The sequence below is a fragment of the Prosopis cineraria genome, unplaced genomic scaffold, assembly GCF_029017545.1.
Source record: "Prosopis cineraria cultivar Desert tree isolate PC_DT_omini unplaced genomic scaffold, ASM2901754v1 PC14, whole genome shotgun sequence".
NCBI lineage: Eukaryota > Viridiplantae > Streptophyta > Magnoliopsida > Fabales > Fabaceae > Prosopis > Prosopis cineraria.
Genome location: NW_026555345.1, coordinates 12,808,437 through 12,880,525, shown reverse-complemented (window position 1 = coordinate 12,880,525; position 72,089 = coordinate 12,808,437). Strand labels below are relative to the sequence as shown.

The 72,089-nt window shown below is 30.9% G+C and overlaps 1 protein-coding gene across 1 annotated transcript; it reads left to right on the top strand.

Annotated features, from left to right (window-relative positions):
• Positions 1–46,740: 46,740 nt before the first annotated feature.
• On the top strand, positions 46,741–48,878 carry LOC129293731 (1-aminocyclopropane-1-carboxylate synthase 7-like). Its single transcript, XM_054931823.1, has 3 exons — positions 46,741–46,950; positions 47,054–47,334; positions 47,891–48,878. Exons 1-3 carry the CDS (start codon positions 46,780–46,782, stop codon positions 48,759–48,761), a joined length of 1,323 nt encoding a protein of 440 aa, XP_054787798.1. The 5' UTR covers positions 46,741–46,779; the 3' UTR covers positions 48,762–48,878.
• Positions 48,879–72,089: the final 23,211 nt, after the last annotated feature.

Genomic DNA, 72,089 nt, shown 5'->3' with positions numbered 1-72,089 from the left:
TCTTGCCCAGTAGCTAATCACAGGATTAAGAAATTAGAATGTTATAGAAACTAACTCTAGAATTGGAGGGAAATAGTGATGATTTCGATGCTAATTGATCCAAAGGTGATGCACCATTTCATTCTTATCTTTCACCTCCTTTACTCTTCATATTTCACACTTTTTTTCTCTTGAAATGCTTCCTTGAGTAGCTTAGCCTTAAGTCTTCATTTCTTCCTTTAATTTCACTGATGTCACAATTTAATCAAATAATCAATTCAACCATAATGTAACATTTATTTAATTGGACTTAGTTAAGAATTATTTAATTCAACTTATGTGAGAGTAATAATAAAGGAATGTGAATATAAAAGGTACAAAAGACACAAGTATAGAGATGCACACACTTGAACACAAGCTTAAGCCAAAATGAAAACCCCTTAAAGAGACAATCTTAAATCTTGTCTTTTCTTAATAACTCTTAACATAGGGTGGATCAAGGAAAATTAATTTGCAACGTGCTATGGGTAATGACTTGAAATTCAGCATTGCCTATGATCCATAGACAAATAGACAAGCTAAAAAGACTATTCAGACTCTGGAGGATATGATGAAAGCCTGTGCTTTGAAGTAAAGAGGCAATTGGAATAGCCACTTGTCGTTGACTGAGTTTATTGATAATAATAGTTATAACTCCAGCGTTTAGATGGCTTCATATGAGGTACTATATGGGAGAAAGTATCCATTGCCTTTGTGTTGGACTGAATTGTGTGAGAGAAGCATCTTGGGTTTGGATATTGTGGATATAAGCATATAAAAGATTGAGTTGATCAAATAGAAGCTATTAACAGCTTAGAGTACACAGAAAAGTTATACAGATCGATGGAGAAAGCCATTGGAGTTTATGATTTTCAATAATTTTAAATTATTTTATTAAACCCTTGTTCTTATTATGATGAGTCATTGGGATAAATGGATTCCTAATAGCTTTTAAGAAGTGATATATATGATATGTCCTAATAATATCAAGACAAACAATAAACATAATGATATATAATTTCATTTTGTCAATTTTTATTTTCAAATATATCATATAACTATACTCTATTCGGACTATAATATATGTGGGGTATTGGTAAATCTTCACGATTCTAAAAAATTTGGTAAAACTCTTAAAATAATGTATATCTTTTCATTTATACTCATATTAAGATTTTATATGAGTGTCTCAATAATGATAATTCAAATTCAAATTCATCAATTTTTCAAAAGGGGCAATATATTAAGTACATGTTTAGTTGCACAAACAATTATAAAAACTACACAATACCTTATATTTTAAATTAAAAAGAGTTTCTAGAAAAATGTCATATATTGTGTGGACTAGAGGGAGCGTGTAATTTATTCTCTAATAATTTTTAAAGATATAAAATTATATAAAGAGTAATTATTATAACTGTAATAAATAAATAAACAAATATATAAATAAATGTATATTAATTTTTAAAATTTTGGCCCCCTCTTGCTAGGCAATTCACACTGTTGGTTTCGCCGTTGGTTTCGCCTTTGAAGACCAGCATGGTCCTACACTTTTTGATTGAAGGAGTGTCCTAAATGAATGTATAAAGCTGTCAAAAGTGATTGATTGAATGTGAATGATCCTTCTCTATTTATACAAGTGGAAAGAAAAACAAGTTACAAGTGGAACAATGTGTAATATATATGTGTGTGTATATATATAGTACAATGTAGTACTATTTCTCATCGTCCAAAGTAGTACAATGTAGTTATAAAAAAAAAGGGGCAATTCTACCATAAATATATACATGAATTATAATTATGACACTTCCTTCAAATTGAAACATATATTTATTATATGCAACAATTTTTTTTACATATGGAGAATAATGATATTAGAGAACAAAATCTAGATTTGAAAATAAAAAATGAGGACCAAATGTCTTTTATTTATTAAATTGTCTAAATGTTTGCTATTCTCATTTTATGATTCGCAATATTCAAAATAAGAATTTGCAAGTGACATTCTCTTATTTTTCAAATATAACACTGCTTCCGGTGAGTTGCTACAAACTATTACCTTATTTGCCACTTCATTAATTTATAAATGAAAAGTGAGAATATAATTACTTGTCAAAATATTATCATTTCCAGTGATTTGCTACTCTCATTATGATTTGCAAACCTCAAAACATAAATTAAGTAAGATTTGTTAATTTGTAAAGAAAAAGTGGGGATATAATTTGTCAAAGATATCACAAGAACTTCCCTTAGTTTTTTGTACTCTTGTTTCTTAATTTGCAATTCATTCTCAAATAATTTGCAAGATAGAATCTTCTTTCTTTCATATAGGAAAAGGGGGTATTTAACTTGTCAAATATATCACATAAACATGTCTTTATAATGGAAGCAGTGTTATGTTTGACAAGTTTTTTCTTTACAAATAGTGGGAATCTCACTTATAAATTCTTGTGTTTATGGTTGTAAAACCATGAAACAAAAATAGCAAATATTTCGACGAATTCACTAAAGGACCTTTGTTCTTATTCATATTTTTCAAAATTGTTGGGTACTTATTTAAATTAATTTAATTCAATCAGTCCTTTAATGCCACTCTCCCTATTATATATGAGCATATGTCCAGCGGTAGATTTAACTATAAAGAGTTGAGATTAAAAAAACATATATATTATAAAACTAAAAAATATGGGACGCAAAAACATGTAACATATACTCCGTCCGTTTAAAAATATAAAGCATTTTTAACTGAATCTCACCCCTAATAAAGTAGTTACCTACTTTTAAACTAATCTTATTTTTTTATATTTACTCCTATTAAATATTTTACAATAAATATAAAGTCATTATCAATAGAGAAACTTTTGAAAAAAATGCAATGACTACACCTAAAAAAATTAAAAATGCTTCATATTTTTTAACATTTAACTTCTCAAAAAATTTCTTATATTTTTTAATGGAAGGAGTATATAATTATACTATGAAAATTTTAAAATCAAGGGCACCCCCCCCCCCCCCAAAATCCTGCTACCCCTTTAACATATATGCTAATTAATCATCTAAATGAAATTAGTAACAAGATGCCTTGATTATTTGACCTTCATAAAATCAACTTCAATGTTTGTAGTTTGTTCCTCTACTACAAAAAACATGTCACTAATTTATGTTACTAAATAAAAAAAAAAGAACAATGTAGAAAATAATGCGGTGACAGTTTTGTTATTTTTATTTATAAAACTGAACTTTAAAATGATTTTTGCATCACTTCTAAGGAAAAGCATCGTCCTAAAGATCATCTACGTTGCTATTTAACAATATAAATTAATTATCCACATCGACATCTTAATTTTAAATAAATCAAGCAATTTTTTATGTTAGCAACATAGATTACATAACCACGCCCACATCTTCCAAAAATGTGATGCAATTCATCTTCAATTTCTACGTCGCTTCTAGCTGAACGACATAAATAACCTAAACGACATCGATTTCTTCCTAAAAACGACATAGTTTAGCTTCATTAAACCTCCCCCTCCGCCTTTAGTCTTTTCATTTCTGCAACTAAATCTAAGTCCTCTTTAATAGCAACATATAAATAAGACCTCCAGAAGTTATATATAAAATCCATATTGCAGCAATGTAGTCCTCTTATGAAAGATTGGATTGAAAGAAATGTGTAACACTTGGTTACCATAACTCAATCCCATCTTCTAATGATTTCCAAAGACCAATTCTTTAAGAAGTTACTTTTTTCCATATAAGTTTACTTAGACTGTTGCCAAAGCCTTAGGCATGTGGCAAATCTAGGTGGATTTTTTTTTTTTGACTAAAAGGCACTTTTACCTTTTTTCGATTTAAAATATCAATAATATCATTAAAACACTACTATAAAAAAAGGAATATAAAATGATTATTATCACTAATATTTAACTGTTATGAATTATTGAGTAATCTAGCATTGAATATTCTAAAACCTTTTATTCAACGGTTAAACCCGTTGAATATTATTCCTTTATTCAACAGTTTTTTAACCCAAAACTGTTGAATAAATGTTTGCAATGTGAAGATGGAAATTTATGAGAGATAATATTCAACAATTTTAATTTAAAATTGTTGAATAATTTACTATTACTCAATAGTTCTTTTTAGAAAACCATTGAATATACGTAACTATTCAGCGATTGTATCACAAAATAACTAAATAGTTTACACTGTAGAATTAGTCATAACACTCAATAAGTTTTTCTCATAACCATTAAATATTATAACCTAATTTTTTAAAATAGGGGCTGTATTTCTAGCAACCCCTCTACATTATAAATTACAAAACTATATTCCAGCGCCCAGAAATAAATTCTAGCCAACAACACTTATATACATAAATATACAATGAATTCATACACAAAACTTATATACAACTTGAAGATGCTTAAATTAAATAAATTAGTGGCTAAAATATAAAACTTTAAATCCCAAAAATTGGCTAAGTATATACCCTATCATCTATGTGAACTATAAATATATGCCATTATTTCTCCACTATTACTGTTGCTAGTTGTTAAAACTAAACCATGCTTAGAAAATACTGTGTTAACTCTTCAAGGACCTTTTTCATTTGAGCATAAGTATATTTGTTGTAGTGTACGTCCTTGTAGTACTATATGCAATAACAACAACAACAACAACAAATTAAAAATAATATAATCATGAATAGGAAGACAATATATTACATTGTTTGGAAGAGTCCCAATTAATGCATGTTGGATTATGTCCTTCATGAATTTCGTGACAGTGAACCCACAATCTTTAATGTCTGCCTTGATATTACCAGAACAATACTCTAGCGACACCGTTGTGATAACTAAGATTAATTAAAATACCTAAGTAAAGTCATCACAACCCAAAAGTTTTGAAATAACTAGTTTAAATATTGGCATCTCAAGAAAAACCCTTTTGAAATAATGTTTGAGCTCCAACAATGGTTTCAAATAAGTTAAATAATGTAGTTAAGGCATTTAAAACAATTACAACCATTAAAATATCAAACAAGGCATTCTAGAATTTTTCCACAACAATGCACCATCTACCACAACAGATGGCACAGAAGGACCACGTACCTTCTATATGCAATGCGCCATGGTGCACTTTGACTTCCATGACAATTCTACTACCATGATAGCTCCTCCAACAGCTCCTCTAGCCAACTTTTAGAGTGCATCATCTGGCCATCTAACATTCAATTTGAGTAGTTCAAGTGCCTGTATGTAACTCTTCGAGCCTTTTAGCTATTAGCACTAGTCTCACACTCAAACAATCAACCATTTAAAAGTTAGACATCTGAACCTAATTTGGTTCTTTTTCAATTCAAAACATACACAAGGGTGTCCAAAACCCACAAACTAGTGCCAATAGCTTTGGGATTACTTGAACCAACTTAAATGGATCACACACCACCTAATAGACCAATTATATCACAACAATAACAGTTTATACACAATTTGGCCATAAAAACCCTAATTTCACAATAATACATAGGGGTTTTTAATATAATTTCATATAACAATCTTTGGTCAACCACACATGCAAAACATCACAAAATCATCATTCACACTAGTATGTCGACCTCTCACAATCATTTCAATATAGACACATCATTCCAGGTCTAGATACACAATTACACAAAGTCTCATGCAAATAACTCAAAATATGTATAAAATCCTAACTTGACATAACATTCATAACTCATTCATTACAATACCAAAATAACAAAGGGAAAGAGCTATATAGACAGAGCTCTCAATCCTTAGTAGTCTCTTCCGTCCCTTGACCCCTACCAGAGCCCTCACCTGTAAAATATAACCACGAGGTGAGATAAGCATCTTAGGAATACAAAATTCACAACCATCAATTAATATGCACAATTGTAAATAAGTAAGGCTTATATACACAAGGACATTATTTAGCATATTCAAATATAAGCCATATACATCCACAAATCATTTTTACTTTATAGCATAATCATTCTACCATTCGAACCTCCATATTATCATGACTTAAACTAAAGGCTCTTTCAAACAAAATGCACATACACAATGGCTCGAGCAACCTTCAATGGTAGAATCACCAAGCCAAAGTTGTCCCATCCTACTTTTGGACTATGGTTTTTTTCCTATAGTACACGATTCAGGATAACACCACATCACTGAGGCTAAGGAGCACATATCTCTAATACCATACTCTACATGGGTACTAAAGAGATAATCTCTAACACTGCACCTTCTAGGCACTAAGGAGATAAGTGCCATATAGACTTCTACTACTCCTTTCTATGGATGAACTCTCACCCTCTAACGTAATCATACTCGCATTTCTCATAATTATCATATACTTGTATCAAAACCTTAAATTACTCATATAAGAAACTTTCATAAATTCATTGTTTTAAAATCATTTCAAATGTACAAAATCCTCCTTTTGTAATATGCAATGATTTCAAAATACACACATGCAAATTACATATTTACTCATAAATAGTTAAGCATTTAATCAAATAAAGTGAATTATTTGATTACCTTCTCACATTTTGAATTTTAATTCCCAAATTAATGAAGCTTAATTATGATAATTGAGTAAATTGACATGATGTGTGGCTAGGTAGGTCAAATGATTGATTTTGGTCATGTTTTAGCCCTAATTATGGGTCCAGTGTGAAGTTAGGCCACCCGAGCTTTGAAAGAAGAAGAAAATAAGGACGAAGTGTTTTTATGTCACACATTACGATGTGCAATGCATTCGCCACAACACACAAATAGCAACTAAAGGGGACCTCTCTGTGCCATATGCATAACCTTTTTTTTGTAGAATATTAGTCACAAACTAAGATAAAAATTAGAGAGAAAGAAGGAGAGACTAAGAAAAAGTGACTTAAGCTTTATTAAGGTTTGTACATGAATAATATTGAGAGTATTTTGAAGCTAGAAATACTTAAGGTAAGTGCCCTAAACTCCATTTCTTCTAATCTCTTCTACAATTATGAATTTTTTAGTTAGGTTTTGATAATGGGAGATGATTTGTGATTCATATAGGTTATGGGTTTGAATCCATTGATCAAATAGAGTTAATAGGAGTAGAATTGAGTATCTAAACCTAGAAATAATGAGTTTTAGGAATTTTAGTTGTTGGACCTCATTAATATGCTAAATTTTATAATTATGAAGGTTGTTGAAAGAATGGTAGTGCCATTAATAAGAATTTAATAGCTCATTAATATTATTAGAGACTAAAAAAGGTTAACAAACCTAATGGGTAAGCCCAAAGGTGAAAATTGATGTTGTTGGGTAATGAAGAAGTGAAAGTGTTAGTTGATAGGGTGCTCTTGACAATGTTGATGAAGTTTAACTTGATTAATTGTAAATTGAGCTTTTGAACACCATTTTGGCTTAGGCAAGTCAAGCTTGAAAGCTTAATATTAAAGGGTAAACCTTTGACCTCTCAAAGGTTTGAAGTACCCAGGGAAACCTTATTTTGTGTAGTTATATGTTAATTATAATATGATATGAAATATGTGTTTAAAATGTGATTTGAGACTTGTGAATGGGTGTAACATGCAATGAAACTTTATGTTTGCATAATTGTTTTCAAAATGAATTGCAAAGTTGCAAAACTTATTTTAAAATGACTCTGTAATTGCAATGTGATGTGAAATTGAATACTTGATGATGAGTTTGATAAAGAGGAATGTGGAATTTGAAAGTGGTGGATTTATGTGATAAATGTAAAAATGAGTATTAATGCTCACTTGAGTAGCAGATAGTTAAGAACCTAATGTGTTGATTTTGATAACAAATAAATAAGAATGTGAAAAATGATGAGCATCGTATATGACATGATCAGTAGGCAGGAGTTCGCCTAGGGATGGGAGTAGAGAAAAATCCATATCATATTTTGGCTGTCTTACGATGCACAGGGTATAGCTTTATCCCATAGTTTGTCGAAGTACTATCCCATAATTTATTGAGGGACTAAAACCTAGCTATCTCTATTAATTTATCGAGGAAATTAGCTTAAGATATGTGACACCCTAAAGATTTGAGAGTAGGGAAAACCGTGGTCTAAGAGTGAGTCATGTGATCTTTGATCGAGTCACACCTCATAATTGGTGATATTGGGTAGTCTAGTCACATAGATAGAGCCCTGTTAGTGTTATAGCCCATGATTTTGGTTAGAAAAAATAAGGAGGGTATAAGATTGGTTGATTATTACTTATGTGATTACATGACATGTCACATGATTGAGTTGTGGTAAGTCGTGTTGGTATATTAGGTTATGGTCACATGTTTAAGTGTCTTGTGGCTATGTACCATGTGAATAAATAGTAAAGGATTGATTGTGAAATGATGAGTCGTGATCTATGTAAAATTATGTGTTAAGGCATGTTTTAAGAAAAAGTCTATTTTTCATGCTTAGGTGTTTATTTCAATTGATATGCAACTATATAGGGTGGGTTGTAGCTTAGTTATTGAATGGCTAGACTAACCTCTTTCATTTAACATTTCATAGACTCTAGCTCTAGTATTAAGAGGGATAAAGCTCCTAAAGCTTAGGAATCTATTTATTCATTTTTGTATGCCTTTAGTATTCATTTACTTTGTGTAATAGAATATTATTGCCAATTTAGGATGCATTTGGTTACATTTAAACTATATAGTTTATTGTAATGTTCAGGTTGTATTTTAAGCCTTAAGTATTTGTGTATGATAAGTTAGTTATATATATTGACAGGGCCAAAATACTAGTGCAAGTGTAGGTTGTTGCTTTAAACATAATATGATTGATTTTTAATGCATTGAAATGAAATTACCTCCCTCTTCTGTTTTTAGTATTAAAGGGGTTGAGAAGTGATTTTATACTATACTTCTATTTGAGTATAAGTTGTGTATTATACTAGTAGTTCTAGGTCCAATGAATATGGTCTGGGTGTTAGGAATGACTTTTGGTACTTGTTTTGAGTTTTGGACACCTTTTTGTTGTGAAAAGTTGTAAATATGTGCTTAGGTGTCTAAATTCCTAGTGTGACCTGTTTCAAGGGAGAAACTTATGCCATTATCTAGTTTATGAAAAAAGCTTTCCATAAACACTTAGATCATGTCATTCGAATGCCAGACGGAGATTTAGGGTGTATGAGAAGTTGCTCAATTCTATTGTCAAATGATAATAAAATCTGCTATCATGAAATGTGCAACACACTGTGGTGCATTAGTGTCTGAGCCATGGTACATGGTACAGAGAGAAACAACCGTGGTGTATTGCTCTATTTTTTGACAAATTTGATGTTTTTCAATTGTTTTCAATTTCTTTTATTACTTTAAAGTATCTTATACTTTCGTAACTGGATTTTACTCTGACTTAAAAGTTAATGAATGGTTTAGGCTCTCTTTAACTTAAGAAAACTTGGAATCCCTTTATTTTGAAACTATAACTTGGTAATCTCTATGGGAGATAATCTCTTGATTATCATGGATTTGAATTGTTAATGGTATTTAGTTTTTAAGGATATTTCATATCTCAACCCTTTTGTCACAAAAAAGGGTTACCATGGTCTAAATATGTGCTCCACAAGTTCCATACGTGCGATAACACTCAAACAATATGTAATCTATTTGATTAAGTGATAATCACCAATTATTACTCTAATTAAACCTCTTAAATTACTAAATTTTGGGCACCCTTTCTACCTAGAAATCTCATTTTATCAACATCAGCACTTCCAACACACTTTATTAATTCCATTAAACATCCAATCACACTAGTATCATAAATCATTTACCTACATTGTTCCAAAACTCCCAAATTTCACTTAAGGTTCATCCAAACCCTAACAAAAAATTCTAAATCATTACAAAACTCATAAACCTAGGTTTAGAAGTTTGAATTAACTCCCTGTTTGATCTAAACCTAAGAAAAACCAAAATCAAATCTCAACCATACCTAAGTATACCAAAAATTAGCATAAAAGAGGAGGGAGAGGTATAGGAAACTTACTAATATGAGTTCCAAGCTCAACATACACCTAAAGTAATGTTGGAAGCAAGCCCCAACAGTCTTCAAGCCTTCTTTTATCGCTTCTCTCTTGATTTTCTTTTTCTTCTTCTAAAATCAAACATGTTTCGCATATAGTTTATTTGTAAATTTGGCCATGCGTCGCGGCACAATATGCACAGCAACTGCCATATGCTATTTTGACCTCCAACTCGAGCCCACTTGATCTGTACACCATCTTAGCTCATTTCCAAGGCTATCTAAAGGTCCAAAAGCTTATTAGTGCAACATAAACATTATTACTTAATAATATCTCATTTTGACTAAATTACCCTTCTTAAACACTTAAATTTTTAAGTCAAAAACTTAGGATGTTACACAATCCTTGACTTTGTATGCTTGCTTTGGGCATTATAATCATGCAATGGATTAAAAAATTAAACAAGTAATTAATGATATGACATGACCTAGAGTAACATTGCTGACATAATTAATAATAAATACATATACCTTGACAATTACCCATAATGCTGTTGTATCAACTAAATGCTACCCTTTGCAAGTTGTCAAAGTTTTTTATCAACATCAATGCGGTATATGATAATGGCCTTAACGTGAAATAGAAAACTTGATGAGAAATATTCTTATAAAAAGAACAAGTTAAATGCATATATGCATAAAATTTAGTCAACTTACTAATTAATTATTTCCATTATACGTGGTCTATTAGAGGGATGGCTACTACAAAGAGGATCAATGTACCATACCCACCCTAAAGTTAGATTGATCACAAGTAACATCTAGTATCCCCTATGACCAAGATTACAATTAGAAAGTATCATATAATAATTAAATTTTAAATAAATTAAATCATATAAATAATTAAATTTTCAATCAATTAAAGTGAAGCATCATGAAGTAACTTGCCTTTCACAATAAGGCGCTATAAATATTGTATTCTTGTTAGCACCATATTACGGGAAGTACTTTGAAAGCTTTTGAGATATTTCTAGTCCTTGCTTAGGATTCATTATGCCATTGCCATGAGGAGAGATCACATGGGGACTCACAAAAATAATCCTCTATGATATATCTCTTCCGGCAAGCATGATAGTGTAGAGATTTCTTAAATATCAAAATAAATAGAATAATAAATGATTAAAGTATATATATATACTTAAACATTTAATGAAATGTTTTAGAAACATGATAGAACACATTTGTTACACACTTTTATTTGTCAATTAGGACCCTTTTATTAATGATTTATCACCTTCAAGTACACACATTGCATTAAATTTAGAATTTTGCTTAAGTTTCTAGGTTTAGTGCACTATGGGCATTTTGGTTCAAAAAATAAAATTTCGAGAAAATGTACAAGAAAAATTGAAAAATTTAATTTTATTTCTATTTGATGAGTGGTGAAATTATATTTTTAAAATTCATTTTAGTTTGGGAGTAATTAAATAAAAAAATTAACACTTTCTTAAGTGTCATAATTTGACCTAGTTTTCAGGTTGTCTTTATGTAGAAATTTTTATATAATTTTGTATAACCTAGAACTTGTCTATTTTAATAAATTATTCCTTTCAATTATGAATTTAATTCTGGACATTAATTGAACTTTATTATGTCACATGCTATTTAATTGAATTATGTGATTTATGTGACATAGGTGGCATGTGACTTGTGCATCAATTGGACAATTGAGGTCAACACTTCTTGAGGTCAATGACTAAGCATTTGCACGTGATTTATGATATTTTTGGGAGATTAAATCAGCTTGAAATGTGGATGACACATGAAAAATTAGGCACACATTGGAATCATTTACAAACTAATAGGAGAGTGCCACCTTGCAAGTGTGATAAGGCTCCCATTTTTTTAATTTTCTTTTCCCATTTTTTAATTGAATATTCAGCTGAATGGAAACATTAGATGCACATCCATTTAGCCCCAATTTGAGATCATTCACCCATTTACTCATCTTTCACATTTTCTCTCTCTCTTGTTCATCTTGTTTTTCATTTTTCTCTTCCTTCTCTCTACACATATAGCCACGTCCAGCCACCTTTTTCTTCCACTTTTTAGTATTCCATTTTTCACCATAAAATTCACTCAATTCTTCCACCATTCTCTTTTCCTGTCATGGTCAACCCTACCCCTTGCAGCTAGAAGGAGAATTGAAGCTCAATTCATTAAGATTCATGAAGCATGTCTCGGCCTCTTAGTGTTTTTGGATGAGCAAGGAATTCTTGATATTTTCTAGCTAGATTATCTATGGAATCCTAGGGGGAGAGTTGATGGAAGAGGAGTCTTGAAGTCTTCACTTGGCTAAGCTCAACTATTTCTTGATCTTGTTTCAATTTCATTAGAATACTATGACTATTATTGATTGTAGTTCAATTTAACTTTAGTTTCATAGTTGTCTATAATTTATAATATTGAAACAAGATTGTTAAGGTGAATTTCATGACCTAAGTGCCATCCACTTTATGAATTTGCATGGTAATGTGTGATTTTAATGGGTGAATGTCTTTTATTAGCCTAACATGTAATTGTGTGGTGAATACTTGATGAATTGCTTGAGTTTTCATAGTTTTGAGCTTAGTTACAGCTTTGAACAGTGCCAATTAGAAATGAATTTTAGCTAAACACTTAGTTAATTATAGATCTAAGCTAGTAAGGTTACCTAAGGGTCTTGTAATAGTACTTAGGGAATTGCATTAGTGAAGCTAGGATACTTGAGATAGTTGTTTTAAGTAAATGCATTTTTTAGCCAAGGAAGAGGAATTGAGTGAGCTATCATGTTTAATTAGAAATTAGGATTCTTTTATTAGCAATACCTTAGGATTCCTACTTAAATTGAAAAGCCACTTCATTCATAATTAAGTTTAGTTTGTGAGTTTAATTTACTAGCTAGATAACTAGGTTTGCAATTAGTTAATCAACTTTAAACTTTGAGTGATTTGTTTTACTAGATAACTTTAAATTAGACTTAAAATCATTCCTTGGGAGATAACCTAGGGTTAGACCTATATTATATTAGGGTTAGCTTTAGTTTAATTTTAAGGATAAGAAACTAATTTCTATTAAAACATACCTCATATGTAAGTTACATAGGGTAATGGTTGTAATATCTGACTTGACATTACTAGGACACAACATGAGACACAAAATACCATTATAATAACCAGGAATAATTTTACATCTAAACACTTTATCACTAAAAAATTGAATAGCTAGACACAATTTGGTCCATTTTCAATAAAAAAATACAACATGGTTGTAAAAAATCCCTACCCTAATGCTAATGGCCTTGGAATCATTTGAACTAGCTCAAATAGACAATAAACCACTTGATAAACCAATTATACAACAACAATAGCATCCCAAATAAAATTGACCACTAAAAACCCTAAATCCACCATAATTCATGGGATAACAACAATTCACATTAAACATCCTTTGCAGCCATTCCAACACCAAAACAACATAATACCATCACTTGAACTAGTATTCTGACCTTTTATACCAATTTCATTACAGTTACAGTATTCTAAGCTAAGATATTCACAATTACAACTTTTCTCATGCAAGTGACCTCAAAATATAACATGATCCTATATTGGCATAAAGGAGTTAAATTTTAGTTGAGTTTAACTACTATACCTTTAGAAATGGCATTGAAATATGAAGGAGATGAATCAGCCATGAAACAAAGTTGAGCAATGCATCCACTACTATTCTTGTATTCGAAATGGGGTAAGATAGATCATAATTAGGATTCTCAGCTATCTTCAAAGATACTTTCATAGGCCCTTCAGGGATATGTTTATTATGAAGCATGACTTGCCCAACAATGTTATACATATGCCCCAGTGCAACTACATGTCCATCATCTGCCAAACAATTAACATCAACCTTACCCTAGACAAATTTAAAAAAGAAAAAAATTATGTAATATGAACAATATAAGTAGTATTATGTGTAAGGCTAATGAAATGAATAATAATACCTCAGGTAAGAGCTAAGATGGGACTATGCAACTATCATTCATAATAGGGCTACCGTTATCTAGTAAAAGCGCTAACCTTTGCTGATTTAGTAGCATGTCTATGAGTCTAGATTGTTCTTGTATTTGTTGTGACCTTTTTAGCTCTTCCTTATGAATCTCTGCATGCTCATCAATCTCTTGAGAGTTGTATAATATAAAAATGTGTACCTTTTACCATTGATTGCTTCAGATAGTGATGCCTTTTCTTCCCATTGTCCTTTCTATAGTTTCATCACCAACATCCCTTAAATTCTTTAAGTATTAACTACAGAAGTGAACAACCTCTTTACTAATATATCGTTCAATAATGCAACTTTCTAATTGACTCTAAATTTTTACATACCCTTTCAATACTTTCGTACATTACACTTAATCAAGTACATCCACCTCAAATAAGTAGGGCTGCATAATTGAATCTCTCTAACCAATTGAACGGTTAGGGGGACCATGATATAAAAAAATGTAAGAGTAAATAACATCTCCAACTCACATAAATTTTGCACAATTTGACTTTACAACTTTGGTAACTTGTCTGGATTAATTACTTTACTATAGAGGAACTTAAAGAAGTAACATAGCTTCATAATTGTAGCTTGCATATTATCAGGTAAAATACAACATATAGCCACCAAAAAAATTTTTCCATCAAAACATGGCAATCATGAGTCTTTAAACCCTTCAACTTCAGGTCTTTCATTGAGACAAGATTCCTAACATTTAAAGAATAGCCATTCAAAACCTTGACTATAACAAGAAACTCACATAAATGTTACTTTTCTTTTCCAAATAGTGTGTGAATTGTTGCTCGAAGAAATGTATAAGTTCCCTTCTCAACCATATCTAACCTTGCATTAAAGCCATCCTTAGTCTTTCTTGGAATATGAAGCAAAATCTCAACAAAACTATCACAAATATTTTTCTTAATATGCATCAAATCAAGAAAGTATCTCATATTTAAGGTCTTTCAATATGGAAATTTAAAGAAACTTGACCTTTTCTTCCACCCACTTTTCCTAACATGCTTAATAAACTGTTGCCAAATTCAATATTAAGGTCTTTTACCTTCTTTAATAGTTCTTCACAAGTCAATTGCTTTAATGGCCTACTTTTTGCTTTTCCATCAAAAGATTTTTTTCTCACAAACGATATCGATGCTTGTTACCTAACCATCTTCAATGCCCAAGGTACACATTCTTCATACCATGCTACAACCTTACTAAATGTGTTCCTTCTTCATAAATAAGGCATCCAAGTTATCCTTTAATGCTATACCTTAATAGATTACCATACGTCGAAAAGACATTGATTGTACCAAAAAAATGGCTCTCAAATTGAATATCTCTTCTCTGTAGCATCATATACCTCCATACTCGTCTCTTACAATAGTTTCAAGTCTTTAATCAATGGTTTTAAGTAAACATCTATGTCATTCCTAGGTTGCTTAGGCCTCGATATTAGTAAAGATAATATCATATACTTCCACTTCATGCAAAGCCAGGGAGGAAAGTTATAAATGACTATCATCATAGGCCATATATTATAGGTACTACTCTGTATCCCATTGGGATTCATCCCATTAGTAGATAAATCGAAGTATAGATTCCTATCTTCTTTTCCGAACATAGGGTACTTTTGATTAAACCTTATCCATTTAGGAGAATCATCTGGATGCTGAATCTTGTCTTCTTTAATCCTTCCATCTACATGTTATGTTAAATTATTTGCCTCTTGATGTATGCTATACAAATGCTCTTAGAATAATAGGAAAATATCATATTGCCTTCTCCAAACTCTTCCCATTATACTTATAGCCTAATATCTCACACTTAGGATAGTGGGTTAGCTCTTCATATTCATTCCTAAACAATATACAATCATTAGGACAAGCATGCATCTTTTTATAGCTTAAGCAAACTACACATAACACCTTCTTTGGTTCATATAACTAACCCAAAAGCTTTTTATTCTTTAGTAGCATTAATTTGATTAGAGAGAGCAAACTTAAGAAGCTCATATTAGTCCACTCACTTGTTGCTTTCAAAATGTAAAATTCTAACACAACAAATAATAGAGTAAACTTAGTACAACCCTCATACAAAGGTGTGTCTACATCAGTTTTTAACCTTTATAACTTCTCTGAAAAATTCTCAAGTTCCTCTTCCATTGTATCAACTAATGTTTCAAGATAGTTGGCCTCATATACGCTTGTGTTGTAATATTGTGATGATGAACAACTTTCCATATACATTAAGCTACTATTATTCACATCTTCATGTGTCTCCCCATGCGTTACCTAATATTTATTACTCTGATCAATTCTATACTTAAAAGCGTGGAGTTCATATGTCTTAGAAGAAACTAACTTGACATTTCCACAACTTAAATAAGAAACAATTTTCTCATAGATCTTTGCATTACTTGCCGCAAACTTAACAAAGTCTACCACCCTATCCCAGTATTATTTAGATAGGTGATTAGCTAACATCCACTCCTTATCCACAATGCCTTAATTTAAGAAATATGATAAAGATAGAAAAGCATTCAGTGAGTTACGAGTTTAATCACTTCAATAACTTCAACTATGCTTATATTTATTCTTTTAAGGGAAAAATTAAATTTTAAGAAAAATTAGCAGCATAACAACTTCAAATGAGTATTTCCCAAGCATTATGTCCTTTCTTTACACTATTTTAATCTAATAAAATTTTAAACTACTTCAAAAAACAAAATAGAAGTATAACAAATCTAATATTTCTCAAAATTATAAATTATTATTGAGATATATAGCCAACTTCATTGTGATCAATTTTGATTCACATATTATAGTTCCAAAATGTCCAACTCATTAAGTTGATGAAAAAAACACATGCAAGCTTTTCAAATGTAAAAACACTCAAGTTAGAGAATAAAATAGGCTTTCATAATAAATCATCCGTAAGCCTCAATTGCACCATAACTTATGACATCATTTCACCAACTATAATTGAAAATAAAAGGAGTAAAATTACATATCATACTAAAAAATAATTAAACTCCCTCCAGACCATGAAATAACTTTAACAAGGGTCATATGTTTTATATTTAAGGGCACAACTAAAATGTTAAAAAACATTTCAGTAACATAACATCATAAAATTGAGCATTTCTCAAGTTTACTTCCCTCTTTTAAAAAATTGAACATTAAAATAATAAAAAATCACATACAAACTGCTCAATTTATCACATTTAGCAATTTCACAGTTGAAATTTCTGAATAGGCAGCATAAAATCATGCAAAGCATTCTATTCAACCAAAATTCAAGCATATTGCATATGAAATCATCCTCATTTTAAATAATAAAAATCCATTCAATCTATACTCAAATAAACATCTCAAATTTTATACAGTTTGTTACAAAAAAAAAGCTAACCTTTTTTTGCGATGGCCAACAACCCATAAATGTAAGGAGCAACCCATGGCTGAAGGGAGATGACCCATAAAACTAGCTACTAGAATGGAAGAGGAACATGAAGTTAGGAAGAGAGAGAGAGGAAGAGGAAGAGAGGATTACATTCAAACACCATGGTAGCAAAGGCAAATGATAGCATTCTAATGGTAGAAGAAGGACGGGTTTGGCTAAAAATGTCTCCTCAGTGCTTGGGGATGGCATTTTAATGTTGGGTATATGGTATTTCAAAGAGAAAATAAAGTTTTGAAAGATTGAGGAGTAACAACCTCGTGAATACGAACAGACATTTAAATATCCTTATTCAACAGTTGAATATATATTTATTCAATAGTTCTTTGATAGAAACCATTAAATATACTTAACATTTATTCAACAGTTCCATAGTTAAATATATGTTTATTCAACAATTCTTTAATAGAAACTATTAACTATACTTAACATTTATTCTATGGTTCCATAAATGGAATCGTTGAATAAACTCGTGGTGTCAACTCTCACTTAACTAATGGATTTACACAACAATTACTTTATCAAACCATTAAGTATATTATCATTTATTCAATGTTATATTTTTAACCGCTAAATAGTTGTTTTTTTCATAATCCCTCCTTTTGTTTATTCAACATTTTTTCATATAATCATTAAATATAAGGTGTTATGTATACCTTATATTTTAATAGTGAAAAGAAAATAAGAGTTTACAATACATGGGTATTGAAAAAAAAACCTAAGGACAAGGAGGTAAGAAAGGAGGAAGATCATGAGAAACACTAAATTTAATAGCACCTAATAGAGAAACTAGCTTGCGAATGCCTTGAACTAAAGGTTATAGCAGATGATATCTAGATGATAATCCATGAAAAAGTTCCTTGCAAAAGCATTGGAGAAAGATGCAATTCTGTAGAGAGGAGGAGGTATATATGGAGAGCTTTGATCCATGTTAAATTAAAGCAACATGAATATAAAAGAGGTTGAAATAGTTTGGTTCTTTAGTGATCAAATATTTTCACTTGATGCTGTGTATAAGTTCTAAATTGCAATCAAATAAAGTAAGCAAGAGGTCATTTCTCTAATCTTATTCCCTCATTGTACTACTACAAAAAAATGGAATAAATGACAGTTATTTAAGCCATAAATGATTGTTAATAATTATCATTTATGAGTCTGACATTTAAAGTCCCTTAATAAATGAAAATTATACAACTATCATTTAAAATCTAATTTTTTAGTGTTATTATACTGTTAGGGGAAAGAATAAATGAATATTGTCAAATAAATGACAATTATTTAAATAACTATAATTTATTATATGGTTTTTTTAAAAACACAAGGAGCTGTTATTTATACCAGCCCCCTATAAAAAGAATTGAAAATACTAATAGATAGCCATTTCAATATTTACAGATATGAATATTAATAGAATTTTACTGTATTCAATTGCAAAAATAATCAAGCATCTCTTATACTAATCTATCAAGTAAACAAATGTAATTTTCTAAACTAAACTAATTTTTAAAGTAAACAAACTAGTAAAATTATAAACATCCTAGCTACTTCCTCCAGCTAGCTCTATTGATCTTCTTTGTGTGAGATCTACAATTGAAACATATATTGGCACCATTCTTCAATTACCTCATTTATTTCTACATTCTTGAATTCTTCAATATAAGAATTGTTATAGTACTATAATATATAAATGATCCACCATAAATTAATTTTAATACATTGATTTATTTGCAAATAAAAAGTGAATATTGTTGACAAACCATCTAAAGAATTATACTCTCATTATGAATAATGATGTCCTTTATGAACCTTATCACGCAGAATTCATAATCTAAGCTATTTTTCATTTGTCTGAAGCACTATAAATTAAAGAACTGATAAATATGTATTACTGTATTAAAAGTTATGGATATTATATTTCAATTCAATAACGATTCTAATTACCTTTGTTATATTCTAAGTATAGGTTGCATCAAAATTTACAAATGACCTTGGAATTGATTGTTTTATGTTTGTGCAGTATAACACAATTGGCTTAATAAAATAGTTAAAAATATGTTCGTATGGAATTTAAATATATATATATATATATATATATGAAATACTTTATTCACTTATGTATTAATTAATTCTAATAAAATTTGTCAACTTCACAGTTGCCCTTTAAGAAAATTGAGATAATATATCTTTGAAACGTTACTGAATGGTTCAATGGCGATCAACATCCAATGGTCCCTAATATTATTAACAAGTATTACAAAATAAAAGGAACCAATTTGCTTTAGCCAAATCAGGAAAAAAGAACACTTGTTGAGCTTGTGAAGTGAAAATAAAAGGCTTGTCTTTATAACCTTTTCTATTAAGATCCACCATTAAAAATCCCAAGTCATTAATTTTAAAACCATTTTTACAATCAAAAATTGAAACTTGAAACTTGATGTAATCTAACTCCTAGATATGCTCAATTATCCTACAATATGACATTTTTGCATACAAAGGATTTTTACCTTTAGTATTAGATATATGCATTGCTTAGGCTATAGGAGTTGCACTATTTTTTTTTATTGTGCTCTGATCATTTTTCTCTTTGGTATATAATGTGTACCTATTAATAAGATAGCTAGTGAAGGAAAAAACTTGTTTATTTGGACCTCTTGGGGCAACTTCTCCCAATATCCATACGACATTAGAAAAGGTTAACTAGTTTACTACTACCAAATTAATTCAAAAGGCAAATGATTATTTTAAAAGGTTTGGGATCCTAAGATTTCTTTCAAAACCATTTGAAACTATTCAAAAGTAACTATGTTGCATAGTAAAAGCCAACATAATGTATATATAGCTTTCATTGTAAGAAAATAGGACAAAATCACAACTATAGAAAGAGAGACTATGCGCCACAACATGTGTCACATGTGTTATGACATATGGTGTAGAACCACAAGCTCCTTCTCTGTGTCATGTGCCATGAAGTACATAATAATTTGTTTACTGTGATATGATAGTTCATAGATGTAATGCCTTTTCATACAATCCAACAAACAATTAAAAGTCTTTTTAAAAGGGATGGGATCCTAACATAAACTACTTGGAAATTATTTATAAAGATGTTCAATTATAAAAAAACCATACAAAGTAAAAGCACATAAATCAAGTACATACAAGACAAACAAAATTTAAACAATATAATTTGAGCAAAACATGAGCCATGCATCGCAACATGTGCCACATGTGCCATGACATCTAACAAAAAGGCACTAGCATTCACTCTATGCCATGCACCATGGCATGTTGACACATGAGCTGCAGCACACATATCAAATTCTGCTGTCAAAATAGCAATTTTTATGTGAACTTTGAAAGTGTGTCATTTTGCATCTGATGTCCAATTGGGGTTATGCAAGTGCCCTTACGAAGCTTGTTTTGAAATCTAATCAATAACGATGGTTTTGTTTAAATCTAATATTCTGTTTAACAATTCGATACTTAAGTGCATTTTGACCAATTTCAGTCAAAATTTTCTACTTTAGCATTACCATTTGAAACCACAAGTTATTTGCCACTTCTAGGGCCTTGGCCACATCCAATGGGATAATTTATACTTGATTGATTATTCATATACACAACACTACAAATACACATATTTGATAGTTCATCTTCCTATCACACACACTTGGGCAACAATATCATAATTTTAGGCTTATTCACATTGATGGCCAAGTTCTCACAATTCATCAATCATCAAACATCAAACATATTCACACACATATATACTCAAACCCTAGCCCAAAGCATCACAACAACTTCAATGCTTATATATACACCACATTAGGCTAAGATACAAAACTATACTCATATTCACAATGAAGATGCTTATGCACATCTATATACTCCTATGGCAACTTATATTCAAGTACACAACTTATATAATACAAGTTTATTACACCAATTCTTACAATGGACTTTATCAAGAAATCTCTAGTCTCAGCCCAAATCTTTTGCTTTAGCACCATTAACGTTAGAACCTGTAAAATGTAAATAACCACAAGTGAGATCAAAATCTCAATAACTAAAATAGTTCATTGAATGCTCATTAACTAACACAAATAATTACATATAAGTAAAAAAAACTAAAGTAATAATTTAGACATCATATAGAAACATAATTTTCCTCTTTTTTTGAATACTTTCATACAATCATGACCATTGGCATGAATATCTATCCACCAAACTTCTAAAGCTCTCAGACTTGAAACCATAAGCTCTAATGGATCAATCACATATTGACCCGAGCACACCTTTAGTGGTGAAAAAAGCTAGCTAAAAATATTCTATCTCATCATCAGATTATGGTTTCCCCCTTCACTCACCCTTGTGTTGGGTGTCGTTGACTCTTAACCATACCTTTTCGAGCACTAGGGAGTTGCTAGACTGCTCAAATGTCCTCAAGTAACAATTCTAATATAGTGCTACACCAGATGTCCTAAGGTGCCAACTCAATCATATAAATTTATTCACTCACATCTCCACATACACACACATCTACATGTACCCAGGGTGAACTCTCACCCCCTATAATCATGCCTTTACATGCATACCATCACTTTACTACTTACTTCACACTATATATATATATATATTCATTTCATTTAAAAATCATTCACAACTCTTTGAACATTTCAAAAGACATTTAAATGCTACAATCATGCATGTTATAAAATATTTATCACAAAATTCCATAAACATCAAATCATCATTTGAATATCTACTCCTATACAGTTATAATAGTTAATAAACACAACAAACTATATAGTACCTCAACCCTTCTAAACTTAAGAAAGGATACTCATGATACACTTCTTTACTTGCACTTCTTTTGCTTAATTCATGCATTACACATAACAATCTATACCAAAATTGGCACCTTGACTCAATTATTATATTGACTAACAATACCAATTATAACAATTAACAAACACTATAATTCCTCCCATTTAAGTCCATTTCTACTTACAACACCCAATCACCACTCATTTCAAGAATTAGCACACTTATCCTCAATTTTCACCCATTTTCTCTCTCTAAATTAAGTTAATTTAAGCATACAGCCTCGAAGCTTTATTATTTAAGCTCAAATCAGTCACAAAGCCTTAGTCTAACTTTAGAGAGCCTTTTTATTACTATAGGATAAGAAATTAACCCCTTTAAACTCTTAGATTTAGTTTTTATCACTAGTTTAAACTAAGAAAAATTAATGTAGAATTGGAGTATAAGGCAGTACAAGATTTACCCAATTAGTAACAGGTTAAAAATTCCTCCCAAGCTCCTGAAATGTCTTGCCCTAGTAGAGACCTCTCTCTTCTCCACTCTCCCATGCTTCTTTTCCCTTTTTTCCCTTGCTTCCTATGAGCTTTCATGTCTTTGTCTATCAGGACTCTGCGCCTTTTGTTGCGGCGCATCCAGCACTAGCTATGGTGTGTAGTACAACAAGAAAATTCCTCACCATACTCATACACTCTACTTTGCAATAGCATCCTCTCACACTATTCTATTCATATAATATCCAAAACTCTAATCACATATTAAGTTACTAATCCACCTCTATCAACACTTAATTCCAGAATAATGGATTTAGGATGTTACACCTTCATACCATCTTTGGTCTTTCTTGGAAATGAAATAATGTATCAATTAAACCATCATACATATTTTTCTCAATGTGCATGATATTAAGAAAATGTCTCACATAAGAATTGCCAATATTATTGGTCAAAGAAAATAGACCTTTACTTCCACCCACCTATTCTAAGATGGTTTGCAAAAGGTTTGCCAAATTCAATATTCAAATTCTTTATCTTATCAAAATATTGCTCATCTATTAGTGGTAAAGGTGCCTTACTTTCTTTTGAATTCTTATTGAAAGCTTTTTTCATGCTTTGATAATAATGATTAAAATGCAACCATCTATAATGTTTAAGGTAGACATTCTTTATCACATGTTCTAATCTCACTAAATGTGTGCCCTTTTCACAAATAGGACATCAAAGTTTCCCTTTAATACTATACCTTGATAATTTATTATATACCGATAAATGATTAATTGTACCAAACAATAATATGGTCAAGTTAACCCTTTTTTTCTCTATATCCATCATATATCTGAACATTGATCTCTCACAACAATTTCAAATCTTTAATTAAAAGAGCCAAACATATTTTTATGTCATTTCCCTACTGTTTTAGCCTTGAAATTAGAATGGATAACATTATTTATTTTCACTTCATGCATAACCATAGAGGTAAGTTATAAATTATCAAAATAATTCACCATATACTATGAGTGCTACTTTGAAGATTATGTGAATTCATTCCATCAGTAGATAATATGAGGTGAAGTTTCTATCTTCTGCTATGAAGCCAGGGTAATTGAGATCAATTTCTATCTTCTGATCTATTCATTCACATGCCATGTCATTACATCTTCTACACTACTGTACATGCATCTAACTCTAGGTATAATGGGACAGGATCATAACACCTTCTTTGGACTCTTCCCATTCTCTTTGTAGTGTGAGGCATTAGATTTAGGACACTCCATTAATGATTCATATTCATTTCTAAATAATACACAATCATTAAGACAAGCATTTATCTTCTCATAATTCATGCCAATTGAGCGCAACATTTATTTTACCTCATACATAATCCTTCAAAGCTCATTGTTCGCAAGTAGAAGTTGTTATATAAGTGTAAGTTTTTTTGAAAGCTTGTATCACTCCATCCATTGCTCACTTTCAAGTTTTACAATTTCAACACCGCCAACAACTTTGTGAATTCAGTGCAACCAGCATATAAGGACTTTTCTACATCACTTTTAAATATCTTTGACATTTCAAGACAATCCTCAAGTTCCCTTTCAATCGTGTTAGCCATCTCTTCAAGACAATTAATCTCATAAGTATCTGTGTTATAATCATTTGATTTAAAGCTTCTTTTGTGCTCCCAACTACTAGTACATTTGTCATCTCTAATCTCTCCATGCTTATGCCAACACTAGTAATTCTCGTCAATTTCATGGCATAATAAATGGTCTTCCATCTCATCAATCTCTCTACTAAGGTCTTTTACATGCTCAAGATCGAACCTTATAAACTCTTTCACACCATTCAAATACTCTTCACTTAATCAATTGGGAAACTTCCATTCCTTATCCATAACTTTAATCTAGAAAAATTTTTATATAAAAAATGTGATCAGTGACTCATGAATATGGAGAGAAAATGAATGATATAATGATAAAAAAAATTGACTATTCTACACGTAATATAGGGTAATCAATGAATCATGAGTCACATGTATAAGCATTCACATATTCCTTCAACCGCTGGAAAAAAAATTAGCAACAAAATAGCACAGAAAATGTATTTTTTGGGCTCAAGCCCTCTTTTTGAACTTAGCATCTTATCTCAACAAACCAATTTCAACCATATACAATCCCAATAACAATAAAATTCTCACAAAATAGCATTTTCAAAGCAATTGCAAGTAAATTATGGCCACTTAAATTAACTCTTATTCTTATGTAATTTGGAAAACTAGTAAATTTTAATATATAGTCTTCAACTATACAATTACCCAAGTCAAATAAGAAATGAAATTTAAATTATAAATTATATCAAAAATTCGTTAAAAAATTATAGAAAAAAGAAAAACATCATAAACATGATTTCCAATCATTGTTTTTTGTCTCATTAATCATTCTAATGTTACACATATCCTATATTAGCAATCCCAAGCCAAGAAGACATCATTCATTAGCACATGCCAAAATCTCAACAAAATATCTATGATTTTTAAAGAAACCGTACATTAGTTTCGGTCACCCAAATCAACTCCAATTGTAATGAAATTTGGCATGCAAGTACACTATAATATGTAATTTCTAACAATAAAACTACTTTGATCAAATAAAGCATATAATTTAAATTAAAAATTATTCAAAAAATTCATTCAAAATTCATTAAAAAATGCAATCATCATGAATATCCATTTTTTATCACTCATTTTCATCTTAGTAATCACCGTAAGGCTATCCATGTCATCTATTAGCATCCTCAAGTCAATAACACATCAAACATCATCAATTTTTGACACCCCACAATTTCAAAATAAACAACAAATGAGTAGAAAGTTAAACAAATAAAATTAACCAATAAAACAATCCACAATGTTGAATAAATCATTCCCACAACCAAGAAATCAATGGATATTGAAAGAAAAGGAAGAAAACACACCTTGAACCAAGAAGAATTGAAACCCAAAGAGAACAAACCCAAGACAGCAAACAACGGCATAGGCGGCAGCAATTTCATGATAGAGAAACTCATGGTGGCTGATGACAACCATGGAGAAAGTTTGTGGGAGTTTTTTAATTTCATGTGCAAGTGAAGAAAAGGAGAGGAGAGGAAGACAATTGGGCATAAATAAAAATTGAACTCAAGGTAACGCTTTCAAAGGGAATAAGTGACGAGTGTTTGAATGCCCATCATTTATTCACAAATAAATAACGGGTGTTTGAAGCACCTATTAAAATTTAAATTTTTTTAATTTTTTTAAAAGAAATAGATTTGAAACTTTATATGATGGGTGTTTCAAACACTCGATATTTATTTTAAAATGATAAATGATTGATGTTTAAAACACCCATCATTTATTTCCTAACTGTCACCTACCTCACCTATATATAATATTTTTTTTTAACTATCATTTCTTTTTGTGCCTTATATCCATATTTTTGTAGTAGTGTTGTGACATTCCAAATCAAAGAATTTTGTATTTCAGCACCACGGTTTAGAGAGTAAGAAGAGGAAACAGGGGGATGAAGAAAAGGGTGCAAATTCTGCTGTGACCGCAGATAAACATTCTACAGACAAAAACAGGTATGCCATGAAATTCTTTTACCACTTCTGCATGAGGTAATATGATGTCCTCGTGAAAAGCCCTTTTTTCCAAATCAGATTGATCAAAATAATTATGCATAATGATGGTTTAAACCTTCGGCACTTTTACCTTTAAAGTATTCATGTAAATGAAACTAGCATTATAGAATTAAATAATGTGAAACAATTGTTAACAACCTCTTTTTTTTTTTTTTTTTGCCAAAACATCTACTACCATGTTTAAGGTGTCACATGACTTGTCCATTCATCAATTAAAAAAAAAAGTCTATCAACCGGAACGAACAATTAATACTATCAAATATTTTTATAAATGTCTGTCATAACTTGCTCACTATGCATTTATTGGTAAAAAAAAAACAAGGAAAAGAAAATCTCTCGAACTTTTATGACTTACAAATATCTATAGGATTGGCGAACTTTTTTTTTCCCCCCTGATGCATGAATGCCTCTATAATTACTACCGAAAATATAGACATATAAACATGTGACAATATTATTGATTATTAGTGTAGACTAACAGACATTTTATAACTGATAAATATCTAATTGGCAAGCTGTGTAATATCTTAAATATGATGCCACATATTTTGCTCCATGTCATTAAACTTTAGAATATCAATTTTTTGTTTGCAAATACTTTAGAAGTAAAAATATCACTTCGGCATATCATGTGTTAATCAAATATGTTTCTTTCCTCTTTCAAAAAAAAAAAAGATGTTTCTTTCTCTCTCTAGTTAACAATTAATAATATTACTATCTATTTTTTTAGGAGATGATTACCCATAATATTCACCCACCCACCCATATTTACTCTTCCTCATGAGAAGGAATAAATGTACCCGCCGCAAATTTTTCCACTCTGGAAATCGAACGCACATCCTCCTTGTCAGTCTAGAGGCCACATTGAACTATTTTACCAATTAACTAAATAACTAGTGCTCCTTATGAAATAATTTAGAAAAAAATCAATATATATATATATATATATATAACATGTTTATTTAGGAAAAAATGGCCATTATTACGAGAGTTTTATTCCAAAGTCGCGCCTAGTCTAATCCAAATTAGTAGTATATAGTAAGTAATAAAAAAAAATTCTAGATGATCCTTCCCGAATCACAATCTTGATACCAAATTGAGATTTATAATATAATATTGCCCCTTGACTAAGTCAGTGGCAGTCACTACATCATTAGCTGGGCTATAATAATAAGCTGTGCGGGGATGAGAATTGAGAATACAACCCCAATCTTACGTACTAATTGACACTTTCTGGTTCTCGTTTCTCAAGGCAAGCCTTGACTTTTTTTAAAAATGTCGGAGAAAGAGGCTGATAATTCAAGTAAATCAAATATGGTCTTCTTTCATTTCATGCATGGATATCATGAAGCCCTAGTCATTGTCATAACAGGTACGTCCATACCTATTTGAATCTCTCTCGTTAATTTCTGGGTTGCTTCCCTAGTTCCATTCTTGTGCGCTAGGTCTGAGTTGTAATCCAATGCCCCACACTTTCTCAGTAATCAGCTGATGAGCTTCAATTTTCATACGTAATTTAGCTATTTAATACCCTTGTTGTCCCTAACAAAGTACTTAACTTTCATTTGACTAAATAAAATGTTGTTTCAATGATGTATATAGAAGCACGAGTTTACTTAAAAATAATCATTTTAATTTGTCAAAGAAAGATGTCTCTTTTCTTTCTTTTTCTTTTTTTATTTTTGGATAACGATGTTTGAGTGAAAAACAGCTCGCTCGTCGTCTTATTTTTATGCAGAGAAATATGCCTTATTGTCTAATTAATCAAACAAGCATATTCTAAAGTGTTAACAATATTCATGACAAGAATTTGTTATGAGTGAAATAAATAATATATCAAAAATCTATATATCTTGATTTAATTGAAAACAAGTACTTTAAGTACATAAAAGTTATATAAATAATTTTCATAAAAAAAACTTATATAAATAATATTTTGTTATCTTTCATTTAAAGTTTAAAAATTCTAGATATATAAATAAAAATTATTTCAAAAGTAAAAGTTCTATATTGAGATAATATATACTCACAAAAAATTATTGAAAATTAGATCAATTATTAAATAAATTAAAGTATTTGTTCAAAGGTTAATGATCAAACTATGGTTGAACAAATCATAAATAACATATTTTATTAAACTAATCAAAATATTGGTATAAAAGTTTGATGGTTTAACTAGTTAAATTGACCTAGTTTCCAATATTATAGTTATTAGGCAAAAGCATCATTCTCTCTCTTCTCGATTTTAGAAACCAAGCATGTTGGTCTTCTTTGATGAGGAAAGAGAAGGGATTAACAAATAAATTATTGTTATGAAAATAAAGAGAAGGAAAAAGAATAGCAAAACAAGAAGAATTGGGATATGAAACAAGGAAGTATATTTGATTCACTAGATGCATAACACTTTGTACATTACATCTATTTATAGGACTTCAACTATTAAAGTCTAACATCAATGTTATAAAGGAGTAAAGAAGGACATAATAGTATAGCATGCAACATTTAGAGGTTGTAAGGCATTAATCATAAAAAAACTCCTTCTAAGTTATTCATTAGGAGGTTATAGAATGTAAAGAATCTTGAGCATCAAAAGTTATGAGTGATCGCTCTCACAAGTGTACGAGATCACAGTAATAAATTACTCAGAGTATTCCAGGTGTCGAACCCACGGGGAAGTTACACTTTTACTAATTTAAATAATTAATAGTTTGAGAAAAATAGATAAAATGGATAATTTTGATAAAAATATAAAGAATAAAAATAAATCAAGAAAATAATGATGATAAAAACATAATCATTTGAAGCGTTGGGATTTAGGATTCACCCTATAGGTTGCTAGTTTCTACTCCTTGAGTTGACTGGGATTAATTATAGTGACAACTATTCCTAAAGTGTCCTAATATTCTTCCAAATTATTAGTCCCTTTTTAATTAGTGTTGAATTCGTTCCCACGATACCCAAGCAATTAATTAAACCGTGAAACTATAGTTTAAGTCACCATAAATTTCTAGAACTATCTCTAGCCTAGTTATTTATGTTTATTTCTCTAGATCTAGATTCTCTCTTCACCTCCCAGTCCATCAAGATTACCTATAGACTTGATTCAATGGTGGCTAATCATTAAATTAATATGAAGAACAAGAGAAATATATATAATTGAGAAAAAGAAAAAATATTCATAAATATAAATGCAAGGAGTCAAAACAAAGGAAATAGAAAACTAGCTCCCCAATTGGGCTATATCCTTACCCCAACTAGGTAATTTAAAAATACATAATAAAATCAAATAAAACCGTTCTAAAATCCCCAATCATGAAAAATGATCACAGAGAAACTTAAGGAGTAGAAGAGAAATAATTATAATTTATGAAACTCCTCAATGATCTCACTTTCAGCCTTCAAAATGTTTCTATAAGCTCCAAATATCTCAGAGAGAATTCTCAAGGTACTCAGATAAGTGATTGGATGCCTTTCCTCCTGATGGAGGGGGCATTTATAGTTAAAGTGGAGGCTCCTTCTTTTGTTCCTTGTCGATGTGAGACTTTGATATATATATATATATATATATATATGTATTTCTCTTTTCCTTCTTTTCTTCTATTTGATTTATTCTTTTTCTCTGCAAAATATAAAGATAAAAAGATATAGATAAAAAGATATGAGTAGATTTTGTATTAAAATTCTTTTTTATTTTATAATTAAGTGATGAGGGAAAAAATATATAAATATCAATTAAATAGATATGAAATCTTAATAAATATAATCAAATTTAAACTAAAATCTATACCCATTTAATTATAAAATATGCACTTATCAATGAGCATTTACTCATATAATCATACAATATCCATAATAATTAGAGCTTTCTCATGCATTAGATAAAGGATGTGATGATTACATGGTGAGATACTTTTTTTTTCGAATTCAATTATTAATAGTGGTCAAATAATTGAGTTTTATATAAATACTCCTATTATCTAAAATTAAAATTCTCTTTAAAATATTAGCATTAATTCTATTTTATTTTGACATAATGTCCTTAATTTTGAAAACTCAACTTTAGGCATTTTAATGAGGATATTCATGTCATAAGCCCACTTTGAAATCCTTAATTTTCTTTTCCTAGTTGCTTCGTTTACTTTTTTTTTTTTAAAGTCATAATTTCCTTCCTACTTACCAATTATTCCCTCTGTTAAAAAATGTAAGATATTTTTTGAGAAGTTAAATGTTCAAAAATGTAAGGCATTTTTAGTCTTTTGAGGTGTAATCATTATTTTTTTTCAAAAGTGCTCTTATTGATAATGACTTTATATTTATTATAGGATATTTAATAGGGGTAAATGTGAAAAGATAAAGTTAGTTGGAAAGTAGATAACTACTTTATTTGAGGGTGAAATTTAGTTAAAAATACGTTACATTTTTGAACGGAGGGAGTACACATTTTTAGCCTAAAAATAATCTTTTAATGATAACCTCTCTCTCTTTCTCCCTCCCTATTTTTATTTTCCTAATAGACTACATCAATGTTGTCAAATTTATGAGTTTAAATAAAATCATGACGAGGATGTAAACTCATTAGAATTTACCTCTATTAATAAACAATCATTAAAAGTATATAATTAAATAATTAAAATATAAAATATGACCATAATTTATTTAAATGTATTTCAAATATAAATTATTGAAATTAAATCCATCTAGATTGATAGATTATAATACTCAACATTAAAATTTTAAAATAGGGCAATTTATTTTTTATATTTATTGTTTTCTTTTTTTATTAATATTAATTTTGGCTTTTTGAGTTGTATTTTTCTTTGAACCAGGTCGAACCACTTCTAAGAATCAAACTCTACATGGTATATAATTATGTCATTTAACTGGGTAAAAACTCAACAAGTTTAGCAATAAGTTTAACTAAATTTGCATTTAGTTCAAGTTTATAAGTGAATTGACATAATTTTATAATTAAGTTAGACACATAAAATCAGTAAACTTAGAGGGTCAACTTATGAGTTTAACTTAATTTGTCTCTAATCTATGATTATAAATAAGTTGATATAATTTTATAATTTAAAAGCATAAAAATAATAAGTTTGGAGAATTAATTTGCGAGTTTGACAACAATGCGCTGCATTCTAACATAACATAGCATTATTTCCGAAACGATATACATACACACACATATACACACGATGGATCAGAATATTTGTCCACGTATAGCTACAAGTAGAATACTCCATTAATAAAAAAAAAAAAAACAGACAGGGAATATAAGATTGAAGCAACAGGCCTGGTGATTGATACTTGTCTGTTGCCTACAGTCGTCATACGATATCTCTTCATTCACGTTCTATTTCATTCCTCACCATATATTAACTGCAAATCTAAACCTGATCTTCTGCACCACCAGATGGATATCATATCCATGATCTTCACACACATTTATTCTTCCAATCATTGCTATTCCTCTTATTATTAATTATTTAACTTCCCGGTTTTAATTTCCCCTATCTTTGCATCCATCTTCAATCATTAATCTAGCTACATATAGTGAACTAGTTAATTAAATTCCACAACTAAAACACAATCTCGACAAATATCTTAAATTCCTAACTCCTAAATGTTGGTATCCATGCATATAATATACACACTTTGGCAAAATCACTTGTCCAAATATATCTCGTTAATAAGATATTATATTATAGATACTTTTTGAAATTCACATTTACTTACTTTCTATTTATTTCCGTACTCCTAGAAACCATGTTAGAAAATCAAGATCCAACATGGCCATACCACATTAATGTAAAGCTTTTTTAATTTTGTTGGATCAAGATTATTGGACAGCCAAAATTTGATCTCTGATGAAATATGTTATTTTATCTTTTTTTTCTGTATTTTTAATTGTTAATTAATATTAAATTTTAATAGTTTGAATTTTATTATTTATATTTTTATAATTCAATATTTTAATTATATTATTATATAGGAAATTAAATCTAAAAGATTTAAATCTTAATCCAATGGTTAAAAAAGGAAAATAAGGAAAGAGGATGGTGGTTCATCAGAACATGAATTTGTTATATGAGACTTAAATGTTCAAACTCTTATAAAAAAATAATCAAATTGACTTTTCCCTTGGTCTGAAAAAAAAAAAAAAAATTTGAAATGTATGAGTCACATACCTTAACTCTCGATAATAAAATAGTAGGTTGAGCCGTCTTTTCAATGATCCTATTTAATTTAGAGCTTTATATGAACTTTTAATTAGTTAGAAGTAGTTTTATCTGTCATTTTTTTAATATATATAAATATATAATCCAATTAATGGAATGAAAACGTCAAAGGACAAATTAATGATTCTTTTTTTTTAAAAAAAATTATCGATTATTCATTTAATTTCATTACTTCTTCTTCCTTGCTGCATGAAGTTATATTTTCCCCTGAAAAAAAGTTAAAATATTTTTTTTTTTTGTTCTTTGATGATTTACAAGCCTTTCTTCAAAATTTGTGAGTTAAACTATTGAATTTAGCTCATTCGATGTGTTGTTGCACAATAGGCTTTTAGACTTGCATTTGAAAAAATGTTAATTAATTGTTTTTGTAATTCTCAAGATTTTTAAATAATACTTTTTCACTTGTTAAACTTTTTTACCTATCCATTCAGAACTCTTAAAAATTGATTTGTAAAATCAAAAGAACATTTCTGAAATAAAAAAAAATATGTCATACATTTCACAGTTTGGCTCCTGTATTTCAAAGGAGACTTGTAAATTATCATTGGACAAACACAAAGTTTGAAGAACTTGCGCCAAAAAAAAAAAACAAAAGAAAAGAAAAGAAAACGCATTGTTTTAGTTGTATATTTCACAATTTGACTTGCAAACGTAAGAGGGTGAGATTTGTAAATTATCACAAAATGATGAAAACTTCGTACTTTTTTTTTTCATACAAATAAATGGAAAATGAAAAATTGTGAAACTTCATGAAATAACTTTTAAAAATGGGAAATTAAAAAATTTCAATATGCATAAATGTAGAAGCTAAATAATTTGTCACACATGTTGACTTATAAACTAAATAGGTTTGGAGGCGTAATGCAAAAAAAAAATTGAAAATAGTAATATTTAAAATATTAAATACTAAAAATATTATTTTAACAAAAGTGTTATTAAAATAAGAAGTTAAATTTTAATGACTTCCGAATGCTTGTGAGTTGTGACGGTGGCTCATTGAAACATTAATGTTCTTGCATGATTTAAATGTCTTTTTGCCAAATAAAAACGCATTAAATAATGGATTGATTTTCTCTCCTGGCGCCTACATCCGAGATCGCATTCGGCACACCGCTCATCACCCCTGTGAGGTGATCTGGGCCCTTTATTTTTTCTCAAATAATCTCCACCGCTAACTTAAATTTATTTTTAAAATATTTTTATATTATATTTATCAAAATAAAAATTATAAATATTATAATAGTAAATGTGAACTGTTTAGAATATATCTAGATGATCAATCAATTAAACTTATAAAATTTTTGAACCTTTTAAATTATAATTGTACTGTTTAGATTACATCTGGATAATCAATTTGTAAAAATTATGAAAAAATAATATTAAACCTTGTCATTCAGCTTAATAGTATAAAAAAATTTATTAAAGATTTCTATTTTTTACATATTTTTATTTTAATAAATATAAAATAAAAGTAAAAAGCTTAAATTTAGATTATTGATATCGTATTAGGGGTGACAAGTATTGTAATATTTATCATCTAATAACATAAAAAATAGTCCATATGTAATATTATAGTTTTTTTAATTTTTATATATTTTAATTTTATAAATATAATATTAAAATATTTAAAAAATAATTTTAAATCAATGGTAGAGATCACTTAAAAAGAAATGAAGGGCTCAGATCACCCCATACGGGTGATGAGCACACAATGCTCATCAAAACTAATGAGCACTGAATGTGTTCCCCCTCCATCCCAACTTCCCTCTTGCTATCACATGGGCCAGTAAGTTTGAAAAAAAAAAAACACAAAAGCAAGAAAAAGATGCTATTATGAAAAAGGCTATCTAAACCAGTTATAAAAGCCTATCTAAATTGGTTTAGATATTGGTACCTAGTTAAACAACTAGCTAGTAGTTTTAATGGTTTCGAAAGTTGACCCAAAGCAACAGAAAAAAAAAAAGAGAAAGAAAATCATCTTCTAAGCTAGTTATGTATTGATAACTATAACATCCTGATTTTCTAACTCCTATATTAATATTGATTAAGGAGTGAATTAATAATTTAATATGAGATTAGGATTCTGGATTGTAAAGTGTTGTATTGACTCATTGGGATGTTATATAAATAGATATGAGATGAAGAATGGTGTTTCAAAACAAAGTGTGTGAGTATAGTGAGGATTTCCCCCATTGTGCCACACACTACGGAAAAAGTTGGATGCGCCACAGCATATGGTACAAAATTTTGATAAATGAAGACATGGTAGCTCATGGAAACAAAAGAGAAAAGGGAGGTCTGGCATGGAGAAGAGAGGAAAGCTTTGCTAGGGCAATGATTTCTAGGAGAAAGGATGACATTTTTAACTTGTTACTTATCAAGTAAGTCTTGTACTATCTTAACCTCCAATTCTATCTTATTTTCTCTTAGTTTTAACCATTGAGAAATTAAATTCAGAAGTTTTAAAAAAGATGATTTCTTACTCTATAATAATAGAAAAGTCCTCTGAGACTAAACTAGTACTTTATGACTGGTTTGAGTCGGAACAATAAAGCTTTGAATTGATAAGCTTAATTTAACCTAATTTAGAGAGAGAATAGTGAGAGAAATTTGATTGTGAGAGTGTTAGTACTTGTATAGAGTAGTAATTAGTCACAGTGCATGTGAGTGAGTGTGAATAAGGGAAAGGATAGCAATTAGGTGCTTAAATGTTGTAATTGGCACTTTTTGTCAATAATAAAATTGATTTTAGCTGGCAATCTGATGTAGATTCTTGTGTACTATGAGTTGGATAGCTAGAGGAACTTGAACAGGGTTTTGGAACACGAGTAACCCTTTCTATTGAACAGAAGGCTTGAGATAAGCATATAGTTTGTTATGTTGATTAGTTATTATAACTATGTAGAAGTAAAGTATGAAATTGTGAATTCATTGTTTTATGAGTTTTTATGCATGATTTAGCATTGTGAATTGATTTTAGCATGAAATGGAATTTGTGAAATAAAAATTAATGATTTCTAGCTTTGTTGATGTGTGTGTGTGGGGGGATTTGAATTGTGAAAAAGTAGTGAATTATGTGTGAAAAGCATTATCATAAAGGGTGAGAGTTCACCCAAAGTATGTGTGAATGTCTGTGTATGGAGATGTGACAGAACAAATCCATATGGTCGAGTTAGCACCATGAGACATCCAGTGTAGCATATTACGAGCTGGTACCATGAGTAATCCAGTACAACACTATATTAAGACTATTACTATGGGACATCCAGACAGTCTGGCAACTCCCTAATGCCCATTAGGGTGCGGTTAGGAGTCAACAGCTCTATCATAAGTGTGTGAAATGAGAAAAACCATAGTATATAGGTAGAATAGATTACATTTAGCTGGGTATTTTTACTATTAAAAGTGTGCTAAGTTGAATGAGTAATTGATCCAGTAAAGCCTATGGTTTCGTGTCGGCGAGCTTTAGAAGATCGGTCGATTGATGATTGTGCTAGTGTGTGAAAATGTGTGAAAAGGATTTATATGAGAAAAGTTATGTGTAAAGCTATGTTATGATAAAGATATATGCTATACTTTAGTTTTACTACTTTGACATGGTTATTTGTACTAATAAACATTCAATGAGCTATATTGGTTATTGAGATTTTAATCTCACCCATAGTTATTTATATTTTTTAGGTTCTAGCAATTGTAGTGCTAAAGGAAAAGATTTAAGTCGAGAATCATGATTTCTTGATAAAGTCTTCTTATAAGAATCGATGTAATGAATTTGTATATAAGTAGTGATAAATGTCTATATAAATTACTATAGAAAACATGTGTATTTTACTATAAATTTTTGTGGTGTTTCGTGTTTTGATTCCCTAACCCTGTGTATACAGGTGAATATGATGAATTGATGGTGTAGGCTAGTGGATGGATGATAATGTGTGTGAATATGACAAATGTGTGACATATATGTGAAGTTGGCCACATATATAAATGAGAATTTGCCCAAGACTATATGGTTTGTGCAATTTACAGGCCAATTGTGTGTATGCATGTTATATTATGTATATATTGGTCAATCAAGTGTATATTATCCATTAGACGTGGTCAAGGTCTTAAAAGTGGCTAATGATATATAGTTTCGATTTGAGAGGCTCGAGTGACAAGTTTTGACTTAAAACAATTAAAATGCACTTGGGTGTCTAATTTTTGAATGAAATATCAGATTGAAATAAAACTAATATCATTAGTTAGATTTTGAAACAAGCTATATGTGGGTGCTTAACTCACCCCCAATCAGATATCATATGTAAAAATGACGTGCTTTTGAAGTTTACATCAAAAATTTAAAATTTGATAGCAAGATTCTAATATGTGCACTGCGACGCATGTGTCAATGAAGAATCACATGTCCTGACACATGACACAGAGAGTAACACTAAGGTCTTTGTGGCACGAGCTGTGGTGCATGTGGCATGAGCCGTGGCGTATGGGCCCTGATTTAGCTTGATTTGAAATTGTTTTCTTATTGACCTTGAAGTGCTATTGCATAATGCTTCCGCTGTGTTATATTATTAAACTTGGATATATTATTAGATGACTTTAGAAATATTTTATCTACGATTGCAAACTTTCTAAATAAAATGATTTTGAATGGATTAATAGAGTGAGTGCAAGATTGTATAGTAATATCATAAAGGGTATTACAATAACTGGTTTAAAAAGTACATCTTTTAAACTAGTTAATGTCGTAACTGGTTTAGAAAGTATGACTTTTTAAATTGGTTATGTCATACTTTATAAACCATTAACTAGTTTAGAAGATGTACTTTCTAAACCAGTTATGTCATATTTTTATTTGAAATTTAAATGTTATTTTTATAGTTACATATTACTTTTTTAGAATTTTATATGGATTATTATTTAAAGAATATTAAATTACTCATAACCAATTGGACCACGGTTCGATCATGGTTGAACCATTAATCCATGTGCTATTAAACATCTATTAGGATCCTCCATATATAGTTCACAAGGATCACCCAAGGAAGGACTATAATACCCTTTAATAGATGCCCAAATGTATCCTGTCTCGAGGTTAGGATATTCATCATTTTCTCCTCCATTTGCTTCATCCTAACATCTAGCTTGGCATCAAATGATGCTTTTATCTCTGCCCTCACCTCTACCTTTATAGTGGCTAGTGTCACCTTTAAATCCTCCCTAGTAATCGTTCCTTAAGCATGTTAGGCAAGTGCTGCACCAAAGATGGCCTTTATGCCTACCCTACTCCAACTCCCTTAACATGACTAGGATGCTCTTATTTTCCCATAACAATAGTCAAGATGTCATTCCTTTTATCTGGTATAAAGGATCCCTCAGCTTGCTTATTTTTAAGTTCATCCTGTAATACTAGAACGCAAATATTACTAATAATTATCTAACTGAAGTAAATAAAATAAGGCATAATAATACTTACAATTTTTTCACCAAGTACATAAGCCTTGTCACATGTGTAGGACCCACTCCTTGTTTAGTGTGTATTTATCTTTGTAATGCACCGGAAATAGTGGAAAAAGAAGAGTAGAAGGGCTGGACTAAGCTTGTTCCTCCAACCTCTATCAAGTTTCAATTAGCTTTGGCATTTCCAGTATGAGATATTGTGTGGAGGCAATCTTTTCTCTTACTATTTACTAGTCCTTTTGACCATCTTGTAAAAAAGAAGATACAATAAGCAAGTTAGAATCAACAAAAATAAAAATTAATAAGATAATTGAAATAACTCAGAATAATCAACTTGCCAAAGCTTTTGGTGTCATTCGAAGCCTATAGAATTGTTTCCAATTATCTTCAACAATAAATGGATACTTGAAGCATGTATTAGGATGTGGCTCTCCTTCTTTTCACCTTAATATGTATACATTGATGAGCTAGGATAACCTTAAATTACCTCCAATGTGTGCAACAATTTTTTATTATTGCCCCCCTCAACCCTTCATGGTTAGGCACGTTGTAAGTGAGCTACAATATCATATTCAAATAGTTAGTAATAAAATATAGTGATAATATATAGTGAAATATCAATAATAATGAAACAAACAACAATCGGTCACATACCTAGATAAAGTCCTAAATAAGATTCTTTACTTGCTCTGACACATTTTCCCACTTAGTCATCAAGATGCTAGGCTTGTTGCAAGCGAGCTGGTCATCAAGATGTTGGACAAAATTCAACTTGATCGATCACTAATGCTCATCATCAAACTTGATTTAGTATCTTGTTCTTACTAGCATAGTTGAGGGCTAACCCTCTTAACCTTATGCCACTTCTACTCCTCTTTCATGAAGACTACCCATTTTGACTCCCTATAGCCTACTTGCTTTGAGTCCTAGTAGCAAGCTCGCTTTGAGTTCCGCTGGGAAGGTTGACCAAAGAAATATCACTAAGGTCACTCTAATTAACACTTTGATCCTCCATTTCACTATTTAGACAAATAAAACAATAAATTAGTTCAAATAAAACATGATATAAATAAAATAACATAAATAAAAAAATGGCATAAATAAAAAAATGACATAAATAAAACAAAACATTAAAAAAACAAATGACATAAAATAATAATATAACTAATTAACTAACTATAGAATAGTTTTACATTATAATATTCTCCTATAGTCCTTCATGATGATCACTTCTTGCGCTATGTTCATCGTCTAGCTTACTTCTATATTCAGTTTAAGTAAACCCCTTGAAAAAGAAAGAGTTTTAGAAAGATCTAAATTTGAACCAATTTTGTCATCAATATCAATGATCTTTTTTTCCTTGGAGAGATAGACTAACTTCTATTTGCCAGATTGGTTATATAAAATCCTTATTTTGCTTGGTCTGCATAATAAAAGGTTTATCCCTAAAATTTAGAATATTGAGCCAAACTAATGTAAATCTTAACCAATCATGTACAAGTGAACTTGTTACAATTGATTACATTCTATACTATTTACTATAACCCCATGTTTACCCCTATCTTCATCAATAAAGATATTAAACTCGATAGGCCTACTCTATTCAAGTAATCTTGACAAAATTCAGTTGCTTTTTCAAAAATATATTTTTAAACAATGAATGTTTTAGGCCGATGTGGATTCTCCACATAACTTTTTAGGACTTTCATTGCCCTTTCAATAGGATACATCCATCATAAGCAAACAGGGCAACATAACTTTATCTTCCTTACTAGATGAATAATTAGGTGTATTGTGATATCTAAAAAGGAAGAAAGGAAGAGCCTCTCAAGTTGGCACAAGATAAGATGGCCTTAATTTCAAATTTATCCAATTAAATAGAATCAGGGACTTTACTATATATAGCATTATAGAAGAAAAAAGGCCTAGTTATAATGTGCCTCACATCATCTTATAAAATCCCTGAATAGTAATTGCAAGTAGTTGTTGCATTAAGCCATGGCAATCATGAGACTTTAAGCCTATTAATTTTAAATCTTTAATCGACATAAGATACTGAAAATTAGAAGAATATTTGATACTGTGTAAACACTCACAAAAGTTTCTTTTCTTAACCTTGGACAATGTGTTTTTCACTGGTGGACAATAAGTTTGATTACCATTTTGCCTTGGATGCAAGTCCTCTTGTATTCTCATTTCTTTCAAATCTAATCTTGTCTTTACACCATCTTTGAACTTGCCCTATATGTCAAGAATTATTCCAATAATACTATCACACTCATTTTTCTCAACATGCATAACATTAATACAATGCCTCACATCAAAATGGCACCAATGTGAAAGTTCAAAAAAGATTGACCTCTTCTTTCATATATTCCTTTTACTTGTACTTTTCATCGTCTTTTTTAAGATAACATTAATATCTTTCACCTTTTCATAAACATGATCTCTAATTAATGGCTCTAGAGCATCTTCATGCTTTTAGTTACCATAAAAAACTTTCTTTAATCTATAATAATGATGGCCATGTTCAAAAAATCTCCTATAATCAAGGTAGACTATCTTCCTTTTATATTGAAGTTGGTGATAATAGGTGCCTTTTTCACAAATAGAATACGCTTTGTGCCCCTTAACACTATACCATGACAAGTTTCTATATGTAGAGAAGTCATTAATAGTGCAAAATATTATAGCACTCATTTTAAATATTTCCTTCTGATTGGCATCAAACACATCTACATCTAGCTCCCAGAACTCTTTCAATTCTTTAATCAAGGGTTTTAGATAAACATATATGCCATTCCCTAGTTGTTTTGGTCTCGAGATTAACTTAGAAAGCATGATGTATTTGAGTTTCATATGCAATAGAGGAGATAAGTTGTAAATCAATAGAAGAATAGGCCATGAACTATGAATGCTACTAAGACTATTGTAAGGATTCATGCCATCAGTACTAAGTCATAACCTAAGATTCCTTGGATTATTGCCAAGCTCAAGAAATAACCGATCAATTTTCTTCTATCACTCAAAATTGGTCAGATGTCAAAGCTTCCCATCATTCATCCTCTCATCTACATGCCATCTTAGATTATTTACATCCCTTTCATTAGCAAAAAGGCACTTGAGTCTTGGTACAATTCAAAGATACCACAACACCTTCATAGGAGCTTTTTTTCTCTTTGCACATTAGTGTCTCACATACTGGACACTTCATTTTATCTTCAAACTCTTTTCAATAGAGTATGCAATCATCAAGACATGCATGTATTTTTTTTCATAATTCATGTCCATTGGATACAGTATTTTCTTTGCATCATATTACTGGTCTGGCAGTATATTTTTATCCGAAAGCAAGTTCTTAATGAACTCAAGTAATTCTGTAAAACTCTTATTACTCCATCCATGTTTTGTCTTTAAGATCATCAGTTATAACAACGCAGACAATAGTTGTTATTTTCACACCTTAGATATAGAGGCCTCTTCACTTCAATATGCTCATATTCTTATATGCATCTGATTGGTAAAAAGCATCTTCTCCAATATCACTAATCATGTCCTCCAACTAATCCTCCACATCATCATCACCATCATTAACCTTCTATTATTGCAATGTACTCGGCCTTGGCCTTTCCACTTCTTCTCCATGCCATATCCATATTGTATAAATTTCACAAAATCCCTCACAAATCAAGTGTTTGTATATTTCTGTAGCATTTAGTTGCCTCTCATTCAAGCAATTCACACGAGGATAATTAAACTTCCTATTATTATCTTTAGCATTCCTTTTAGAAAAGTCCAAAAACCCCTTTACCCTATTATCATACTCTTCAATATATTATTTAGCATTTATCCAACTTCGATCCACAGTTAAATTCCTAAAATGAAACTAAGTTGAGATTATTATTTCTCATTCCCATAATTTCTAATTTAAGTTAGAAATTTTCAATTCTTTGGAGAACATCTAGCATATTATTTAGAGTTGGCTTCCTCCCTATCTAACAGGTAGGAGGAGAATAGTCAACTTGACCTTGGCCTTTCCACTTCTTCCTCCCTTCTAATATAGAAAAGGGGGTCAAATAATAAGTTTTGAAAAAGTTTTTAACAAAGTCTCCCCTAAAAGTTGGACTTTGCAATAATTTTACAATTGAAAATATCACTTTCTAACAATTTTAGGAGACAACAAAAACCAGTCATGCAATCCCTAAGGACCTTTGACTTCCTCTACTGGCACTCCACTAGATTATAGAAAATAAACTAATCATTGCAAACACATTGAAATAATGTGAATATTCAAAAATCATGCTAACAAAATTTAATTAAATTTGGGCAAAGCCTTGCCTAATAATTGGTCATCCCAGTAATTTCACAATTTAACATAAATAAAGTTTAGATGGTTTCACTTAGTAAACAATAAAATATGGAAAATTAACTAATCAAGTTTATGTTTAAGTTAAAAAATTTGATTGGTTTTTGCTAGCAAAATTAACCAATTAAATATGAAAAATTAAACATAATTAAACAATCAAGCTAAAGCGTGGAAGAACATATTCAATCACTAAAGCTCAAAAGCTTTATTTTTTTAATTTAAAATCAACATCAAGCTCACAGAATGTCATAGAAGCATATTTAAGATGAAGCTCATGAAAATTAATCCATATAAATTAAACCAAAACAAAGTTCAAAGTACTTGTAAAGCTTACAGCAAGACACTAAAGCAAGGACTGAAGCTTCAAAGTCAACCACAAGTAAGAATTGAAGCTGCCAACAAGAAAAATTGAAAAGAAAAACAATGAACATCAAATGCATAATAGAATATGAAAAATAGAACCAAAAAATTGGGCTAAGCAATTGGAGTACATGAGCACGAGGTAGGGAGGGAGAAGACAAAATACTTGGGCATAAGCACGATTTTGGATTTGAAGCTCTGCGATTCTTGGTTTAATTTGAAGCCTTGTTTGAGTTTGAAGATGGGGTGGTTTTGGGTGGGAGAAGTCGAAGAAAGGAGTGAGAAGGTGACAATGATAGAGCACGAAGCAAAGACGATGAAGCATAAGGTGAAGGTGATTTTAGATTTTGATTTAGCTAGCTGTTTGCAAGATTTTGAGTGAAAGGGAGTGAAGAGAGAGATGCATGAGCAAAATGTTTTGCAATAGCAACGAACTAATGTGAGGGTTTTTTGAAAAATTTTGAAGTGTTTATAGACTGGTTATTCACAGTAACATCTCCAGAAAGCAATAACAATTAATTTTTTAAATTTAGACTGGTTTCTATGAATAACCGGTTTGGAAAGTTATTTAAACTTTAATCAAAAAATATTAAAAAGCTTTCAAAATTGGGTGTCAATAAGACTGATCTAGATAAGCAGCTAAAATATAAAAATAAAATCTTCAAACAAAAATTCAAAACTTTCCAAACTAGTTTTCCAGTTAACAATTTTAGAAAGCACAAAATTTTATTTTTTTTAAAGAAAGTCACCTTTTTTAAACTGGTTACCATGTCAACTGATGTAGAAATATTATTAAGACTGGTTCCCTATGTAACCGGTTTAGAAAGTTTTAAAACATGTTTTGTAATTATGGTAATGCCACTACCTCTTCTTATTAAACCACCTATGTAAATAATTGATTTAGAAAGTGAGTTTTAGATTACTATTTTTTCACTAGTGAGAAAAGAAACAAAACCTATTGATATACATACTCCCTCTATACTACAATATAGGGTACTGTAAACTACTTTATGTCTTTTTAAAAAATTTAGACAAAATGTTAATCATTAAAAAAAATGTATATATTTCCAAATATACATTTATTATATACCCTGTACAAGTGCCTTAGTAATAATTTCAATGCATCATTTTTTCAAAAATAATAATAAATAAAAATAAGAGTATATTAAATATTATAAAAAATTACCTAATATTTTATATTTTAAACTAAACAAGGCTTTTGGTATATATCTTATATTATGATATGGAGGGAATAAAAAATAAGGGAAACTAGGAGCAAGAGCTAAAGGAGATGAACCAGGTTTCTAGTTTGACTCTTCCCTTGGTTCGGAAGAAAATTGAAATGTACACGGCAAGTACCTTAACTTTTGATGAATGTAACAGTTTGTCCAATGCATATTAAACTTGGCCTTGCATATAACTTTTGTTGATTTGGCATACCAGTGCATTTGTGGGTTCACATTAAGACCTTGTTTGATATGAAGTATTGAGTTTTATGGGAGTGGGAATGTGATTGGTAATGGGATTGGGTTTATGAATGATAGTGTGAATATGCTTTAAAATTATGTTTAGTATGTGGTAGAATTAACAAAAAAAAAAGGAAGCCTCAGACCAAACAAAAATCAGCAAAAAAGACCTAAATGCCCTTATTTTCTTCCAATAATTGTTATGCTCAACCCAAAAAAGAGAATTGGCTCAAATCAAAAATGAAAACCCATGAGAAGAAAAGCAAAGCCATGGATTCAAACTCACGAACTAGAATAATTTGGATGGATTATATTAAATATGTAGATGGTGTGCTTATTGCTGTGGGACTGTGGTGAGGCTTAGGCAGACAACCTTGGTAGAATAAGCTTGGCTAAGAGAAGGGAGGTAGCTATGGTAGATTGAGCTTGGCTAAGAGAACATTGATGAGGTAGGGGTTCGGTGTAGGGAGACAAGAAGGTTGATGGGGAAGGCAATTTGATTACAAAGTAATCAATCTTAAGATTGCTTTTCCAATACCATGGGAGTGGTGGTATTGGGTAATCCTATATAGATGGGATTGGGATCAGCATTAAACTCCTCATTACCTCATACCAAATATAAAAGGATGGTACTAGTCAATCCCAATTTTAGTCCCTCCTTACCCGTGCTGTGTACCAAACAAGGCCTAAGATCTTCTAAAATCAATCCTTTGTTCCAAATAAAAATCTAATTCGATTTAGAGGCATTGGATATCTTTGTCAGGTCTTTAACACTTAATATTCATTATTCCCTCCATTCAAAAATATAAGGCATTTTTAACCGAATCTCACCACCCAATAAAATAGTTACCTACTTTTAAACTAACTTTATCTTTTCATATTTAATCCTATTAAATACCCTACAATAAATATAAAGTCATTTTCAATAGGAGCACTTTTGAAAGAAAGGCAATGATTACAACTTGAAAGACTAAAAATGCCTTACATGTTTTAACATCCAACTTTTTAAAAAATACTTTATATTTTTGAATAGAGGGAGTATGTGATAAAATTAAAGGAAATTAATTTTGATGGTTTAACAATGCTTGTTCTCTTTAAATATGGGTTAAATCCGAGTCTTGTGTATGAAAAATTTTCATGCCAAGAGAACTTTCACTTGTGTAGTCACTAACTAGACATGGATTATATATATAATTTAGAGTTAAATGATATTTTTATCTTTTAACTATTCATTTAAAAGCGTCATGCATCCAAAACTTACATGCATGGGTATACTTGCCATTAAAAAAAATTAATTTTAACTATTAATTGATAAATAATAAGAAAAAAGGAATATAAAAATAAAAAAAAAGACCTATAAAATTGCAAATAAGTACCTTATTAAAAAATTAATATCAATTAAGTTTTTAGAATTATAGTTGGTCAAAATCATATTTTGGCCTTCCATGTTTGTGGATAAGAAATAATATTTATATGTAATTTAAGAGACTTAATTGATATTATTATTTGCAATTTTATAGATCATTTTTTTGTTTTTAAGGTTCTTTTTTTTTTTTGCATTTTTTAAGTCAATTAATGATGGAAAAAGTTACCTATTTAATGTTAGGATACCCAATGTCAGTGCACCATTTCAAAAAAGAAAAATTGTATCATATAAAAGTTTAATTTAGGATATCAAAAGTTTATATGGTAATAGTTGAGGGGCAAAATTTATCATTTAATCCTAAAACTTATTAAGTGGTAAATCCCATTTAGACTTTAATGCATGTTTTGGTTTGGTCAGTTAAGGAAATTTTAGGGTTTATTAATTTGCTGGGTAATACTTAAGGATTTGACTAGTCATAGATTCAAAAGTTGAAATTGGCGCATCTCAACCAACCGCCCTCAGTTATAAACAATGGCAAGTACATTTATTAGTTATATATATATATATATAAAGCTTTCCAGTCCATTAAAACTATATAAGCAAAGCAAGATCTCTCGGGTATTTTTCCTGAGGATCTCATGGAAGCTCACCCATACAGTTGTCAGTCACGACATATATAAATATATATATATATATATCAGCATTAATGCAAGTCCTGGACCCGATATCTTTCTTACGTACCCTGGAGAATCAATCATTCATATACAAATTTTTTTGTTTATTTAATTTTTGGTTTAGCAGAGCGCCAGACGAGCTGAGTGAGACTCTTTCTCTGTCTACCCCTCCTATATATACCTCACGTTTCTGCCAAATTTTTCATTCAATACAGACCTCACTCTCTCTGTGTGTGCGTGTGTGTGTGCAAATTAAAGAAGCTGGTGATTCCGTGATTATTAATATTATTATGGGAATCGAGACAGAGCAAAGTGCTGTTGAGCTTTCAACTATGGCCATTTCTGATGCTCATGGGGAAGACTCTCCATATTTTGCAGGGTGGAAAGCCTATGACTCAAACCCTTACAATGAATTCACTAATCCATTTGGAGTTATTCAAATGGGGTTAGCAGAGAATCAAGTAAGTGTGTGTGCGTGTGTGTGTGTGTATCTTCATTAGAAGAAGGCGTAACATCAATAGTGTGTGTGTGTCTAAATTCTAATATTCATTCTGTTTCACACAGGTTTCATTTGATTTGCTGGAGAAGTACTTGGCGTCCAAGTGGGAAAAAGAAGCAGTAAGTTCTGGGTTTAAAGAGAATGCTTTGTTTCAAGACTATCATGGGCTTGGATGTTTCAGAGCCGCAATGGCGAGTTTCATGGAAGAAATAAGAGGAGGCAGAGTCAAATTTGATCCTCACAGAATTGTCCTCACCGCCGGCGCCACGGCAGCCAATGAGCTCCTCACCTTCATCCTCGCTAACCCGGGAGACGCTTTACTTGTTCCAACCCCTTACTATCCCGGGTAAGCTCATCTGCTCTGTATATTTTTATAGTTACATTTTTAGAAATGAGGAGTTACTGCTCAGAAATTTGTGGGGGAGAGGGGGAGGACAAACAAACAAGAGTGAAGGATAAACAGGCAATAAGAGGTGAGATGATATCACATCTTACTTTTAAAATGTCAAAACTGAAGGATATAGATTCTTTATCTTTCATTTTATATATTAATTATTAAATTCAACTTTATCTAGTTATATTTGAACAACTTAACATTCTCATATTTAATTGTAAGTCTACAAGCTCCCAATGATAAAGATGTCCTAAATACCAAGCCCCTTGTTTTGCAAAAAAAACTATCCTAATTTTTGGGATTCAAATGGTATAGTGTAGAAGCATCCCTACTGCATTTAAAGTCAGTCTCATTTTAAGCTTTAGATGTGTATGCAGTAAGGGGCATTTCTGGTCTAAGGCAAAACCAGTCTCCAACACCACTTATTAACAATATATCAACTCAAAACCTTTAATTCTCAAGTAGTAATAAAAAGCTGATCATATCCTAAAATTTTATTTGTTTACAGATTTGATAGGGACTTGAGGTGGAGAACTGGGGTCAAAATAGTTCCGATTCACTGTGACAGCTCAAGCAATTTCCAGATTACTCCTCAAGCACTAGAAGCTGCATATGAACAAGCACGAGCCATGAACACTAAAGTGAGGGCAGTTCTGGTCACAAACCCATCGAACCCATTAGGAGCAACAATTCAACGTCAAGTTTTAGAACATCTTCTGGACTTCGTGACTCGCAAGAACATCCACCTCGTCTCCGACGAAATCTACTCAGGCTCGGTCTTCTCCTCGTCGGAGTTCGTAAGCATCGCAGAAATCCTTGAATCGCGTGGATACAAAAACGCAGAAAGAGTTCACGTCGTTTATAGCCTCTCCAAAGACCTCGGCCTTCCCGGCTTCAGAGTCGGCACCGTTTATTCTTACAACGATAAGGTCGTGACGACAGCGAGAAGGATGTCGAGTTTCACGCTTATATCCTCTCAGACGCAGCAAATATTGGCTTCGATTTTATCCGACAAGGACTTCGCGAAGAACTATATTAAGACGAACAGGGAGAGACTGAGGAAGAGATACGACATGATCATCGAAGGTTTGAGAAAATCTGGGATCGAGTGCTTGAAAGGAAACGCAGGGTTGTTTTGTTGGATGAACCTAAGTCCGATGCTGCAGAAACCTACGAAAGAAGCTGAGATTGAGCTTTGGAATTGTATTGTGCATGAAGTGAAGCTGAATATATCTCCCGGTTCGTCTTGCCATTGTTCTGAACCGGGTTGGTTCAGAGTGTGTTTTGCAAATATGAGCGAGCACACGTTGGAAGTAGCACTGAAGAGAATGCGTAACTTCACGGACCAAAGAAAGAAAGCTACCGCACACAGGATATAGAAGAAAAAGAAATGAAACTCCACTAAGTATACAACATATATATTTGGGTAAGATGACAATCTAGTTTTTAATTATAAATTTAAGAATATCTGAGATTTTAAACTCGTTCTTCATACATCTACCTCTAAACATTTAATTTGTAGCAATCTCCTTCCAACCATTAACTTTAATTATTAATTGATTAGAAAATTATAAAAAAGTACCCATAATTGCAAATTTTAATTTTTATCATTTTCTATAATTTTGGGTATTTTTGTAATTTTTTAAGGTTTTTTTATAATTTTCTAATCAATCAATAGTTAAAGTTAATGGTAGAAGGATAATGCTACAATTTTAAATATTTAGGGGTGAAGATGTAAAAACAATCAAACAAAAATGAGTTTAAGATTTTAGATATTATGAGTCTATAGTTTAAAAGTTAAATTACCATCTTTACCCTATTTTTTCAATTATTTATATATATTTTTTAAATGGTTCTTGCCATTTGATTAAATAATCCTCAAATGGGTGTGACCAAGATCCAACATCCATAAAGGGGATACGAAGAAAATACAGCAGAAAAGCAGATTCATGGTTCAAGTTTTTTGTTGTTTGCTTGCTTTAGAAAATAGTTAAGCAAGTTTCCTAGAAGTTCCATGTTGTATTCTAACTAGTGTGTGTGTATAATTTGTGAATTGCAAAATATTATTATTCTTTGTTGGGGTCAAAAAAAAAATAAATGAAATTATGTTTCTTATACTTATCTTGGCATTCTACAGTCGATGTCAATGTCACGTCTTGTCGTTCCTATTATGGATATTTTTAACTGGATTAAGACAATCAATTCGACTTAATAAGATATTTAGCTTCCTAATTAAGTGTGTTTGTTGGGCGCGCATGACGATGCGTTTTAAATTGGTCAACCACGTGATGATGCTTGTTCCAATTTTATGGTCTTATTAATATTCATAATTATGTAAATAATTATTAACGTGGGCTATGTACGTATGCAAGATCATTATTATCCAACTTTTAAATTGACTCTATAAATTTATTATTTTTATATTTTTAACTTATAAAATTATATTAATTTACTCATTAACTTAAATTAGATAAAATTTAATTAAATTTGTGAGTTAAATTTTCAAATCTATCATTTTTACATTTTCATCTTATAAAATCATGTTAATATATTTATAAACTCGTTCAACAAAATAAGTATATATTGCGTAAGATATGATTCATAGAAGTAATAGGATCTGGTTTAATAGAAAATAAAAAAAATAAAAGCTAATATTAATAGAAAAGAAAATAAAAAATATCAAAAATAAGTTACCCTATTTTAAAATTTCTATGTTGAGTATAATAATTTATAAATGTAGATAGAATTAATTTTAATTATTTATATTTAAAATATATTTAAAATAAACTATGATCATATTTTATATTTTAATTATTTAAATTATATACTTTTAAAGGCTATTTATTAAAAGAGATAAATTTTTATGAGTTTATAATATGAGTCTATATTTTAAATTTATATCTCTATCACATGAGTTTAACAATCTTGTACAAGACAACAAGATTTTTTTTTTTCAGTATTAAAAAGTGATTAGCTAAAAGAAAACAAAATTGAGCTAAGAATAAGACATGCGTACTTAAAAGAACCCTTGCATAGATATTGGTTAAAGTGTATCTTTAATTATTTAATTGTATACAAGTTTTTTATTTTGATCTATTAATTTTATAAAGTGTATTTTAAGTCTTTTAGTTATCTTTAATATTATTAGTTTTATCACAAAAAAATTACATAAAACATTTAAATATTAAAATATTAAATTTAATTTTTTAACAAAGTAATAATGATTGATACAAAAAATAATTATTTAAAACCAATAGTGTTAAGATTAAAAAATTAAAAAAATATTTTATAAAATTAAAAAATTAAATTAAAATTTTATATAAAATTAGATGATCACATAAATACTTTAGCTTATATATATATATATATATTTTTTTTTTTAAATGGAGACCGCCAGCTACATCCTAAAAGGAACAATTAATAACAATTAGGTTTTTAATAAAATTTTCTGAAAAATAAGTTACAAATATTGATTTAAATAATTGTAAATTCAGGTTTCAGTTACAAATAATTCATTTACATTTTAAAAGTATTTCTAAGTTTGCAATTAAAATTTCTATTTGCAATGATTTAAATTAATTTTTACAATTCATTTTTGAAAAAATTTAATTAAGGACCTAAGTATCATTAATTTTTTTACTAAGGATTTTACTATTATTGTCCCTATTTTAAACCCATCTTGTGGTCATTACTACAGGTCAACAAGGAAAACAAGAAAGTTATATTGATCTTATTTATATGCATAATTTTTAATGTGCGTGTGTGTACGCATATGTATATGCAAGACGGCAGGATCCTTTTTTTAAAAAAAAACAAACACTAAAAAGTGATTAACTAAAAGCAAATGGAATTGAGTTCAGCTTAAGACACGTACTTAAAAGAAGTGTTGTATAGATTTTTTTAAATACGCTTCGTCGTCATTGCCAAGCGGACGTTATTAGAGAAAAGTTTTTTTTTCCCCCCAAAAAAAATTAGAGAAAAGTTATTTTACGTAAATATATTAAATCAATAAATGGGAGCCACGTGAATCTGTGAAGTTCATTTTTTTGTTTAAAAGAAAGATATTCATATAACTATATATATACAGCTCAGTGCTAACTGGTTCTGTTTACTTGTTCAATAATTTCTTTGTATATTTAAGGATGTATATTATATTATCGCTTTTAATTGTTTTAATATTTAAGGTCAGCATTATTTGGCTCGATATAATATAAACAATTGTCAACAAAAGGAACCCTATTTAACTATTGCTTGGGGAATATTCACTATTTTTTTGTCATCATAGATTTAATTTATTAACAAAATTTCTAATGGTTGCAAAGGAATTATAAATAAAGATTAATACTTGATATCCGATCAAACGCAAATTTCTTTTGCCTAAATTTAAAACTATTTATGAATACCATCGCATATTACCTTACAATATACCTAGTAACGATCATAAATTATTAAATCAATATTATCAGGATAATATAAAATCTCTAGATGATTGCATTATTACAGATTATGAACATGAAATATATATAAAATCTCCAAATATTTATTTCTTAAATTTTATATAACACATATGTCGGTCAATGTCGAATTTTCTTAGAAAAACATGAAATATTCACAATGTTGCACTAGACCTTTTTTACCTGTGATGTGGCATCAATAAATATCATTCCAACCAAGAATGATCCCCAAACAGAAAAATGTTGGAACTGTAAAATAAAAAAAAAAAGCCACACACACAAAAGGGAAGAAAATAATAAAAATAAAATAAAATCTTTTTAGCCAACAAACTATCCCAAAGAATAATTCCATTGAATTTTATAACTCTTTTATACAAAAATTAAAATCTTTTTAGCCAACAAACTATCTACCTGTGGTCATTCATCTATTAGTGTATGGCAACTAGTGTTTTGGAAACCCAAATTGGATTGGACGGTTTGATTGTTGACCACTCAACAAAATGGCTTAATTCAATTATTTGGACCACTTTTGCATTTGGATCAGGTTGACTCAAGCGATTTTAAGAGAATCGGATTTGACCTAGAAATCAAAGTGGGTCAACCCGTTGCAAAGCCAAAAAATAGAACACAAAAAGAAATTTAGTCTAAATTGCTCATATTCGTGATTTCTCGTCTCTAATCACTAGTTCTCTTCTATCTTTTCTTCTCTAACATTTGATCTCTCTTTTACGACCCAGGCTCAATCTCTAATCTTTCCTCCAGCATTTGCCTCTAACTCTAGTGATCCAGCCTTTAGTATCGAGATTAGAGCTCATGAATCGTGACATGATAGCATACCTCTAGCTCCAATGTCTTGCTTCAAGATCACGAGCTTGTGTCTACATGCCTCTGCTTCCAATTCTAGCGATCCAAGCATCTAGAATTTGGCATTGAGATCCCAAGTATCATCAACAAATTAATGTTTTATTTATATATTTGTATACATAAATATTATTTTTATTTAATTTTTATGTTACTAGTTTGATCACCAATCTAACTAGTTAAACCATGAGAATTATGACCCGTTGTCTTTTTCGATTAAATGTTCAGTCCATTTTTCAAAACATTGATGGCAACGGTGCCGCAATACGTAAAGAAAACAGAGAACAGTACAAATTAAGAAATTGGGTGTATGGGTCCATATCAGTAGTTTAGATGTATCCTAATTTTTTTGTTACTATACTTTTTTTATGTATCATATAAATAATTTACTGCAAGATTAATATAGACTCCTACTACTTAGTTATGCGGCTATATATAGGTGATGAGAAGAAAAATTTGGGGCCAATTTATGCAGCTAGATACAAGCATTGTGATGTAAAATTTTCATTTATGTATATTTGCTTTAATTTTGATTGTTTGCGGACTTTTCACAAGGTAATTAATTAATACATGCATTTTTTTGGTATTCATAGATTCAAATGCAAGCCATTATACTTAAAGTGGAATATAGCCTGTTTCGCTATCACGATCAGTACCTATTGGTTTTATGGTTGGTCCTGCAATATGTTTTTTTTTTTTTTTTTTACACTGAGCTTTTACACAATTTAACAAGGAACACCGGTGTAAAAAAATGGTGATATATTGGAGACATTTTGGTAAATAAATTAAATTTTTGGCAACCTTTGTTTGCTATAACAATCAGTGTAAAAACTTTTCTACACCGGTTTAGCATGAAATGTTCAGAAAATTTAAAAATATTATAATCACTTTTTACATTAGCTAAGTAGTTAGACCAGTGTAGAAAGTGTAAAATATTTTTAAAAAATAAAAATTGAATATATTACTTTCTACACTAGTCAAGTGAAAAATTGGTGTAGAAAGTGCAAAAATTGTATATATATATATATATATATATTTGCTTCCTATATCTATTGGTCAATTTAACTAGTGTAAAAAGTGTAACATCCTAAATTCTTAATCTGAAAAATTAATTGTTAATTATGAATAAATTAGTAAATTATTGGATTAATTAACTAGTCAAGATTTTGGAAGGTAAATTGATGTTTTTGCTTGTTGGACTATTGAATGAGTAGGATTGAGGAAAGAAATGGCAATCTGAAGTGAGTCATGTGAGTAGCAATGAGGTTTTTTTTTTCTTTTCACTCTACCACATGTCACGCCATATGCAGCATGTGCTGTGGCATATGGCACAGAACTTGGATAAGTGTGAGTGTGGTTAGCTCGTGAACTAGGGGAGGAAAAAGGAGAAAAAGAATAAAGGAGAGGATAAGGAACCATTTCTTTGTTAGGGTATTGATTATCGAAGTGTTGGAAGGTATTTCCGATCTGTTGCTTATCGGGTAAGTTTTGTATTGCCTTATGCTCATATTCTACTTTAATTTCTCTTAGTTTAAGATATAAAGAAATTGAATTGAGGAGTTTTAAGAGATTTTTTTTTACTCTTTGGTAATAAAAAGACTCTTAGGAGTTAAATTAAGATTTTGCAACTGATTTAGAAATTAATGGTTAAGCTTTAAAGCTATAGGCTCCATTTAGCTAAATTGAGGGGTTTAAAAAGAGTGATAGTTGGGAGTGGAACGTGCTAAAGCTAGTAGAAGTGGTAAGACGCTTAAAGAGAAAGATTTGGACCTAAGGTAGTTAAGTGAAAATGATTACGTGATTAACAGAGGTTAATTGTGATAATTGTTGGCGGCACTGGCGGTAGACGTGAACAGCGAACTTCTATTTGCTTGAGTCATGCCCGGAAGGACACTGTTCTTAAGAACTATTCCGGCACACTAGGATGACGGACCGGCAGTTCTCCAGGATTAAACAAGTACTTCCTGCAGTGGAGCAAGGGAGTAGAACAGTAGAAACTAATAACAGACACGGACGAACAGAAGGCAGAAGGAGGAGAGAACCTCGAAAACTCAAGAGGCTTGTACTTTCTGTCAGCACCCAGGGGCTATATATACCCCGAAGATGTCACCGGTTAATGCTTTAGTTACACACACATTAAATAACAAAATGTTCATGGATTAATGCTTCAGTTACACATGCCTTAAACAGTAAAAACATTCACGTCCATTAATCCAAAAACATTTATAGTTCATTAATTCGGAGACGTTTGGCAGAAAAAACGTTTAAGTCATTAACCCACAAAATCAGTTTTCAGAAGAGGTTTAATGTCCAAAAACTGCCAAGGCCTTAAGTTCAAATTCAAAACAGCAAAATCAGAGGTTTTTTGGGTAAGCTAAAAATAATTATTTATTTAATTATTTTTGTAAAAATAACCCGGTAAAAGGAACCTAGTGCCTCTTGAACTCGAGAGTAGGGGGGCGAATTGGCTAATTTTAACTGCGATTGCCCTGTGTTGGCCTATCTCATGTGCGCGAGGCCACTTCTCCTCCAAGCCCATTTTACTAGCCCACTTCATTTCTTAGTATATATATACTAGGAGAGTCTTTCTTTTAGTCAATGTGAGACTTTGACACACACACACACTTTTGACACACATATAACAATCCCCCACATGTGTCAAAAGGATCTATGTTCGTCTGAGTTATTCACACAGAGGATAATCACTTTGAATTTGGTATCTGTCGACTTGAACCAAACCTAGACTAGTAAAACTTAGCACAAAGAAAAATCAGTGTAACTTCGTTATTGAACCAATAGATTTTGAGCATTTGCTAGAGGTCTTATTAATCAGATTATACCCCCACAGTCTCTACTGTTAACGATGGTTTTGCATGTTATTAGCCATGCGCACGCCTAGTTTTAACAATTGCTCTAGAGATTTCTCCACGATCTCATAGGAGCGGCCCTACTCCACATTTGTATAGGTGTTTTCATCAAGTGTATCTGCAATGAATATACCATCCGTAAGGACTATGAAGACATTAAAAGCTTTCGCTCAGCCTCCGTTTAATGCATTCTAGCACTTTCTCAAGCCATAGGAAGGCATAAAATTCAGTACTAGCAAAACTAACAAGTGACTTGTTCTTACCCATTGAACCTTCTTCATGGGATCTCCAATCATAAAGGTTGGGTTGCCATCACCATTAATTTCAAATAGGCTTAAGTCCCATTCCCCTCGATATTTCAATAATAAATTTCTTTCCTAGAGGTTTAGTTAACAGATCCGCCAGACTTAACTTTGATCTCACATAATCGATTGAGATGACCCCATCTTTGAGCAGCTGCCTTATAATATTATGTTTCAATTGAATATGTCTACTTTTGCCATTGAAGGTCTTATTTTTAACCGTTGCTATTGCAAACTAGCTATCACAATGTAAAGACACTGATGGTGTGGGCTTTTCACCTATTGGAATACTCGTTAAGAAGTTTTTCAACCACTCAGCCTCAGTCCCAGCCAGCTCCATGGCAATAAACTCAAAATCCCTTGAGGATTTTGTGTTGATTGTCTGTTTTGCAGACTTTTAGGTTATTACACCACCACCAAGAGTGAATATATAACCACTAGTAGATTTTATCTCTTCTGAATCTAAAATCTAGTTAGCATCGCTGTATCCTTCCAATACAGTGGAAAATCCACTATACAATATACCATAATTCATGGTACCTCTCAAATATCTCAAGACTCTCACCAGAGCCTCCTAGTGTTTACTGCTTGGACAATAGATATATCTGCTCAATCTGCCTATAGCATAAGCTATATCAGGCCTAATAAAGTTCATCAAATGCAATAGACTCCCAATAATCTGTGCATACTTAGATTGAGCAACTGGGTCACCCTTGTGCTTTTTTAATTGCACACTCAAATCATAAGGAGTACTCAGAGGAGCATCTTCAAGATGTCCAAACTTTTTGAGAATTTTCTCAACATAATGTTCTTGGGAAAGCAAGATTTCATTTTTATTCCTTATGATTTTTACACCCAAGATTACCTTGGCTTCACCCATATCTTTCATGTCAAAATTTGAAGAAAGAAATTTTTTTTCATTAACAACACACATACTAGAGACAAAAATTAGCATATCATCCACATACAAGCATATAATCACACAATCATTATTCACAAGCTTTGTATAAACACACATTTCTACTTCAATAGTAGAAAATCTACCAGTTATCAAAACTTGATCAAGTTTTTTATGCCATTGCTTAGGCACTTGTTTTAAGCCATACAAAGACTTGACAAGTTTATAAACTTTATTTTCTTGCCCAGGAATCACACATCCCTCAGGTTGTACCATGTAAATTTCTTCTTCCAAATCACCATTGGAAAATGTGGTTTTAACATCCATTTGGTGAACAAAAAGTTTGTAAATTGAAGCCAAAGCAATAAGAACTCTTATAGAAGAGATTCTAGTCACAGGAGAAAATGTGTCGAAATAATCTATATTTTCTTTTTGAGTAAAACCCTTAACCACAAGCTTTACTTTATACTTATCAATTGAACTGTCTGGAAAATATTTTTTCTTAAAAATCCATTTACACCCAATAGCCTTAACTCCCTGGGGCAAATCTAATAAAACCCAAGTTTTATTTTTTCTTAAAGAATCAATTTCAATTTATATTGGTTCTTTTCAAAATTTGCCATCAGAAGAAGAAATAGCTTCATAAAAATTTAACGGTTCATCTTGTACTAAATAAGTGTAAAAATCATCTCCAAAACTTGTTTCTTTCCTTTGCCTTTTACTTCTCCTTAAAACTAAATCTTCATTTAAATTTTGTTCAAACTCTGAATTCTCAACAGTTTAAAAACATGCTTAATTTTTAAGGGAAAAATATGGTTAAAAAATTCAGCATCCTTAGTGATCAGTATCAGCAGGAGGCTCGAATTGAGCAAGAGCAGCAGCCACACCATACATGTCAAGAATGGTAAAGACTCGTTCCTGCCAGCATTTAAAGTTTTGGCCATCAAAGACTTCTATCTTTGATATGTCTGCGAACGGCCTCAGTAGGGGACGGCAACAGCGGCAGGGATGTACTGACCTCCAGCCGAACCACTGGGGCACACTTTTAGGAGTGACATTCTTAGCACTGTTCATCGCCATTGGATTGAATAGTTCTTAAGATTATTGGCGACACCGGCGATAGACGTGAACAACGAACTTCTATTTGCTTGAGTCGTGCCCGGAAGGACACTGTCCTTAAAAACTATTCCGGCACATCAGGATGACGAGCCGGCAGTTCCCCAAGATTAAACAAGCACTTCCTGCGACAGAGCAAGGGAGCAGAACAGCAGAAACTAATAATAGACACGGACGAACAGAAGGTAGAGGGAGGAGAGAGCCTCAAAAACTCAAGAGGCTTGTACTTTCTATCAGTACCCAGGGGCTATATATAGCCCGAAGATGGAGACACAAAACTGGGTCATAATCATCGGTTAATGCTTCGGTTACACACACATTAAACAACAAAACGTTCATGGATTAATGCTTCAGTTACACACGCCTTAAACAGTAAAAATATACACATCCATTAATCCAAAAATGTTTATCGTTCATTAATCTAGATACATTTGGTAGACAAAATGTTTAAGTCATTAATCCACAAAATCAGTTTTCAAAAGAGGTTTAATGTCTAAAACTGCTAAGGGCTCAAGTTCAAATTCAAAACAGCAAAATCAGAGGATTTTTGGGTAAGCTAAAAATAATTATTTATTTAATTATTTTTGTAAAAATAACCTAGTAAAAGGAACCCAGTGCCTCTTGAACTCGACATAGGGGACGAATCAGCTGATTTCAACTGCAATTGCCCTGTGTTGGTCTATCTCATATGCGCGAGGCCACTTCTCCTCCAAGCCCATTTTACTAGCTCACTTCATTCCTTAGTATATATATATACTAGGAGAGTCTTTCTTTTAGTCAATGTGAGACTTTGACACACACACACACACTTTTGACACACACACGCACACACTTTTGACACACATACAACAATACTTAGTATTTTTGATCAATTTAAAAATTGACTTATAGTGCTAAATTGTTTAGATTAGCATGGCTCACATATTAACTTGACCAAGATGAAGTTAAGAGCTTGACAAGTACTACAGGTTACCCTTTATAGAAATAAAAGTGTTAAAATAACCAAATAATTCATTATGTTGATTAACTAGTTTAATTGTTTATAATTAAATAGCATAGTATGATACAAACACAGAGAATGTTTTATGAACTTGCATGATTTGGCATTAAAAGGGGGTTTGATTTTTACATTAAGTAATTAGCGAAAGTAGTTTTAAAAGTAAGCTATTATATGTATATATGTATATATGTATCTATGTAATGAGCTAGTGTTATTATAATACTTATATTTATAAGTTGCCATAAGAATGTATACATATATTATGTTTGATGCACCTGTGTGATTGTGTATGTATCTTAGTCCTGAGTGTGGAAATGAATAAATGATGTGAATTTTAATAGAGAGGGCTAAGATACTAGTGTGAATGCATGAGGGTGTGTTTGGAATGGTTAAATGCGACAAATATGGCCATGTGTGTTTTGTGGTGTAAAGTTGTGTAAAGAAGCCCTATTGTGGGTGAAGATCATATTTGTGGCCAAATTTGTGTATCCTTACGATGTTGATGATTTAATTGATCTATTAAGTGTAAAATGACTTATTCGATTGGTTAAGCCCTTAAAAATGGCTAATGACACTTGGTTTGGATTTGGGATGCTCGGTTAAGTGGAAATGATATAAAATGGTCATTTTGCATTTGGGTGTCAAAGAAAAAGTTAGATTGAAAACCTATGTTATTAGTTAGATTATGAAATAAGCTTTATGTTGGTGCTTGAATCATTCCAATCGAATATTATATGTGAAAATGGCACAAGCTAGAAGTTCACATTTGTTGAACTATCATGATGGCAAACTCTTTCATGTGTGCTGTGGCGCATAATGCACATGTCAAAACATATGGCACAGAGTGTGCATTTATGTTTCTATACCATATGCCATGGCATGTGGCTCAATTTTGGTAAACATGACTATTTTGCCTTGTCTTATGGTATATGGTATTTAAGCATTCCTAAATGCTTTCATTGTGTATAAATACATATTATTGATTGATTTTGAATGGTTTTCAAAGGATTTGGGGATTCCATCTGTTTAAAAAAAAGAATATTTTTATATTTCTAATATTTGAGTTTTTTTGGTAAGTTAGAAATTTTAAGGACTTTTAATTATCAAGTGTGGTACAGTTTGGTAAGGTCAAGGAGGACATTACAATACCTTCAAACCCCCCATTTCCAAACCTAGATTGTCATTTTCTCTGTCATGCATTCTCATTCTCTACCCCAATTTCAAATCCAAAAGCTATTGTGATTCATGGTTGTTCTCTCACTTTTTCCCAATTTCATGCTTCGACAATGATAACCTAAAACCCATGATGTTGTTAGCTCTATCTCAACTTCCCTCACTCTCTTGTTCTACCCTAATTTCAAACGTAGAAAGCCACAATATTGATTCTTGTATAGTAGGTTATAGAACTTCAACAATATCAATCCAGGAGCTATGATGTTTTGGAACTTATGGGTGTACTCAAGTTTCAAATTTGAGATTGAGGGTTCCATTGATTATGTCTTGTTATTGCTCTACATTGACATGCCATCATTTTTTGTCGTGCTCATCAGGTATACCCACAATTATTAAAAAACACTTTTTACACATGTGTTTTACACCATTAAAAAGGAACTGGTGTAAAAATATGAACCATTGCATTTTTGGGAATAATTAGACTTGAGATAACACTTTCTATGCTGGTTCCACATATAATCAAAGTAAAAAAAACTTTCTACACCAGTTAAACAAGTAATTGGTACAAAAAGTTTGAAATATATATATATTTTAGAAATATATATAAAAATACAAATTTTTCTACATCAGGTCCCCGGTCTAGAAAGTGATCTTTTTAAAAAAATAAGAAAAAAGAAAATGTTTTTCATCGAGTAACTTGCTATCTAGTGTAGAAAATTATAATCATTTTTAGAAAAAAAGAAATTAGAAAATATAATCTATACTGTGTACACATATAATCAATGTAAAGAGTGTATTAACATTTAAAAAAAAACTTAGTTTCTACATTAGGGTGAGGATCTACACAGTGTAGAAAGTGTTTGAACAATTATTTTTTTTAAAAAGCACTTTTTACACCAATTATTTAAAATAACTGGTGTAGAAAGTTTAGTTTTGACAAAAGAATTTTAAAAATTATTGACTTTCAACACTGTTGCATAGATAATAGGTGTAGAAAGTGTGATATTATTTTAAGAAAGTAAAAAAAAAATTGATAGACTTTCTATATATGTTATTTTAAATAACTAATGTGGAATGTTTTTCAATTTTTTAAATTTTTTTAAAAAATTAATGATTTTCTACACCTCGTATTTAAAATAATTGGTATTGAAAGTTCAAAATAATTTTTTAAAATAATATTTAAAAAAAATTAAGGGCCACATTTGTCACTTTAACCATAATAAAATATAACATGTGCATTATTTTAATAATATATTATTTGATATAAATAGTCATATATTAGTTTTTAATAATATAACATATTTAATTTTTTATATAATAATGCATTTCAATTTAATTGACAAAAAAGGAAGGCATAAGACTTGAAAAGTAGGGAGGTCATAAGTTCAAGTTTTAGCTTTAACATAAAAGTAACAAATATTTGATGTGGTGTGAGGGAGTGGTGACATGGCATGAGGTGACACACATGTGGCATGAAATAGAAATATATAACTTTCTACACTGGTTGTGTAAAAAAAAAAAACAAATGTAAAAAGTGCATACCATATTTTCCCCTTTTGTTAAAGACATTTTTTTGCATTGGTCTTATAATTGGTGTAGAAAGTCACTTTCTACACCGGTTTAATCACCGGTGGAAAGTCAAAACTTTCTGCATTAGTTATAGAACTAGTTTAAAAAGTTATTTTTAACCTATATAAAAAGTGTCTTTTGTAGTAGAGACTTTGCCTTCATTTGATTTGATTCAATGACTGAAAGTCTAGCAAGTTATAACTGGCCGTTGCCCAATTATTAATGCCCTTGGTCAAGTTTTAAATGCATATGATTTGAAACTTGGGAATATTTTGTAAATTTCATAAGACCTTTTGGTAATAAATTCTCTTCTATAGGACCCAAATGTAATTTTTTCATGGTTTTAGTACATAACTCCTTTTGATATATTTCAAGCTCAATTATGTTGGCTTAAAAAATTTTCAAGTTCAATCACATACAATGAAATTTTTTCAGCAAATTCAATCACATTCAATGATATATAGTTTACCATATATGATTATTAGTGTTTTTTTAATACAATAGGAGGCAAAAAGACTAGATAAAGAAACAACAAGGATATACCCATATCCATAGGGTTCATTAGTAAGATCATAACCAATAATAGTTAAACATATTCTATGAGAAGTTTCATAAAAACATTGTATGATGGTTAGAAAAATATATAAGCATTTCGTGTAAGTCAATAAGCACATGTATCAATTTCACTGAAAGTGTGATTAGAGGGCCTCCTAATCTGACATAATCATCTTTCTTATATCATCCACAATTCCATAGGTGTCTTTAATAAAACTATTGGATGTTGTCAATTGCTTCCGTCGAATTCGAAAATAACTTAGCTTTTATGAATCCAAGATACCAATAACCTTCTATAATGCTCAACATTTCTATATGAAGCACCTATCCAATTGTTTTGTACTCATCTCACATAAGTTCACCATAGGAAGCCTCTCCCTCTCATAATTAACCAAACCATCAACATTCACCCTATCAGTGTTTCTATTTTAAGATAAAGAGAAAGGTGAGAAGGAAGAGGTAGATATTATCTTTTGTTAATTTAGATAGTTTTTTAATTGTTAATTTAGCTTTTGTTTTGCAAGGAAGTAATTTTAGTAAGTAATTGTTGATTTTATGGTAATTAGAGGGTTGTGATTGATATAAAAATTATTAATTTTTTAATGTGAAATTATTGGAAGGTTCAATTTGTAAGATCAAGCAACTACACTCAAGAGGGGAGAGTGAATTGGATATTTGGAAATTTTTTAAACTAACTAACACTTTTCACAAAATTTAAATAATAAGAAGGTGCAATAGAAAGTTAAACAAAACAAATTTGAATAAATCTCAAATAGTTCTATTGTAAGCTGCTCAAAAATTACTCAAAGAAAAACTTTTACTCTTGAAACAAATTAAGCACAGGAGATAAAAACCAATTTATCAAAACATGGTTCAGGGGATAAAATCAATAACAGTTTCCAAATCAACAACCAAGAAAGTGCAATATAATAAAGAGATAAATCTAAAGAGTGTAGGAATAGAAATACTATACAAATCAATTTATCATGATTTAATCTAACCACTTGACCTATGTCTAATCCTTAGAACAACTATGATACTTCTCTATTAAATCCACAAGCTTAAGTGAGTTAAAAAGTTTGATTTTGGTACTTATGAACCACTAGTCACTGAATACAACAATGAGCATCTCACACAAGACAACAACCTCTCTTGGTTATAAGAAAATTTCTTCCATATAGTTTAACCTTCATAGAGAAAATCCTTTCTCTGAACAAAGACAAGGAAACACTACCTTTGATTCACTCAAGAATAAGATGAAGGTGTTTTCTTAATGATTTCCCTCTCAAAGAGATGATATGAATAATTTAGGCACACTCAAGAAAGCTTTCAAAAGAGTAGATGATACATTTAATGCCTCTAAACTGAATGAGAGCAAGTTTCACATTAACAAAATGCAAGATACTAGGATTTTAATAATAAAGCACTTAAATGATACTCCCTCCATTCAAAAATGTAAGGCATTTTTAATTAAATCCCACCCCTTAATAAAGTAGTTACCTACTTTCAAACTAACCACGTCTTTCTATATTTACTCCTATTAAACACCCTACAATAAATATAAAGTCATTCATCAATAGGGATACTTTTGAAAAAAAGGCAATGATTACACCTCAAGAGATTGAAAATGCCTTACATTTTTTAATATCTAATTCCTTAAAAAATGTCTTACATTTTTTTAACGAAGAGAGTAAAAAATTACCTACTAAATTAAATGGGATCCTATTTATAATTTGACAATAAAAGAGATGTTAGGAATACTCTGGGTATGTATTATAGCTATTTGAGACATGTAAAAGTGAAGTTTACCAAAAAAAATATTTTTTCTATTAATAGCATTAAATGATTGTTATAGTATGATTCATGCAAAAGTTTACCAGAAAAAGTATTTTTTCTATTAATAGCATTAAATGATTGTTATAGTATGATTCATGCAATGTTATGGTAGGTTGAGTATGGCACTCTTAAGTGTTAAGTTTTGTCAATTTTTATGTGGGTTGGTTTTGCTTGAACCATTTAAAAGCATCATTGAATCAGCTAGTAGAAGTATTAGCTGTTGACAATAGAAAACATAAGAAGAAGAATGATGTTAGGATTGAAGAAGAGGAAGCCATTATGGATGACCCAATGTTTGAGAAAATCTTTGATGAGTTTGTTACACCCTCCAAGCAGCCAACTTCTCACATAAAGATAGTGGAGAAGAAACAACAACTTGACAAAACTAAGATAGTGATCTCCTACAAGGACTAGCTCTTAGGTTTTAATGGCATAGAAGATGGTGACCTAGTTATGGATGAAGATGACGTCTTTACTAAAGAGGAAGTATGTTGGAATTTTCCAAAACCATCAGAAGAGGTTTAAAAGCTCATGGAGATTTTCCTGTGGTTCCCATTACTCAGGAGGAATATAATGATTGGAAGAAGCCATTGAATAATTTCCTGTGATTCCCATTACTTAGTGTTAGAAAAAAATTTCATCAATATTAGCTCAAAGATCTTCTAAGCAGAGCATGGAATATCTATGATTGTAATTTGGTAGATTTACAAATAATTATTTTGTAGTCACATTTAAGGAGATGGAGGGTCAGACATCTTAGTACAAAAGTCATGTATGAAGGTCTTGGGTGATCAAGTAGCACTGTATCTTGGTTCAAAAATGGACTCCTTATTTTGACCCTTTCAAAAATCCCTTGGGTAGATTAGCTGTATGGGTTCACATACCCAACATTCTTCTACATTGTTATAATAGAAATTTTATTTGGACATAGAATTGATAGAACTCTCAAGGTGGATTTAAACACTCTTGTTAATGCTTTTGAGAAGAGTTTTAAGGTTGAAAGAGGTAGTTTTTCCAAAGTATGTGTTGAACTTGATTTACAAAAGAAGTTGGCACCTAAGATTATTACCACCAAGAAAGTTTTTAATTTTGTATATGAAAGATTAAGCATGATTTATTTTTCGTATGGCAGGTATGGTCATAGAAGAGAGAATTGTCCATAAAGGTTTGCTGAAGAAAATAAGCAAAGTGAAGAATCTAAAACCACCCTAATAATTGTAAGGTCATCAGAAATGTCATTGTCAAATAGAAACTCAAGTAGTGCCAGGTTTGGTACATAAATGCTGTTAAGGTAAGAGAAAGTGGCTGAATTCTCAAGGAGGGAAGTAGGTACATTTGGTTCAAGAAGAAAAAAGCAATACATGAAAGAGTAAAAAATCTCCTCTCAATCATAGTTAGACAAGGGTAGAGTACCTTGTCATGGGAAAAAAGCTTTGACTATATTAATAGGTCAGGATTCAAGGAAGAAAAATGACTATAGGGAGTAGTTTAGGTAAGCAAAAAATGTGTACAAGCCAAAAGGAAGAGAGTATGTCAATGTATAAAATTTAATGAAAGGCCCCAAAGTAGGGTAGGAAACAAGAATATTAATTAAAGTGGGTCTCTTAATGTTGATAAGAAACAAGCAAGCCTAAAAGAAAGGTAATGGGCTACCTATCCATAAGGTTTGTTCAAGGTAACATTAGCCAATTGGGCTAGAGTATTACAAAAGGCCTAAAGCTTGTGATTTTTAATGAATCAAATGAGGTGGCCAATGAGAATTTCACGTAGCAGAATACTTAAGGCTAGAAATAGGGGTCTTCAACTACTCTTTCAAGGGACTTGGTTATTTTGGATAACAAACACACCAAGAACTTAAAACCTCCTGACCTAGTAAAGAACCTATTTATGATAGCGAAGGAGAAGATAGAGCTTCTTGTTATGACCAGAGTTGAATTTAAATTGGCAGATCCTCTTTAGGATCAAGAAGAACAAACAAATAGGTAAGTCGAAACCCAAACTCAGCTTTTCTTTAAATTTCCAAGATAGTTGCATCTTGAAATTGTCGTGGGGTTGGTTGCCATTATTTTTTTTATTGAAACCATAAGATTGATATTTTTTGTTTGATTTGAAACCCATATTAGTGGGAATAGAGCAAATAAAGTGGTGAAAATATGAGATTTTCTAATTAGATTAGATTAGAAGCCATAAGCTTTTTTTAGGGGGATTAAGATCCTTTGGAATGACTCTGAATTCTCAGTTGAATACATTTCCTATAATGTTCAAATGATCTATTGTTCCATTATTGATTGATAAAGTTAACTCTCGATCTTTGTTACTTTTGTTTATAGGTAGACTTCTCTCTTTAAAAGGAATCTTTTGTGGGAGTCTTTGATTAATATTGTTGCATTGTGTCATTGTTCCTGGATGGTTGTAGGTGATTGTAATTCTTTTCTATCTCCCAGTGATAACTATAGGGGCACAGAGTCCATAACTTAGTATATGGATCATTTTCATAAATATATCCAACTTAGTGGCTATGTGGAGTTACCTTTGGTGGGAGATAAATTTACCAAGGAAAAACAAAGGGTTAAGGAAACACTAGATTGGCCTTTTACTAATGTTGACTGGTTCAAGAAATTTTTGTAATGTTTGCTTTGACATTACCAGGACAACACTTTTACATGCTGTTGTGATAACTAGGATTAAATAAAATCTCAAGTAAAAGTTATCACAACCCAAGGGTTTAAAAGATAATAAGTTGAAATAATGGAATCATAAGAAAACCCTTTTTAAAAATAGTGTTTGAGGTCAAACCATGGTCAAAAATCAATTAAGCACAAATACAGAAGCATGAAAAATCAAACTACTTCAAAATAGGCTGAAACAAGCCAATCTTTTAAAAATTTGGCTCGTCCGTTGCAGCACAAGCCACGCCCGCCATGGTGGATGGCACAGAGGAACAAGTCCCTGGAAGGCCATTTGCACCGTGGCACAACTACCACGTGTTGCGACGCCCACCTACTATCATGACAGCTCTTTAAATTTTTAGAGCGTGTCATTTTGCCATCCGATGTCTAATTTAGGTAGTTTAAGTGTCCACACGAAACTTTTTAAGCCCTCTAGCTAATAGCGTCGGTCTCATACTTAAATAATCATTCATTTTAAAGATGGACACTTGAACCCAAAATGATTTGTTTTTACCTCACAACACACATAAAGGTATCCAACTCACATTATCAAATGCCATTAGCCCTAGTGACACTTTGACCACCTTAAATGGACCACACACAACATGAAAATTCATTCATATCACATAAGTAAGCAATCATACTCAAAATGACCACCAAACCCCCATTTGATAATAATATAAAAGGATAGATTAAATTTTTACACACATGTCAATTGGTCATTTTGGCACACAAATCACTTCAAATTCTTCATTTGTAATTGTAATGTAGCCAAGCACACACATTTAATCCACAACATCATCCTTGGACCAAGAAACTCACACTTATTACAAATTCATACAAGTGATATCCTAAAATAATGTCATGTTCCTAAGTTGGCATTATATAATAGCAATATTCATTACAAACTCAAAAGAGAAAAGGAGAAAAGCTATAGTACAACTCTTTTCACTGTTCAATTGACCCCTACTAGAGCCCTCACCTATAAAATATAACCATGGGGTGAAATAAACATCTAAATAATAAAATAATTCACTACTATTAATTAACATGCACAGCCATAAGAAAGTAAAACTATAAAACTCCAAAATATACTTTTAACATATCATCACATACTCTTTTCATCAGTATAAATATTTTACCAATAGCATGATCATCCTACGATTCGAGCCTCTATATCATCCTAACTGATATCATAAGCTCTTGAACCAAGTGCACGTCCACAATGGTCTAAGCTCACATTTGGTGGTAGGATCACCTAGCCAAAGGTGTCATATCCCACTTTTAGACTATGATCTCCTCCTATCACACACGAATCGAGGTGTCATTACTCCAACACTGCATCATTAATGCTAAGGAGTGTCACTCTCCAACGTCGTATCCTGCATGGATACTAAGGAGAAAATCTCCAATACTGTGCCTCATTAGACACTAAAGAGATACATGCCATATAGATTTTTACTACTCCTTCTTATGGACGAACTCCCACCCCCTAATATGATCATGCTCACACTCATCATATATAAAATATATACATTTTAAATTTTTTCAATCAGGTCATATAAAACTTTTATCATTCTCATCATTTAGAAATAGTTTTTCATGCATAAAACCACATTTCGCAATATGCAAAGTTATTAAATCTCAAGTTCAAATCGACATATCTATTCATAAACAATTAAGTAATATAATCAATCAATGTAAATTATTCTGTTACCTCAACCCTTTGTCACACAAAAGGGTTATCGTGGCTCAACATTAGCTCTACACATTCTATACACACGATATAGCTTGAGCAATGTTCAATCCCCATAATCAAGTGATAATCATCAATTATTACTTGGATAACTTTGAATTCACTAGGTTCTAAATGTCTAAAATACCTAAATTCCTTTTCTTATAATATCAACCATTCTTCAAACACTCTAAACATTCTATTAAACCTCCTAACACACCAAATTCATCATCCAATTTCTCACATTATCTCAAAATCTTCAAATTATACTTAAGGTTTGTCCAACCCAAACTAAAAATCTCAAAACCATAAAACTCACAACCCTAGGATTAGAAGCTTGATTTAACTCCCTAAGACCTTAAATAAACCAATGGGTTTGGTCTAAACCCAAGGGAATTAAAATCAAAGCCCCAATTGCCCCACCAATCTAGCTTTTCACATAAAAGAGGGAAAAGAGGGAATGTTAAACTTACCTAATGGTGATTTAAGCTCCAAATGCCCTCAACATGGCTTAAGGATTGTTCCCTAGCAGACCATGATCTCCTTTATGTCGTTCTCTCATTTTCCTTCTATCTCTCTTTTGTTTTCAGTCTATTTTCACGAACTGATAAGTGCTAATTTTGCATGTGTGCTATGGCGCATTGACACGTCCACCGCAGCATGTGGCATAGAAAGTCCTACTAAAATTTAAACCCCCTTCCGTTCCATAGCCTAATTAAACATTAACCTAGCCCTCTTTGAAGGCTGTCCAAGGATCCAAAAACTATATTGGTTTCCCATAAACCTTGTTAATTAATAATTTATTTAAATTGACCAAATTACCCTCAGAAACACTAATAATTACCAATTAAGAAATTAGGATGTTACAATTTCCACACTCCAAGTCTCTTCATATGCTTTGGTATAAATATGATAATTGAGTTATTGTGGTTTCTGATAGCTTGAAGTTTGTAAGTACTCTGCCAAAATGGCCATTTCACTACCAAGTATCTTGGAATCTTGTATAGGATTTTCAACCTTTTGTAGCTGAAGCATGGCTTAATAAGAAGTAGGAAGATGGCCTTACTCAGTCCATGAATTAGTTAAGAAATGGAATACTTAAAAAATTGGAAATATTCCTTGCAAGAAGAAGAAATTAATGAGGGAAAAGAGGGAATGTAAAACTTACCTAATGGTGATTTAAGCTCTAAATGCTCTCAACATGGCTTAGGGATTGTTCCCTAGCAAACCATGATCTCCTTTATGTCGTTCTCTCATTTTCCTTCTATCTCTCTTTTGTTTCACGAACTGATAAGTGCTGATTTTGCATGTGTGCCATGGCGCATTGACACGTCCACCGCAGCGTGTGGCATAGAAAGTCCCACTAAAATTTAAACCCCCTTCCGTGCCATAGCCTAATTAAACATTAACCTAGCCCTCTTTGAAGGCTGTCCAAGGATCCAAAAACTATATTGGTTTCCCATAAACCTTGTTAATTAATAATTTATCTAAATTGACTAAATTACCCTCAGAAACACTAATAATTACCAATTAAGAAACTTAGGATGTTACAATTTCCACATTCCAAGTCTCTTCATACGCTTTGGTATAAATATGATAATTGAGTTATTGTGGTTTCTGATGGCTTAAAGTTTGTAAGTACTCTGCCAAAATGGTCATTTCACTACTAAGTATCTTGGAATCTTGTATAGGATTTTCAACCTTTTGTAGCTGAAGCATGGCTTAATAGGAAGTAGGAAGATGGCCTTACTCAGTTCATGAATTAGTGAAGAAATGGAATACTTAAAAAATTGGAAGTATTCCTTGCAAGAAGAAGAAATTAATGAGATGCCCAGAAGGGATTGATAGGTCATGCATAACAAATGACAATAATGGAGTAGTTAAACTAGAAAAGCATCTTTGGCAAGAATATTTAAAGCTCAGCACATAGGAAGAACTCATTTGGTTCCAAAAAGCAATATGCAAATGGCTTCAACAGAGACAAGAACTCAAGCTTCTTCCATGTTTCTATTGTGCTTAAAGTTAAGAAGAAAAGAGTACTTTCCCTTCAAAATGAATTTGGAAGTTGTATTACTAATAAGGAAGAATTGAAGAGTAAGCCGTGTCAACTTTTTAAAGACCTATATACTAGAGACATTAAGATTGATATCCTCAATTCATGGAGTGTCAATTTTCCCCCTATTAGCTTTGTGGAGTTAAAGATGGTGCGTAGAGCTATTAATGATGTTAAGATTAAAAAGGTGGCCTTTTCCATGGGTGCATTCAAATCCCTAAGGCTTGATGGTATCCAAGAACGCTTTTTTCAAACCCAATAGGACTTAGTGGGTAGCAAAATATGCGAGTTGGCTATGGAAGTGTTCAGAGATCCGAATAAAAGTAAGATATAAATCAGACGCACTTGGTTCTCATCCCTAAGGTTCATCACCCTTCTTCTATCAAAGTGCTTTGATCAATATCTTTGTGCAATATAAATTGCAAAATCATTCAAAATAAACAATGTAGCTTTTTGGAAGGTCACCAGGGATGTGATAATGTGATAGTTGCAGAGGAAGCCATTCATAAAATGTGCAATAAGAGAAATAAGAAATTATATGTGGCTATTAAAGTTGACATGGAAAAGCATATGATCGGCTATGTTAGTGATTTATTGAGAATACCTTAAGTAGCATGGGTCTTTAATTAGAGTTTATTAATATTATTATCTCGTTTGTTCTCTACCTTATGAATGTTATCTGGATGGTGAAGCCTCACAATCCTTCTCGCCATCAAGAGGCGATAGACAAAGAGATCCACTCATCCCTTGTATCTTTGTGTTATGTATGGAATGACTTGGTCATCTCATAAGGGCTCGGTGTGAAGAGAAAAACTGGAATCCAAATGAAACTCTCCAACTCAAGATTCGCCGTATCTCATCTATTTTTCACTAATGATCTCTTCCTCTTTGTTGACGCTATAATGGAATAGATTGAAGTAATCAGACAAGTTATGACTATCTTCTATAATATTTCTGTACATAGGATCAATTTAAGTAAGTCTAGAGTGTTTTGCTCCAGAAATATTCATTTTAATAGGGAAATGGAACTAAGCTGGACCTTAGTGACTGGACTCACATTTGACCTAGGCAAATATCTGGATGTGGCTCTTCTCATCTTTGGAGCCATGAAAAACTTAAGACAATTGGTTCAAGTCACTCATTCATTGCTTTTGTTTCCCTTATGCAAAGTCTCAAATTCTAGTCTTGCGTGTACAAAAAAAATTGCTACTTCGGGAAAATCCATATAGTCCAACTTGTGGGCCTAATGTAGCTTTTGAAAATTGGCTGACATTACAAAAGGAGATTCGCAATCGAAATTCGTAGAAGAGATAATTCAAAATCATCATAAAGATATACTTATAAGGTGACAATCAAATTTCAAGATATGGCGTGGACATTTTAAAGTTACTTGATTAATTAATAATTTAATAATACTAACCTAATGGAGATAAATGAGTTATAAAAAGGAATAAATTTTCAACAAATATACCAGTTTGGTCAAAAAAAAAATATCTATCAGATATAAGGAGTAATTGTCTTTTATATTTATTAGAATCAAAAGAAGAATTCCTTAAGTTTCTTCGAAATAAAGAACAAGAGGGAGGGCAAGTAATTTTTGAAAAGCAACCCAAAAAAAA

Bases quoted from the DNA above. Each gene is read 5' to 3' on its own strand.
- LOC129293731 (XM_054931823.1), top strand. From the start codon at position 46,780: ATGGGAATCGAGACAGAGCAAAGTGCTGTTGAGCTTTCAACTATGGCC. The intron at 46,951-47,053 runs GTAAGTGTGTGT...TGTTTCACACAG, and splicing joins TGGGGTTAGCAGAGAATCAA to GTTTCATTTGATTTGCTGGA. The intron at 47,335-47,890 runs GTAAGCTCATCT...ATTTGTTTACAG, and splicing joins CCAACCCCTTACTATCCCGG to ATTTGATAGGGACTTGAGGT.